The sequence below is a fragment of the Rosa chinensis genome, chromosome 5, assembly GCF_002994745.2.
Source record: "Rosa chinensis cultivar Old Blush chromosome 5, RchiOBHm-V2, whole genome shotgun sequence".
Lineage (NCBI taxonomy): Eukaryota > Viridiplantae > Streptophyta > Magnoliopsida > Rosales > Rosaceae > Rosa > Rosa chinensis.
In genome coordinates this window covers 84,312,411-84,384,499 of record NC_037092.1, presented here as the reverse complement: position 1 = coordinate 84,384,499, position 72,089 = coordinate 84,312,411, and the positions used below count along the sequence as shown (strand labels likewise).

General features: G+C 39.5%; 3 protein-coding genes, 3 long non-coding RNA genes and 1 pseudogene across 10 annotated transcripts; 5 read left to right on the top strand and 2 right to left on the bottom strand.

Annotated features, from left to right (window-relative positions):
- The first annotated feature begins 18,462 nt into the window (after positions 1-18,462).
- On the top strand, positions 18,463-19,593 carry LOC112164314 (annotated as a pseudogene).
- Positions 19,594-21,109: 1,516 nt separating this feature from the next.
- Positions 21,110-22,042, bottom strand: LOC112164313 (pentatricopeptide repeat-containing protein At3g22470, mitochondrial). The gene has a single exon (XM_024300529.1). The coding sequence runs from the start codon at positions 22,040-22,042 to the stop codon at positions 21,110-21,112; it is 933 nt and encodes a 310-aa protein (XP_024156297.1).
- Positions 22,043-39,799: 17,757 nt separating this feature from the next.
- LOC121053050 lies at positions 39,800-41,408 on the bottom strand. Of its 3 annotated transcripts, none has more exons than XR_005810585.1 (3): positions 41,037-41,408; positions 40,266-40,787; positions 39,800-40,087 (listed from the first exon to the last, which is right to left on the bottom strand). It is a non-coding gene; the product is annotated as an uncharacterized LOC121053050 (long non-coding RNA). The 3 variants fall into 3 exon arrangements; XR_005810583.1 differs by having other exon boundaries at positions 40,447-40,787; XR_005810584.1 differs by having other exon boundaries at positions 40,691-40,787.
- A 1,965-nt stretch (positions 41,409-43,373) lies between these two features.
- On the top strand, positions 43,374-43,829 carry LOC112164312. The gene has a single exon (XM_024300528.1). The coding sequence runs from the start codon at positions 43,374-43,376 to the stop codon at positions 43,827-43,829; it is 456 nt and encodes a 151-aa protein (XP_024156296.1).
- A 5,973-nt stretch (positions 43,830-49,802) lies between these two features.
- LOC112202673 lies at positions 49,803-50,383 on the top strand. The gene is made up of 3 exons (XR_002937515.2): positions 49,803-49,821; positions 49,940-50,032; positions 50,283-50,383. It is a non-coding gene; the product is annotated as an uncharacterized LOC112202673 (long non-coding RNA).
- A 5,873-nt stretch (positions 50,384-56,256) lies between these two features.
- On the top strand, positions 56,257-59,278 carry LOC121048979. 3 transcript variants are annotated; one of them, XR_005799071.1, is made up of 5 exons: positions 56,257-56,391; positions 57,275-57,409; positions 57,506-57,606; positions 58,366-58,459; positions 59,106-59,275. XR_005799071.1 is itself a non-coding variant. In XM_040505353.1 (5 exons), the coding sequence occupies exons 1-4, from the start codon at positions 56,599-56,601 to the stop codon at positions 58,393-58,395; spliced, it is 312 nt and encodes a 103-aa protein (XP_040361287.1). In that variant the 5' UTR covers positions 56,585-56,598; the 3' UTR covers positions 58,396-58,506; positions 59,106-59,278. The 3 variants fall into 3 exon arrangements, 2 of the variants coding, with proteins under 2 accessions (XP_040361287.1, XP_040361286.1); XM_040505353.1 differs by lacking the exon at positions 56,257-56,391 and adding an exon at positions 56,585-56,644 and having other exon boundaries at positions 58,366-58,506; positions 59,106-59,278; XM_040505352.1 differs by lacking the exon at positions 56,257-56,391 and adding an exon at positions 56,585-56,644 and having other exon boundaries at positions 59,106-59,276.
- Positions 59,279-71,345: 12,067 nt separating this feature from the next.
- Positions 71,346-71,830, top strand: LOC121049446. Its single transcript, XR_005800237.1, has 2 exons — positions 71,346-71,389; positions 71,617-71,830. It is a non-coding gene; the product is annotated as an uncharacterized LOC121049446 (long non-coding RNA).
- The last annotated feature ends 259 nt before the right edge of the window (positions 71,831-72,089 follow it).

Below are 72,089 nucleotides of genomic sequence, written 5' to 3'. Positions count from 1 at the left end.
ACATCTGTATCCCAAGTTGTAATTGCTCAACTATATTGGTGCAGCAAATGGAAGTGGCTTTTACTGTATGGCTGCTTCTGATGCTTATTTCCTCATTCTTTCTGGCCCCAATTTCTGTCTTTTCCCAGACTGATTATAAAGTAGCAGTGGGTGATTCTCTCTCTGCAAATGGAGGTCATAACTTCTCATGGCTTTCTCCTTCTGGTAATTTTGCCTTTGGATTTCGCCAACTTGAAAACAGTGAGTATTTCTTGCTTTCTATATGGTTTGCCAAGATACCAGACAGAACCATAGTTTGGTATGCAAATGGAGATAGGCCTGCACCTAAGGGATCAATTGTGAACTTGACTTCCAGCAGTGGATTAGTGCTTACAACTCCTCAGGGTGAACAGCTATGGAAATCTGATCTAACCATTGCTGGCTTTGTTGCTCATGGGGTTATGAATGATAAAGGTAACTTTGTTCTGGAAGATGAGAAGTCAGAAAAGTTATGGGAGACATTCAAGAATCCTACTGATACCATGTTGCCTGGGCAAATATTAGAAAGAGGAGGGAGACTTTCTTCTCGACAATCAGAGACTAACTATGCGAGATGACGCTTTCAGATAGATTTTCAAGAAGATGGGAATCTTGTGTTTAGTGCCAAAAAACCTTTTTATTCTACTGCAACTACCGCAGGGACTATTCCAGGTAGTGAAGGTAAACAACTGGTTTTCAATGAGTTCGGCAACTTCTATATTCTGCGAGTGAATGGTGGAAGATTCACTTTCACAGCAGAGGAACGCCCAGCAAGGGACTACTATCTCCGGTCAACTCTCAACTTTGATGGGGTTTGGGCTCAATATTTTCTCCCAAAGTCTTTTGTTGACACTGTAAGCTGGAAACCTCTTTGGTCAGAACCAGATAACATTTGCCAGAAAGTTGATTCAGGTGCGGGTGTATGTGGGTACAACAGTACCTGCACTCTGAAAACAGATCAAACGCCAACCTGTGAATGCCCAAGAGGATACTCTTTGCCTGATCCAAATGACCCGTACGGGAGCTGCAATCCAAATTTCAGACATGGCTGTGAAGATGAGCCTAGTTATTCAAAAGATCAATATGATATTCAGGTGCTACCAAGTACTGAATGGTGTAGTAGAGAATTGGAAAAATTTTATTGTATTGCATTCATCTCACCAAGAGGTTTATATAGGGTTACATCATGTATACAAAATGCAATACATAATAGCTATACTAATCAATCGCACATTACAAGTATGTCAATCGCATACATTACGAGTCTGTCTGTAACGCTCCGATTTGCACCTCACCAAATCGACCACGTTACAGTGCCGCGAATCTTAGAATCACATGCTAGGTGTGATCCTAGAGATACGCAAGGCAAAAAAACAGCTAAAATAAACAAGTAGTGTTGTAAAATGAAAGCACAAGTGTTTCAGAAAAAGAGAGAGTTTGGACGCATGGAGATAGATTGTGTGTCTATTCATCTCACCATGAGGGGGTTTATATAGGAGTACATGATGTATACAAATAGGCAACGTTTAATAGCAACGTCAATTACTCCTATTCACAATCCTATCAATCACTAATCTATAGTGAAAAACATACATGATTCTCCATCTATTTATATGATATTAGCCATAACTATTTACAACACTCCCCCTTTGATATTTCATGTCAATAGTGTTGCCTAGGCTGAGCGCTTCTAAGTTGCCTCGTCAAAAACCTTGCCAAGTAATAAAAACCCTGTGAGAGAAAAACAACCTTGGTCGAAGGAGAAAAAGAGCACAACGCGCGTGAATGTGGAGTAGTCGTATCACAATAGAGATAGGTGAAGTCTTCTTATCAGCATCATAAATAGATAGTATGTCTACAAGAGGTATGCATTAGAGTTGCTACACCAAAACCTGCCCGGTAAACCCAGTGGGAGAAACCCGTGGTCGAAGGGAAAAGATGAATAAATGCATATATGTCAAATCAAAGCATCTTCAGGATGCAGTAAGTGGGGTGACCATGCCAAAGATGTGCCTCGTCAAAACCTTTCCAGGTAACAAAACCCAGTGGGACAAAAATAACCCTAGACGAAGGACGAAAAGAGTACACGATGGCCAAGTGGGTATGCTTCAGGATACTCCCCCTAATTTCGACTCCCCCTGAAAATTACATGTTAGGTAATTCAGATAATTTACGTAGACCAATATCTTGAACATGCTTCTGGAATGTATACTTTGGTAGTGACTTGGTGAAGAGGTCTGCATGATTGTCTTCAGATCAAATCTGCTTAACTTCAATCTTCTGATGCTCCCGTTGTTGCTAATTGAAGGAGAACTTCGATGCAATATGTTTAGTGTTGTCTCCTTTGATGAAACTCGTCTTTATCTGCTCTATGTAAGCAGCATTATCCTCGTAGATAATGGTTGGTTCATCAGTGGTGGAATGCAGTCCACATGTGCTTCGAACATGGTTTGTAACAGCTCTTAGCCATGTACATTCACATACTGCTTCGTGAAGAGCTAGTATCTCATCATGATTCGAAGAGGTAGCAACAAGTGTCTATTTTGTAGACCTCTAAGAAATTGCAGTATTCCCAATGGTAAAGACATAACCAGTTTGGGAACGTGCCTTGTGCGGGTCTGATAGATAGTCTATATCAGCATATCCAACAAGGCAAGCATCATTCTGAGGATCAAGGGGTTTTGATCCATTCCTTGATGCATAGGGATAGAATAAGCCCATATCCGCCTTACCTCTAAGGTAGCGAAAAATGTCTTTTATGCCATTCCGGTGGCGGCGTGTTGGCGCAGAGCTATATCTAGCTAACAAGTTCACATCGAATGAGATGTCTTGTCTAGGGCATTGAGCTAAGTACAATAATGCACCTATTGCACTTAGATATGGGACTTCTGTCACCAATATCTCTTCGTTATCATTTGCAAAACGATACGGTTCTCTTTAGACTTCAGATGACCATGGATGTGCTTGCTTTTATCCTCATTAAAGCGTCTTAACATCTTCTAGATGTAATTTGGTTGATGGACCAAAATTTCATATGCACTTGTCCTCGGGCTTCAGGTCAAGACAATAATTTGTTTTCCCAAAGCCTTTCATCTCAAATTCCGACTTCAGGTGCTTTGCGGTTTCCTTGATTTCTTCAAGAATATCAATCAAATTCATGTCTTTGACATAGACCGCACAATTGCAAACCCGAAACTTGTTTCCTTAATAAACTCGCATGGGCATAGTTTATTATTCACATATCCCATCCCGATCAAATATTCACTTAGACGGTTATACCACCTCCATCTAGATTTTTTCAATCTATAAAGTGAACGCCTCAAAACTAATGGAGAGCGTGTTCAGTGGTCTAGAACTATTTGCATCGGGTATCATAAGTCCTTCAGGAACTTTCATTTATATCTCTGTATTATGATCCCCATAGAGATAAGTTGTGACCACATTCATAAGCTGCATATTCAGTTTTTTGGAAACTACCAAACTGAAAAGGTAGTGGAACATTATGACATCCATTACGGGAGAATACGTCTCCTCGTAATCAACCACAGGGCGTTGAGAAAATTCTTGCGCCACTAGACGAGCCTTGTGTATCACAATCTCTTTTTTCTCATTACGCTTCCTTACAAATACCCATTTAAATTCTACGAGTTTAACATGGGGAGGTGTAGGAACAACAGGTCCAAACACTTTTCTCTTTATCAAGGAATCTAATTCGACTTGGATTGCTTATTTCCTTTTTGGCCAATAGTCTCTTCGTTGAATTTGATCAACAAAGCAAGGTTCGAGGTCATTGCATATTATAGTTTCGGTGGCCACCACAAATACTAATATATCATCGATGATAATCTCAACCCGATTCCAAATCTCACTAAATTTACTGAGATTTCTCTATTCTCTGGAGTGGGTTCAAATGTTGGAGCGTCCCCCAACATCGTCTCTTCTAGGACAGACTCATAATCCCGATTTATCTCATGAGATGGATCGGTTTTAAGATTGCGATGTTAAGAGGATTCATTTGTGCCAAGTTTATCCTCTTCCTGGGATAAGAATCTTACGAACCTAATTGTCTACCTCGCTTCTGGGCAAGGACATATGACTGGTTAGCCGCCATGGTCGTACCTCGTCCATCTGGGACGACACATCCTATAGGGATGTCTATCCTATAGGGATGTCTATCCTTGCAGGCACATTTGCAGCAGGTATATATGATCTCGTCACTTTAGCTAGATCAGAGAAGGTGTCTGGCATATTGTATTCTATACTCTATAGATCTAGAATTGTCCGGCACTTCACTATTTTCATGCGGTTTGGGGATCAAGATGAGACATTGTGGGGACATTCCATGTTAATTCAAGCCGTTCATCAGGAATAGTCATGTTCTTCTCTCCCTCTAACGGCGGGAAGACTGTCTCATCAAAGTGACAATCCACAAATCTAGCGGTAAAGAGATCGCCTGTTAAGGGCTCTAAAGAGCACATAATGGATGAAACTCATAATCGACATATATGCCCATCCTTTGTTGAGGACCAAACTTTGTACGTTGTGACGACACAATTGGCACAAGGACTGCATACCCAAATGCGCGAAAGTGCGAAACATCAGGTTTGTACCTAGTCACCAGCTGTAACACGGAGTAAGGTTGGTAGCAGTGGGCCTCAACGGGACCAATATAGCTGTATGCAAGATTGCATAGTCCCACGCAAAAACTAGAAGCTTGGTGCACATTACCAAGATTCTATTTGCGAGACCATCTTGGGTGTGAACATAAGGAGCTATATGTTCAGCATCAATCCCAAGGGATATGCAATAATCATCGAAAGATTTCGATGTAAACTCTCCGGTATTATCAAGTCTTATAGACTTTATGGGATAATCTGAGTGGTGAACCCTCAATTTCATGATCTGGGTGAGAGTTTAGCAAAGGCAACGTTTTCTTGCAGACAATAGTGTAACATGTGATCACTTTGTCGATACATCAACCAAAACCATTAATATTTAACTGGTCTACATGGTGGTTGGATATGTCCCCAAATTTCCCTTGCATTCTGTGCAGAAAAATGGTGGTGTATATACTAGTCTTTGCATATGATGGTCTAGTATTAAATATTCTTAACGAGTATGTCATAGCATGTCATTATATACAAGACCCTTATTCAGAAGGGGATGCACCTGCGATGAATTGAGGATACGGGGCATCATACTTTGACCTGGGTGTCCCAAACGGTCATGTCATAGCAAGTAGTTGCTTGAATTAGTTAGTTTCTAGCTAATAGATTCCAATTTCTCCAATGTACGCTTCTAGCCACACACTTTGGAGATTATGCAAAGATATTACACTCATTTTTCTCAGTGGTTTCAGCGTGATAACCGTTGGTTCGAATATCCTTAATACTCAATAACGTTCTTCTGGAACGTGGAGATTATAAGGCCTCATTAATGGTAGGTTCAGTACCATTGGACAACATATAGTGGGCTTTGCCATAACCCTCTATCAGGTTGGATTGGCCTGATACGGTTGTCACAGAGGTATGAATAGACAATAAGTTTGAAAAATATCTCCGATCTGGGAGTATGGTGTGCGTAATAGCACTTTTAATCAGACAACAAACTTCCCCACAGAATATGCCTATTCATTTATTTAATTCAATGGATCACATGTATGAATAAGTTTATTGAATTAAATATATTAGAACATAACCACATTTCTATAATCCAAAATAATTGAAAACATAAATCACCAAAATCCGAAGATGTTTCATTCATTAAGATGAAATAGATATGGCACAAGGGGCCAATTATACCCATGTCTTCGAGTTCTAATCCTCGGTATGTTCAGTAATTGGCTGAAAATCCATGATCTCTAGTGTGGAATCGATAGAAAAATGACCCTTTAATAAAGTTGGTATTTCGAGTTCCGCGACCGGCGTAATACTCATCTACTGCTTAGGCTATCGCACAACAGGTGCGGGACCAGCAGTCAATTCCTCCACATCGATAATAAAGATCATGTTGATTCTGGTGGGAGCGGGCCGGCCCAGTGTTCCTTTCAACTCGGGCTTGCTGAGTTATGGCATCATGGTTCCTACCACGTGGGCCTTGGCCACGTGGAGCTTGATTACATGGCCTCTTGGGCTTTGGCCAAGTGGCAGATGGTCATATGGGCTAATTTCGTTCTGCCAATCATGTCTTGCTTCAAGCAAGAAAATGGTCATTTGATGGTCTTCTAGAGTGACCCAAAGAGTCTGTGTATCCTCTTCATCGGATACTCAACTTGGAGTGCTTTCTCCATATGTTTCTTTATGAAAATTATGGCACTCATATTAAAAGCCTCAATGATGACATTGTTAGCATTGATTGTTGGTCTCATCTTCTTTGCAGTAAAATGAATTTTCACATCTTGAGTTCACTTTAGATAGTTTCTTCTGGAGACCTCCAAAGCAACAAAGTCAAACATGTTGAGATTTGACATTTCTTACAGGAAAGGAACAAATAATATTAGTGCTTTGGGTAATATCATCCATAAGCAAGTAATGAGAACTTTAGGTTCTATAACATGGTATGAAAAATCGGATTAGAGATGTAAAATCTACTGGTTTTATCATGTGTGTTGAATTTATGAAAGGAAACTTCAAGTTTCTTAAACGGCATTATCGAAACTACAAATTAGATTTATATATGAACTACGGGTTCATTTAGAACTTCTAGTTCATTAGGTACCTGCATTTTCTACACATATATTCTAGTGCGAAAATTTAGACAAGTAACACAATAATATTGAAAAAAGTAAATTGTAATAATATCTCACAAATTGGATAAATGGAAATCATAAATCAATTGAGATATTAATTGCATGCTAGTAATATAACAGATTAATTATCACACAATTATGTAAATAAATGCTTCTGGCAATTAATTACACATATTAGATATGGTGAATCTATTTACAATATGAAATCATTTTTCCTTTTATTTTGATTCTGTTGGACCAAATAAGGAGTGGGCTTGATAGTGAAGCCTATCGGGCTTAGTCTACGGGCTCGTGACCTAGGCTTTCATGTGCTAGTCAAAGAGTATGTGAGGCCTGCTGGGCTGCTAGGTCCTGCAAAGGGAGAGTGGGCCTGCTGGGCTCAGGCTAGTCTGCCTAGGAATGAAAAGTTATTACTCAACCCTTTCGGTAACTCCAATTGAATACGACCAGGTAAGGAAAGATGAGGTTTAGATGGAGTGAGGCTCGCTTAAGTACACGACATCATCTGAACCTTTCCTAGACATCGCATCCAACTAGATGAGCCTAGTTTGAGAAGATTCATAACTTTTGTCATGGTAACATGTAGTGAGCTTCTATTCTGGCCTTGCAACTTGGGCCTGAGCTTCTGGCTCGAATTTGTTGTTATGACTTTGGGCTTGATTTGAGCTTCTGACTCAGCCTCTATTAATATTCACAATTATAACATAACCAAATTCAATATATGTTATTAAATCGTAACATAAATAAATTAATGCAGCGGTTATATACCTAAGGAAATGGGTTCAAATCCCATTAATGCTTCTGGCATTACGTACAGGTAATAAATTTGGCAAATGCTTCTGGCACAATGTTTATGTAATAATCGCGTAATAATTTAGCCCATAATGCTTCTAGCATAAAGAATTATAATGGCAGATTCAAATTTGTGTAACCAAAAATTAAGCCCATAATTCACGCAATACACAATATTCAGATGTAGTAATGAAAGATACATTGTGAAATTATTATGGCAATTGTTTTGGATAAATGTCAATCAAAACCAAAACATGAATTGAATCAATTGATCAATCACCAATTAAATGGAGTTGAATCTGCTTCTGGCAGTATTAATATTAAATGGTGGTGATAATTATCAATTGGCCATAATGGCATAGTGGACAACATGCTGGGCTGGTACACACTGTGGCTGGGTTCGAATCCCATAAATAGCAGATTTTATTTTTTTGCATGATTGATTGATGCTCCCTAGTTGTGAATTGGTGCTACTGGACCAAGTGCAGCCAAAGTATCCTAATTTTTTTTTGTTTTCCAATCAAACAATCCAAAACACATGAACAAATATATATAAATATGTATACCAAGTAAATAAATCATGTAGGATTTGCTAGGGTTCATGCATTATGGTGATTTTTCATATTCATTCAATAGGCTTCAATAAGCAAGAAGCATGAATATAAAATTAGATTTTGGAAAACATTACTTGATGAAGGATGGATGAATCTTTAGCTTATGTGTGCAGAACTGAGAAGGTTGTCTTCTCAGCCAATCCAAGAGTTATTCGCCTCTTCTGGACAACTCCCACTTCGAATGGTGTACAGGTCTCAAAACAACTCCAATAGGGCTAAAATTTGGAGGGCAGATAGAAGAGGCAAAGATGAACAACTTTGATGAAGGAAAGATTTTGATCTGAGGTCCCGATCAAGAGGTTTCGGAGCGTGAAATCTGGCTGATCTGCACAGGAACTAGCGTGCTGCAGGGGCAGCAGGTGTGCGACGATGCTGCAAGGAGGCTGCGGCAGGGGGGTTTTTTTTTTTTCTCTGGCTAGAGCTTGGGTTAGAGTATCGTGCTGATAACGTGTTGTAAAATGAAAGCAAAAGTGTTTCAGAAAAAAAGAGAGTTTGGACGCATGGAGATAGATTGTGTGTCTATTCATCTCACCATGAGGGGGTTTATATAGGAGTACATGATGTATACAAATAGGCAACGTTTAATAGCAACGTCAATTGCTCCTATTCACAATCCTATCAATCACTAATCTATAGTGAAAAACATACATGACTCTCCATCTATTTACATGATATTAGCCATAACTATTTACAACAAGTAGTACTTTTTCTAAAAAAATGACATTAGAGTTGAAATGGAAGCGTTAAATAAAATTTTTGAGGCGATTTTAAGTCGAAACACTTTTCAATGAAAACGAGTTGTAACAAAGACAAAGTACCAAACGTCCAAAGTAAAGTATGATTGAATTACATTTAAAAGTGTAAGAAAACAAAACGTAAAAAAATATTACAAATAAGTTATACATAAAATAACTTGTTTGGCCCACCTAACTCATTCCAATATTGTCCCGTTCATGTGCACAGTACCTGCATCCAAAACTGTTGTAGGGGTGAGTTTTCGTCCTCGCTACTCAATAGGTGATTCCCCCCGGCTAGGTTTAAAAACACGTAAAAAGATATATACATTTCTGGCCAGTATTTTCAAAACTACGTATATAGGTAAAAAGAAAGATTAAATCATAAACCATAGAGTTTGTTTCAAAGACATTTGCGGGCCCAGAAAACACAAACCTGATGACCGGTCACTATGCCAACTACACCCTTACCAAGATTACCAACATACACGGTAAGGAGTAGCGAGAGTGTCCATTTACGCCGTATCACCTATAAATGGTGTCACACCTCATAGGATGTAGGACACCATACTGTCCATATAGCCCTCTAGAGGTTTAGGGGATCGAAACCCAAGGTAGTCGCTATGCTCCGCTCACTCTTAGGTCATCACGCAATATAGAAAAGCATTGAAAACAAGCATGGCGATAAAATATCAAATGCTTTAAATTCATAGAGAAATAATCATAGCCATGTGATATTATTATTTAGAGTTAATTACTGATTGCTCCCTATACTTATAGGTTTCGTCGTTTCAGTCTCCGACCTTCGAATTTCACTTAAAAAGTCCTTGAACTCTCAATTTCCTCCCATTTCGTCCCTGTCGTCAAGCTCCGTCCAAATTGCCTGTTAAATTGCTGACGTGGCATTCCTCACGCGTTGAAATGTCTAATTTACGCTCACTTACTTTTTTTTAATTTTCTTCTCTCTCTCTCGTTTTTTTTTTTTAACCTCTTCTTCTTCCTCCTCTGTTTATCTCTGTCTTCTTCTTCCAAAAACAAACCCAGCTCTCTTCATCTTCACTTCCTGCTCCCTTAATCTCATCCACTTCTCTTCCTCCTTCGAACCCAGCTCCACAACATCATCAACATTCACTTTAACTTCCAGAGGCCATTCACATAGGCCAAAACAGATGCAAATATGCAATTCAATCAATCAATCTATTCAATTCTCATTCATAGAGGCCAAAACATATGCAATTCAATTATTAATTAATCAATTAATTCAATTCACATCCAAAATAGATACAGAGGCCAAATATTGATATTTCAAAACAGATACAGTAAGCAAAGTCATCCAAAACAGCTCGAACCCAGCAACTTAATCGAACCCAGAAACACCATAGCCCAAAATCAAAAACTTAAGAATGAGAAACTTAATCGAAATCCAGCAACTTAACAAGAGATTCAAGAAATTCAAACCTAGAAATCGAGCTTGAAGAATCACAGAGCTTGAACCCAAAAATCGAACCCAAAATTTCTCCAAGCTTGAGTCACCGAGCTTCACAGAATCACAGCTTGAGGAAGAGTCAAAGAGAGTGAACCAAGAGTGAAGAGTTCGAGCCTTCGACTCAAAAGTGTAAACCCAGAAATTGTGACATTCTGAGAATCATGATTCATGAGAGAGGCAGCAAATCAACTAAAAGTCTAAAACCCAGAAATTTGACTTACCAGCGAGGCAGCAAATCAACAATGTCACCGGTTGGGAGAGAGAGAGAGAGACGGCGTATCGTCGTTTTGATTTTGAACCCAAGAACCCTATCTTCGATTCTTTGTCGATTTGGTTTTTAAGTTTTAAGAGAGCACCTAGCCGCCTCCTCTTACCCTCTGCCGCCGAAGCCTCCCGATCTCAACCTCTTGATCGTCTCCGCCAAGCACCTAAAGAACGTCAACTGGAAGAACGGCGACCTCAAGCCCTACGCCGTCTTCTGGGTCGACCCTGACCTCCTCCTCGCCACCAAATCCGACTACTACAGCTCCACCCGATCCGTCTGGATTGAGCGCTTCACTTTCCCTCTCTCCTTCTCCCTCCACGACTCCTTCCTCACCCTCGAAATCTTCCACTCCAAACCCTCCGACACTCCCAACCCCTTAGTCGGCTCTCTCCGCCTCCCCCTCAAAGACCTACACGACCCAAATAAATAGAGGATGAAAGAGATGGAAGAAGAAGAGGTAAAAAGAAAAAAAGAAAAATAGAAGAGAGAGAGAGCGAGAAGAAAATAAATAAATTAAAAAAAAAAATTAAGTGAGGGTAAATTAGACATTTCAGCTCGTGAGGAATGCCACGTCAGCAATTTAACGGGCAACTTGGACGGAGCTTGATGGCAGGGACGAAATGGGAGGAAATTGAGAGTTCAGGGACTTTTTAGGTGAAATTCAAATGTCAAGGACTGAAACGACGAAACCCTATAACTATAGGGAGTAACCAGTAATTAACTCTATTATTTATATAGAAGAAAAATCCTAACCGAGAGAGTCCCGAGTCACCCTACTTGGAACATTGCAGCTTTGATTCCATCGATTCCTTAGGCCAATACCACCAAATTGCACGTTTCGGGTTAATTTATTTCAAAAAATGAATTCCTTTTCTTCTTGGGTGCAAACCCTTCTTATTACTCTGGGCACCCAGAACCACAATCTATTAATCGTTCTTCAATTTGAGTTACATTCCAGTAACCAAAACTTTAAATAGTTCATGCTTAACAAGAATGCATCCAAACTAATTTATGACCACTTGCTAAATTGCAACTACTCTTTGGTTGGTTTTTCAACCGTTCTTTGATTCAAGGTCAAGAGTAAACTCTGGCAGTATCTGTTTGAACCCAAAATTAACATTTTTTTCCGACAAGAGGGACTCGAAGAAAACCGGGTCAATGTCCGTGGCCCAAGCTATATATGTCCGACAAGTTCGGAAAATATTGTTTAGGGACTAAATAAAGCCTACTTGAAGGCCAAGTAACTTTGAAGCAAAACTGGATATTCATCGGTTTACTATTAATTATCATATATTTGGTAATTAATTGTGGTTTATTGGGTTGATTACTAAGATTGTGCAAAGAGAGAGCAATCACGTGGTCCATGCAAATATTCATATATTCCCATGCAATTAATGTGCAATGGCAAATATGGAGGCATGCAATTAATCATGGTTGATGGTGGTTGTCAAAGAAGGTATATATATATATATATATATATATATATATATATATATATATATAACTTTGCTCAGGTGCGGATATCCGCACTGAAGCAAAAAGGTACGGATTTGCCATTTTTTCCCACTTTCCGATCATATTTTCACATCTTAACCGTTTAATTTTTAGTTCCTAATGTATAGATCATCTCTACAAAATTTCAGCTAATTTGGTGATCGTTAAGGCATCCAAAACTGCAATTTACACAAACGGACCGAATTTGTCGAACCGGAACCGTTCGTATTTATACTGGTAAATTGCAGTTTTGGATGCCTTAACGATCACCAAATTGGCTGAAATTTTGCATATGTGATCTATACATTAGGACCTAAAAACTGAACGGCTAAAATGTGAAAATATGATCGGAAAGTGGGGAAAAACCGGAAATCCACACAGAAGCAAAAAGTGCGGACGTCCGCACCCAAGAAGGGCTGTATATATATATATATATATATATATATATATATGTATACATAGTTGCCCATGCATGTTAGGTCCAACGGTGGACCAAGTGAGGAAGAAGCCAAGATTCCCATGCAATTAAGGGGGACGTGCAAGCATGGACTCTTATTGATTAAGGAATGTATATATCATGTATGGTGAGACAATTAAGGAAGGAATAGTTTGGTGGGCCATCATCACTCTTGGCTGCCAATAAAATGGAAGGAACCATTAATTATACATGATTGCATGGCTGCATGGCTAAGGAGTTCCCGTGAAGAGTCCTCACGAAGATATATATGAACATATATACGTGCATATCCTACCGCATCCAAGAAGATTACTTCTAGGACCCCAAGAGGCAATTAATCGTTGCCTATATTCTAGCTACGACAGAGGCGGATAATTATTATAATATCAAAACTATTAAGAGTTTTGATTTGAATCAAGGCCAATAACTGTGGCCTAAAAATATAGTATTACATTCCTATTTGGAAAGTGGATCTGCAGCCTATATATAGAGGCTAAAGACGACACAACAAAGGACAACTCTTCAATCAATCAAACAGATTACCAAAGCCTCTCCGGAGCAAACCTACCTGCAACCTAGTTGCAAACCAGCGAAGTAAGGGTAACACCCTCGCAACCCAGCGAAGCTAAAGATACGCTTTAGCAAAACCCGTGCTCAACCAGAACTTCCCAATGATTGCTCTGCTCAATCTACAATACTGTGTCGAGCTAACAAGTTTACTGCGAATGAGATGTTCAGTCTTGTGCATTGAGCTAAGTACAATAATGCACCTATTGCACTTAGATAGGGCACTTTAGCCTCTAATAAGTCTTCGTCCTCATCCCTTGGACGAAACTGATCTTTTTCAGGCTTAAGACTACGAACGATCATGGGAGTACTCACAGGCTTTGCTTTATCTTCATTAAAGCGCCTTAGTAATTTTTGAGTATATGCTGACTGATGGATCATAATCCCATCGCTACGGTGCTTGAGTTCTAGTCCGAGACAAAACCGTGTTTTCCCAAGATCTTTCATCTCAAATTCGGATTTCAAGTACTTAGCAGTTTCCTTTAACTCATCTAGAGTTCCAATTAGGTTCATGTCATCGACATAAACTGCTACAATTGCAAATTCGGAACTTGTCCTTTTTATAAACACGCATGGGCATATTTCATTGTTCTCATATCTCTTCCCAATCAAGTAGTCACTTAGACGGTTATACCACATCCGTCCAAATTGTTTCAATCTATCTAGTGAGTGTCTCAATCTTATTGAAAACGCGCTCCGTGGTTGACTGCTATTATTAGTCAAGTCGTTCAAGTCTATGTAACAATTTGATGATTTTAAGAATCCAATTGTTTTCCTTCAAAAATAAAAAAAGTGGTTTTGTTTTTGTTTTTTGTTTTTGTTTTTGTTTTATTAAATGGAGGCCAAAGGCCAACAATCAGGACAATTATATTACAGAAACTTTCCCAAGTTAGGACTGTCACTCAAATCAGCTAACGTAGCTTGAGACCTTAGAGTAATATATGGAGGAGGCTGTTCCATGTATTGCACACCAAGATCACCATCAAGGTAGCATTTAAATAAGATATCAACGCATATTACACGTACTATATGAATGAGGCCTGCCGATGAAGTCGAGCTGATAAATCATCAACACCCTGCTGCATCAGATGAACAAGGACTTCAGAGTCACACTCGATAGCTAAGCGCTCAATTTTGAGCTTCATGGCCATTTTAAAACCAAGTAGGAGCCACAGGCTTTGGCATCAAGCTAGAGATATCCTAGCACTATCAAGATTAAGTTTGTACCAACTGGGACAAGGTTTTGACCATTTTACAGGGACATATGGACTCTACCTTCTCAATAGCATCATAGCCCCAAGTATCATGCCAATCAACAACATTTTCACTAGCAGGCTGCATGGGAAACTAATAAAAGTTCTCATTAAAAATGGTCCTATTTCTCCACTTCCACAAATACCAGCAAGTGAAGAAAAATATAGCGCACCGCAGTACACCCTCCCTGATAACTACCAATCTATCATTACAAAAGGCATCGGCACACAGCCATCCATTCCAATCCAACCAGAACAGACAACCCGCTTCCAAACCATAGTCGCATGAGAGCAATCTCTCAGCAGGTGAAGTAAAGATTGTGTTGTCCACATATAGGAAAAGTAGAGATTTTGGTACTCTAGTGTGTGTGTGTGTGTGTGTGTGTGTGTGTGTGTGTATTGAGAGAGAGAGAGAGAGAGATTCATTTTAGCGAGAGATAGAAAAGGCAATTTTGTGATTTCAAATTGGGAATAATGGGATAGGATTAAGGGAGGATTAAAGAAAATAGATGAATGGTTGAGAGTACTCTTGCAAATTTGAATTTAGAAATTCTCGAGTTAAAGGCTCCAGGTACTATTATGATATTTCTGAAACTTCAGATACAAAAATTTAGACTGGCCAAAAAGTAGGAATACTATTCGGACAATTTTCCAAAAAAAAAAAAGAACAAAAAAGGGTCTCTGTTTAAGTTTTGGCCATTTTAAAGTCCTTTTCTGATAAAAATGTAATAAATTGGAAAAAAGGGCTTTGATAGGAATTTCACTTGTTGGGGTTATTAAGCATAGGCTTCAAAGAGAGTTTGGCTTCTTGCCCATTCTTCGTTGCTGAGAAAACGACTCTTGTTTCCATCGCTCTCCGCCAGCATAGCAATCTACTCCGGTGGGCTATCAATTTTACTATTACTATTACTATTTTTAAATTAATTTTTACTGTTCTTTTGTTTTTACCTGTTCTTCATTCTTTTTTTTAAATTACTCTTACTGTTTTTGTTTTTACCTGTTCCTCATTCTCAACTTCATGTTCTTGAAAGACAACTACTTTTGAGCTTCTTGTTTATTGGGTGCTGATTTCTTTTGGTTAGGAACGGTTCTAGTTTTTGTATCACACTAAACTCTGCAGAAATTTAAATTAATTTAAATTTAAATTTTATGTATTAACAGAATACAAGTCTGAGTGATTTGCTTCTGAACCAAGATGAAATTTGTGGGTTTGATTTTGCCTTGGACTCTGTTTCAAATAGTGTACTTAAACAAAAGAAAGATAAGAACTTTAGAGCTTCTTTTTTTTTATTATTGGGAACTGAATTTTTCTTACTAGGAATGGTTTTTATGTTGATATTAACAGAATGTAGAAACTAAGTAATTTGCTTCTGAAATGAGAGGAACTGGTGGGTTTATTTGTGCCTTTTTTTTGTTTCTGGAGATGGGACCATAAGTCAGAAAAGTTATGGGAGACGTTCACGAATCCAACTGATACCATGTTGCCTGGGCAAATAATGGAAATAGGAGGGAAACTTTTTTCTCGACAATCCGAGACTAACTATGCGAGAGGACGCTTCCAGCTAACTTTGCAACAAGATGGGAATCTTGTGTTTAGCGCCAAAGAACCTTTTTATTCTACTGCAACTACCGCAGGGACTATTCCAGGTAGAGAAGGTAAACGATTGGTTGTTGAGAATATATACATCCCACATGGGAAAAATGGGACCTTGCCTATGAGTTTATAAGGATTTGGGCCACTCCATCCATTGCCAATTGGTTTTGGATGTGAACCCCAGATTACTTTATCATGGTATCAGAGCGGGTTACCCACGTGTGCATGCCAAACGGCCACACGGACTCCACGTCACCCAAAAAGTTGTCCACGTGAATGGCTTGAAAATTCGCCACACGTGCGGGGGCGTGTTGAGAATATATACATCCCACATGGGAAAAATGGGACCTTGCCTATGGGTTTATAAGGGTTTGGGCCACTCCATCCATTGCCAATTGGTTTTGGATGTGAACCCCAGATTACTTTATCAGTTTTCAATGACTGGCAACTTCTATATTTTGCGAGTGAATGGTGGAAAATTCAATTTCACAGAGGAGGAACGCCCAGCAAGGGACCAATGTTTTAAAACGCTGAGGCGTAGGCCGAGGCGTTTTTCTGTGAGCCTCAAGAAAGCGTTTGCCTTGAGGCGTAAGGCGTAAGCCTTACGTATAAAATACCTATATTCATGTAATTATTACTCTTATATATACCACACTAAGAGTAACAAAAAAAACATTATTAATTGTCATTCACTTATAATAAATAAAGTACTAGAGCCATATAATTCAACAAAATCATCAACACAAAATAAAATCAAAGATCTAAAGTTCGGGCAGCATATCAATTAACACTAAATTACTGTGGAATATGGTACTGGTATTATAAAAAAGAGAACAAAGGCAATTCTGATGCATTACCATACACATGGAGCTCCTAATGGAAATGCATCATCCGGTGAAAAACCCAATAAGAGTTGCTTCCTGATGCAAGAGAACAGATATAAAAACAGATCAAATACAAAATAGAAAAGCTAGGGTGTGAATATGCAATCGTGGATAAACATTATATGTAATATATCTTACAGATAGATATAAAAGTTTAAAACTCCTTTGCCAGAACTTCTACTTCAAAGCCATTAACAATTAAAAATCCAAGATATGATTATAAATATCTAGTCAAAGCCTGATATACCTTAGCCTTAACCAAATGGATCGAGTTTCTGTGTATAGTACTTTTGTTAATAAAAAGTCAAATAACTCCAAACGTCGTATGGAGGAAACCGCCCAGTTCCGCCATTTTTACAGATTGAATGGATTTCACAGCCATAAACTTTCTAACTATCTCAAAAATTCGAGTTTGGGCAACTGCACAAACTCGCCACCACCTGAATCCGCCACGGGAACAACTCAAACCCAGATACATATATTCTTGACATTACCAAACATTCAAATATATTCTTGAGTTCTTGACATAATGACATTACCCTGATCAATATAACCTGGTTCAAAGTTTCAAACACTATTTTCATGATTTATAATGGAATCAATTGGAATCATACCTTCAAATGGACTGCTGTGAATCGAACTCCAATTCCTTGAAATGGCCGGCTGCGAATCGAACTCCAAACTGCTGCGAATCAAAATCGTAATCCTAAATCGAACTCTGGGTTAGGGATCGAACTTACTGCCTCTTGTAAGAGAGGAGGCTGAAATAGGCTCTCCAATACTCACAGCAGAACAGTCGCGACCTAAAGGCTTTAAACACGATCTGTTTCAAAACGACGTCATTTTTCTTTTGTTGCTGGGCCTGCGCCTTTGACGCCTTGGGCGTCGCTTTTCACGCCTTGGTCGACGCCTCAACCGCCTCAGCCGCCTCGTCGCCTAACCTTCAAAACACACTCAATTTCAAGCATGATTTCCGCTTTTTGAGCCTCAGGCGCGCCTGAAGGCGCGCTTTTTAATTCATTGCAAGGGACTACTATCTCCGGTCAACTCTCAACTTTGATGGGGTTTTGGCTCAATATTTCCTCCCAAAGCCTTATGTTGGCAATGTAAGCTGGAAACCTCTTTGGTCAGAGCCGCCTAATATTTGCCAAAAAGTTCGTTCAGGACCTGGTGTCTGTGGGGACAACAGTATCTGCACTTTGAAAGCAGATAAGAGGCCAACCTGTGAATGCCCAAGAGGATACTCTTTACTTGATCCAAACGACCCGTACGGGACCTGCAATCCAGATTTCAGACAAGACTGTGACAATGAGCTTAGTTATTCAAAAGATCTGTTTGATGTTCAGGTGCTAACAAATACTGATTGGAATACCTCTGGTTATGAGCAGTTGAATGCTTCTACTGCTGACACATGCAGTCAATCTTGCTTCCAAGATTGTTTGTGTGATGTTGCTGTCCCTCATCACATATGGGAGAGAAGACAGTAGTCTTAATGCAAAGACCTTCATCAAATTCAGGAAGGATAATTCAACTCCACAAGTTCCTAAGAGGCTAAGATGCCAGGTTCAGATAATAAGAAGAAGATCCGGACCACTTCGGTGCCTGTGGAATCAATTCTTCTGTTTAAGACCATCTCTCTTAATTTTATGTTTGGTGCTGCAGTTTGTTTCAGATTTTTCTTCCGTTTCCGGAAGAAACCTGCAAAGTTTACACACAGTGATTTGGAAACAAATTTGCGTTCGTTTAGTCACAAAGAGCTTGAAGAAGCTACAAATGGATTCAATGAAGTATTAGGAGAGGGTTCTTTTGGAGTTGTTTACAAAGGGATAATACAAGTTGGATCAGGTGTCGAGGTGGCAGTCAAGAAGCTCAAACGTGTGATAGAAGATGGTGAGAAGGAATTCAAGACGGAACTTAACATAATTGGCAAGACACATCACAAGAATCTGGTTCACCTGGTTGGATATTGTGATGAGGGACAGCAGCGATTACTAGTGTATGAATTCTTGAGCAATGGCACGTTAGCAAGCTTCATTTTTGGTGATGAGAAACCCAGTTGGAGGCAACGAATGGAAATTGCCTATGGTGTTGCTAGAGGGCTTCTGTACTTGCATGAAGAGTGCACCACCCAAATCATCCATTGTGATATAAAGCCTCAGAACACACTTCTGGATGATCATTGCAATGCCCGGGTCTCTGATTTTGGCTTGGCAAAACTTATGATGACGAATCAGAGCAAGACGCACACTACCATTAAAGGGACAAAAGGGTAAAAGTGGTTTAGGAACATGGCAATCACTACCAAAGTTGATGTGTATAGCTTTGGCGTTGTACTGCTAGAGATCATTTGCTGCAGGAGAAGTGTTGATATGGAAAACAACTGTGAAGAGAAAGCAATTTTAACTGATTGGGTTTATGATTGCTACCAAGGAGGAGTATTAGAGTTGGTTCTAGATCACGAAGTCGATGCCTTGGATGGTAAAATAAAGCTGGAAGAGACTGTCAAGATTGCTCTTTGGTGTATTCAAGAAGATCCATCTCTTCGACCCACAATGGGGAAGGTTGTGCAGATGCTTGAAGGAGTAGTGGAAATACATGTTCCACCATGTCCATCCCCATATAACAGAGCAGCCTGAAACCTATTTGGTTTGCGTCGCTATCAAAATTTACAGCAAGTACGAGCTAGAGCTTATTGTGCTTATTTATCTTGTTTTTGATTATGTAAGTTGTATTTTTCTTTGTCCTTAATTGATGATAATCATGAGACATCAGTTGATTCATTAAGAATAATAAGGTGTGTTTAGAAAACAGAGAAATGGAAATAACAATGATGGTAATGCTTACCTAGGGGTCGTCAATGGGCAGGGCCGGCCCTGCCCAAAATTAATGGGCTCGGGTCGGGCCTAAACATATTTTTTTTATTTTTCGGGCCGGGCAGGGCCGGGCTTCTCTTAAAAATCAAAGCTCATGGCCTTACGGGCTTTTTTGGGTGGGCAGGGCCGAGCACATTATATTTATATGTCATATTATTTTGTTAAAAAAATACAAAAACCTATGAAAAAATAATGATATGTTAATTATTGAACAAAATAAAATACAAAATTTTAAAAACATATGGCCTAATGCAATAATTAGTTCAATATAACTACATAAAAATATATTAATACAAAAATTGAATGGGCTTTCGGGCGGGCTTATAAGGCCTGGCCGGGCGGGCTTTAATGGGCATATAACGGGCCGGGCCGCGGGTCGGGCCTGGGCTTTGAACCCTCTGCCCTAGCCCTGCCTCGTGCCCAATGGGCAGGGCCGAGATGGGCTTTTCTGCGGGCCCGGGCTTTTGCCCACTGGGCCGGGCGGGCGCCCATGGGCTTTTAGGCCCGCGGGCCAAATGATGACCCAAAAGCATTACCTATATAATCTGCTAGTTCTCTGTTTCAATTGTAATATTTTTGTTTGGTGCATAATATCTCGCTTCCAATGAAAGACTTAATATTATACCCGGAATTCGAACTACCATTGTTCTTTATGTTTTCTGCTTCTCCTTCTACAGCTGCCCTTTCCCACCATTGCTCAAATGAAGAATATATAACTGTCATATCCCAATGTCTTAGAAATATAGTCACTGGCACTACTCAACTCTTAGATGAAAAGATTCAGGTACATGAGAACATACAAACATGCCTAAATGAAATAAGAGTGAAAGGAATGGTTTCTACAGATACAAAAGCCTAAATTAAGAGATCAGCTTAATGACTGCATATAACTGTGCTCAGAAATCGCCACAACTTTATGCTCAAGTCGCTCCATATAGAAGAAGACATAGACCAGTTTTTGGTTTAGTGCCATGCTATGTAAATATGCAGTTGCCAAAACTCCTATGCATCTCAAAACCAAATAGAAGGTATGCAGAAAGAGACAGAAAATACCAAAATTACATTCTTTTGAACAAAAGAAAAACAAATGAAAATGAAAATACATCCTAATGTTCTAAATTTTTCCATGGCCACCCCCTGCACTGGTACCTCAGACACAAATATTCCGATTAACTTCATGATGAATCTTTTAACAACGGCAACAAACCCAGATCTACTATATCCTTGGACAATAAGCGAACTATCAGTTCCATAGTTAATGTATCTGCAGAGAAACCCGACTCCACCATTTCTTCAATAAATTTCATAGCCCATGATGTCTCATAGTTATTTAATAACCCTCGGATAATGATGTTATAGACTTATAGGTCCAACTATCTGGAGAACAGCCCTTCTCTCGCATCTCTCCCAGCAACTTTTCTGCTTCAATAAATAGGCCTCTGTTACAGAGTCCACATATCATTACATTAAATGTCCTCACATTTGGCTGAACTCCTTTTGATGATAAACCAGAGAAGACAGCTCTTACAGATTCAATGTTTCCAGCTTTACACAAACCAGCAATAACAACAGTATAAACTAGAACATCTAGTTCCAATTTGTTGGCTTCCATCTCATTAAGCAATTCTAATGCCGTAGAAACTTGTTGGTTACTGCATAGAGCATCAAGTAAAACAGCAAAAGTTTGAACATCTGGAAGTTGGCCACAACCTTGCATCTCAGAGAACAGCTCTTCTGCTTCTTGTATTCTCCCCGCTTTACAAAAACCGTCAATGAGAGTGTTAAAAGTAACGGTATTAGGAACAAGTTCCCGACAACGCATTTCCTTAAAAACTTTATTGGCCTCACCAATCTTTTTCTTCTTGCAATATCTGTTTATCAATATGTTACAACTATAAACATTAACCATAGAGCCCTTCCTAACCATTAGATCAAAAACGTGTCTCGCCTCGTCCATTTCTCCTCGCAAACAGTAACCGTCCATAAGCGAATTATATGTAATCGAATTAGGCTCAGCACCTCTTTGAATCATTAATATCTCAACCACACTTTCGGCTTCCACAACCATCCCTTGTTTACAAAGTGCATCAACCAAGACATTGAAGGTGGGTACATCGGGGAAGATACCTTTACTCAACATTTCGTTCAACAGCAATGTAGCTTCTTTCCACTGGCCTATATTGCAAAGTCCATGAACCAAAGAGTTGTAAGTAACAACGTCTGGAGTAAAACCTCTACTAATCATTTCTGAGAAGAGGTTCATTGCATCAACAAAAAAAGTGCATCCTTCAAAAGACTCTAAATGATGGTGGTGTAGGTCACTACGTCAGGCTCAGGCTCATATCCTCTTTCTTCCATCTTCCTAAGTAACTGCATAGCGGCACTGTTGTTTCCCATCATGCAAAAGCCCTTTATTACTGTGTTGAAAGTAAACACATCCGGCTTACAATAACCTCCCTCCACCATTTTGGTGAAAAGTGCAGTTGCCTTAGCCACTTGATTCTCGAGAATAAAGCCGTTGATTAGAGTGTTCAAAGTGAAGACGTCTGGTTGAAGACCCGATTTGAAGAATTGTGCCAAGACAGATAAGCTAAACCCCATTTGATTCAAATGGCAATAGCAATTGATGATAGTGTTTAGAGTATAGTCATTCGGAACAATTCCGATCAGACCCATCTGTCTATTCAAAGAGATGACTGCAGAATATTGTTTCAATTTGACAAGTTGACCCAATATCTGAGTGAAAAGAAAAACAGAAGGCAGAGGACGCGAGTGAAGCATTTCATGGAACGCCTTCAAGGCATCCTCAACATTCCTCACTTTGGGGTTTGAGCTGGTTTGGAGAAGAAGGGCGTTGATTACAGTGGCGAAGGTGGTGACGTCTGTTTGATGACCCAGTTTGAAGAACTATGCCAAGACAGATAAGCTAAACCCCATTTGATTCAAATGGCAATAGCAATTGATGATAGTGTTTAAAGTATAGTCATTCGGAACAATTCCGATCAGACCCATCTGTCTATTCAAAGAGATGACTGCAGAATATTGTTTCAATTTGACAAGTTGACCCAATATCTGAGTGAAAAGAAAAACAGAAGGCAGAGGACGCGAGTGAAGCATTTCATGGAACGCCTTCAAGGCATCCTCAACATTCCTCACTTTGGGGTTTGAGCTGGTTTGGAGAAGAAGGGCGTTGATTACAGTGGCGAAGGTGGTGACGTCTGTTTGATGACCCAGTTTGAAGAACTATGCCAAGACAGGTAAACTCAACCCGGATAGCAATATATGATAATACTGAAAGTACAAGCATCGTAAGCGATTCCGATGAGACCCATTTGCTTAAACAGAGGAATGACTACCCCATAGTGTTTCAGTTTGGTCATTCGAGTCAATATTTGATTGAAGTAGACAACAGAAGGCAGATGACGCATGTGAAGCATTTCAGGGAACACATTCAAGGTATGCTCGACATTACTCACAAGCCGGGTTTCAGTAGATTTGGTGGGGTTTGAGGGTTGAGAATGAAAAAAGCCCATGAAATTGTTGAGGGGAACAAGAAGAGAAGTAGACTGAAGAAAAGGCATACCTCTTGTGCTGCAATGAGAATAACGAGAAGAGAAAGCCCGAACTGATTTGCGCATCATCTTGAGCATTTCCTAGACTCAAACTGATGATTGTAGAGAATAAAACTGAGATGCTAGAGAAAGCCTTTGCCAACTTAACAAAAGTTGCTAGCTTTGAGCCAAAGCTGCTAGCTTTGAAGCCAAAAGTTGCAAGCTTTGAGCGTTCTTCAGTTCCATTTTTTAATAGATCTGTTTCCCAATAATTTCGTATCATTGAACTCTTTTTAAAAGTAAATTCACAATCGGAATTGGTCTACTCATTTCATTTCATAATCCCTTTATATAAGGAAAGAATTACAACGGAAATATCAATTACAATGATGACATTAACTACTGATTGGTCCTTGATCCATGTTGATTGATGGTGATTGCTAATTACTTGATTCCCTCTCCGTCAATCACTTTGACGAAGGCACATAATATGTTTTTCCTTTAACACTCCCCCTTGTGCCAAGTCAAAGATGAAATGGTGCATGAGTTGTTGCCTCACTAAAAACCTTGCCAAGTAACAATAAAAACCCTGTGAGACAAAAAATACACTTTGGTCGAAGGAAAAGAGCACAACGCACCTTTTGCATTTGAGGATGACACATGTGTGTTAGACTCCCCCTAACGTCTATACCTCCCCCTGATCCTTACATGTTTCTTGTGCCAAGTCAAAGATGAAATGGTGCATGAGTTGTTGCCTCACTAAAAACCTTGCCAAGTAACAATAAAAACCCTGTGGGACAAAAAATACACCTTGGTCGAAGGAAAAGAGCACAACGCACCTTTTACATTTGAGGATGATATGTGTGTGTTAGAGTCCCCCTAACGTCTACACCTCCCCCTGATCCTTACATTAATCAAGGAAGCTTGGAAAGTCTTCACATTCCTATGTTTTTCACATGTTTCTCAAATATGGCCTTGGGCAATTATTTGATGAACAAATCTGCCACATTCTCCTCAGACCTTACTTGATTCTCTTGAATCTTGAGGAGAGCCAGTTGTTGCTGATTGTAGAACAACTTTGGCAATATGTATTTTGTCTTATCACCCTTAATATAACCTAGCTTCATATGTTCGATGCAAGCTGCATTGTCTTCATAAATGCAAGTAGGCTCTTCAATGGTAGAACTCAAACCACTAGTCCCTCGAATATGTGTAATGATAGTTCTTAACCATACACACTCACGAACCGCCTCATGTAGAGCAATGATCTCTTAGTGGTTCGAGGAGGTAGCCACAAGGGTTTGCTTGGTTGATCTCCAAGATATCGCCGTGTTCCCATTGGTAAATACATAACCAGTTTGGGAACAATTTTTATATGGGTCAGAGAAGTATCTAGCATCAGCAAAACCGACCAAAACATCTTTTGGCGTTTTAGTGTAGTGAGTGGCGTTTTCGCCATCAACATTTCCTTTAGGGATTGCAGTTCCATCTGTGGTCCCTCTTGTCTCTCTGTAGGAAAAGAACAGTCCCAAGTCAATGGTTCCTTTTAGGTATCAGAAATTGTTCTTAATACCATTCTAGTGACACTGCGTTGGCGCTATGCTAAATCTAGCTAACAAGTTCACTGAGAATGTAATGTCTGGTCGAGTACATTGGGCTAAGTACTATAATGCGCCTATTGCACTTAGATAGGGAATTTCAGCTCCGAACACCTCTTCGTCATCTTCCTTTGGACGAAATGGATCTTTCCTTGCATCTAAACCTCGACCGATCATGGGAGTGCAAGCAGGATGCGCTTTGTCCATGTTAAATTGCCTGAGCATCTTTTGGACATACGCAGACTGGTGGATTAGTATTCCACAAACTCGGTGTTCTAGTTCAAGGCCTAGACAGAATCGAGTTTTCCCAAGATCCTTCATCTCAAATTCGGATTTCAAGTAACTCGCGGTTTCTCTTATTTCATCAAGAGTACCTATTATGTTCATATCATCGACATATACTGCTACAATTGCAAATCTGGAACTTGTTTTCTTTATGAATACGTAGGGGCATAATTCATCGTTCTTATATCCCTTCCTAATCAAGTAGTCACTTAGACGGGTATACCACATCCGCTTGGATTGTTTTAATCCGTAAAGTGAGCGTTTCAACTTAATTGTAAACACACTCCGTGGTTTAGAGTCACTTGACTTAGGTAATGTAAGGTCATCAGGCACTTTCATATATATCTCTGAATCTAGATCCCCATAGAGATATGCAGTAACCACATCCATGAGCTGCATTTCCAGTCATTCGGAAACTACTAAACTAACTAAGTAGCGGAATGTTATAACGTCCATTACGGGAGAGTATGTCTCCTCGCAGTCAATTTCAGGGCGTTGTGAGAAACCTTGCGCCACAAGGCGAGCCTTGTACCTCAGGACTTCATTCTTCTAATTACGCTTTTTGACAAAGACTCATTTATGTCCTACAGGCTTTACACTTTGTAGGGTTAGCACTACATGACCAAATACCTGTCTCTTTGTCAGAGAATCTAATTCTGCCTGGATTGCTTCTTTTCGTTTAGGCCGATCTGCTCTTTGTTGACATTCTGCAACAGAGCATGGTTCGATATCATCGTGCTCTATGATTTCTTGAGCAACAGTGTATGGAAATTCATCATCAATGTGTATGGAAGATCTTTCTATCAACTCATACGCAATCTCATAATCCATTGAGATTTCTTTATTCTCTGGAATCATTTCAAACATCGGAGCGTCCTCCAATATTGATTCATGAACATAACTATAATCAAAGACAATCTCATGAGAGGGATTCTATACATGGATGATTGATTTGTGCCTTACTCGCCCTCTTCTTCCTTGGGTGAGTGTCAATTGAACCAAGTGGCCTCCCCCTCTTCCTTTGGGGAGCCACGACCTCAACCACACCTCCACTAAGTGCAGTTGCATTGCCTCTATCTGCAGCACCGTGCCCCTTGTTGGGGACTTCTAACCTTGCAGGCACATTTGCAGCTGGTATATGTGATCTTGTCACTTTTGCAATATCAGTAAACGTATCAGACATCGAATCTGCTACGTTCTGAAGATCGATTATTCTTTTCACTTCACTTTCACATTGTGAAGTACGGGAATCAAAATGAGACAAAGTGGGGACAAACAACGACAATTCCTGTCGTTCCCTTAGAAAATCCTTTTTCCTATCTCCCCCTAACGACCGGAAGACTGTCTCATCAAAGTAACAATCCGCAAATGTAGCGGTAGAGAGATCGCCTGTCAAGGGTTCCAAATAGCGGATAATTGTTGGGGATTCGTATCCAACATAAATACTTAATCATCTCTGATGACCCATTTTGATGCGCTGTGGGGGCGCAATTGGCACATATACTGTGCAACCAAATATGCGTAAGTGTGAAATGTCAGACCATATCCAGTTACCAACTGGTACGCAAAAAATGGTTGGCTAGCAGTGGGTTTGAAACGAATAAGTAAAGCTGCGTGCAATATTGCATAACCCCATGCAGATATAGGCAGGTTGGTGCGCATAACCAATGCCCTAGCCACCATTTGTAGCCTTTTAATGGTGGCTTCTGCGAGACCATTTTGTGTATGCAGATGGGGTATAGGATGCTCTACATTGATCCCGATACACATGCAATAATCATCAAATGCTTTTGATGTAAACTCTAGTGTTATCAAGCCTTATAGACTTGATAAGGTGATCAGGGTGGTGAGCCCTTAAAAGTATAATTTGTACTAGGAGTTTTGCAAATGCAGCATTTCTTGTGGACAATAAAACGACATGTGACCAGCTTGTCGAAGTATCCACCAGAACCATAGAGTACTTGAATGGTCCTCATTCTGGATGGATAGGTCCACAGATATCTCCTTGTATCCTTTGTAAGAATGGAATGTTTCGTTTTATATCTTTAGCATGGGAATGTCTCGATACTGTTTTTGCTAAAGAGCAGGCTTTATAAAATGAGTGATTTGCCTTTGAAATAGTCAATGAGGGATAATGGGAGGGAGGTAGTGCTTCTGGTAATTCAGAAGGCAATGACTGCATTTGAGCAGTACTAGGACCGACACCTTGCAGTGTGACGGATTTTTATCCCATTTTATTTTTCACTCGAAAGAAGGGATGTCTATGTGAGTTCTTTAAAATACGGATAATCATGTCACGACCGGGGTGCCCTAGGTGGTCGTGCCAAAGCCTGTATGAGTCAGTGTCCCACATTTCATTATTGGTGACAGTATAGGATTCAATGATCCGAATCATAGTGAGGTACAGTCCACTAAATTGACTCATAAGTTTCTCTAAAATGTGTTTCCTTCCACATTCATTAGAGTTAATATCAAGGTATTCAGTTCCATTCTCACAGTGTGTTTCTACTGGATAACCGTTGGCACAAATAGCTTTGAAACTTAACAAGGTTCGATTAGCTCTTGGTGCATATAGAGCCTCTGTGACTTGAAATGTTGTGCCATTAGGCAGCAAATATTTGGCAGTTCCTCGCCCTTTTATTACTTGTGATGATCCAATCATCGTAGTCACAGAGGAATTATAGGCTATTAATTCAATGAATAATTGCCTATTTCTTAATATTGTGTGGGTAGTCCCACTATCAACTAAGCACTCAAGTTCTCCTCCATTCATTCCTACAAATAAATGGGAGTTATTTAGAAAATATAACTCATATTCTTTAGAGTATTTCTATTTGTGTAGAATGGTATTCTTTTCATTCTAATAATTTTTCCTTCTTCTAGACGTATTGCATTACATCTTTATAGTGCTATTTCGAACCATGTAAATATGTGTATAGTAAATAAATTTGAATAAATTCAGTGCTTTAGAATAAAATTTGAAATTTATTAATAAGCCAACGATAATCAAATCAAGGTCTTGTTCAAAAATCTTATTCATCAATCCATGATTGAAAATAAACTTTAAGACCAAGCAATAGTCTAATTAAAAATGAGGCATTATGCCTTCACAACTGTCTTTGGAAAATAAATAGAGAAAGCAGATCGGTCAAAATCTAGTCCATCCATTGACTGAGCAAGTTCCTTGTTGCCATTGAAGTCTGCAATTGTGAAGTTGACATCTGGGTCATGGCCTCCTTTTTCCATATAGTGAGCCTCTTGTTCTTTAGGCTCCTTATACCTCTTGTAAGTGGCTGTAACTATGTGGCTTGCTTGGCAGTTCTTGTACCAATGTCCAATGACTCCACACCTATAGCATGGTTCATTGCCAACTTTTTCCTGTTTGACTGAAGGGTTCTTAGGTGCCTTGTGGACCTTGTTTCCATGACTACTAGGGCTAGTACCACCATCTCTGCACCATACATTGGGAGGGCCTCCACGGCCCATACCACGACCCCTATGTCCCTTGCCACATGTTGCCACGTGGGTAGGGATCAGCATGTCTAACCCCCTTTGCATTGGGGTTCTTTCCACCTTTCACTTTGCCATAATTAGTCTCGGGAATTTTCTTTGTCCCAATGGGCCTGGCATTATTGCTCAAAAGAACCTCATCATGCCTCTCGGCCACTTGCAGTAGGTTGATCAGCTTATTGTAGGTTGTGATTCTTTTGTTGTCATACTCCAACTTATACTGGTTCGCTAGTATAATTGCTGAAGTAGCTAGGAAAAATGGAAAGAGTCATCTGGATCATATCATTTTCTGTGAGTTTCCTTCCACAGAAATTGAGACATGCCTTGAGGCTCAACATGTCTTTGTTAAAGCCATTAACCCTTTTTGCAGTCAAGTAAGCGGATTTCATTCCACTGAACGGTCAGTTCTGGGAGTAAAGTTTCATAAATATTCCCAAAACGTCCCCTAAGGGCATTCCACAGTTCTTTGGGTGTCTTCAGTTGTAGGTATTCCCAGCGTAGGCTAATATCAATATGCCGCCTCAGAAATATTAAGGTATTTGCTTTCACCTTATTAGATAGTTCATCATCTTTGGGGTCGGTAATAGTGGCAGTGTAGTCTTTTGCCACAAAGGCAGTTTCTACATCAGAAACCAACTTCTGAGTCTAAGATGTCAAATTCAGGTTGAGTTGGATCAGCCATCTACATAAATAAGAGGGAAGATATAAATTACGCAGTCATAAAGACATCCACGTGAATTATTTTCCAAACATATGAATTAGATTTCAAGACCAAGATTCGTAATGGTCACATTTTTTTTTTTTCTGATGCTATGTGAAAATACTTTATCACAGTAAGTATGTGTGTGTGTGTGTGTGTGTGTGTGTGTGTGTAATGCGCATGAATTTTCATTATCATGGCAAAGCGGATTGTATATGTTGCATTCTAAAAATAACCATAGCACATTTAAACATAGCATATATAAAAATAAACTACATGGCATGCTCAAATTTCACAAATATACAACAAATTATATAATGCACATAATAATTAGCAATAATATATCATGAGTAAAATGAAATATAAACAATAGCATAATACAAAACATGCGTAGACATAATTTATATAAGCGTAAATAATAAAAAAAATATGCTTAAAATTTCATAATAAAGCATAAATAAAATATATAATCATGCTTAAAAATAATCAAATAAAACATAAATAACAAGGCATGCTTGAAATGATCAAAATTATCTAACTAAACATGCTCAATAATATAATAAAAGCATAAACAAGAAAGTATAAAGCATGCTTAAAAATAGAAAATATAAATAAAATTCACCTGCTTGGTTAAAATCATAAAATAAAATAAAGAAAACATACTTGATTTCAAAAAAATAAAACGATCCTATCGCACGCTCGTGTTGATGCAGGCGTGCGTAGTAATGTTTTTTTTTTTCAGTCTGGGCCGGGTCTGTTCTTTGGGCCGAGTTTCTTTTTCTTTCTGTTTTTGTTTTTTTCCTCTGGGCCTTTTGTTTTGTTTTTTTTTTGTTGGACCGGGTCCCTACTCTTTTTTTTTTTTTGGGCCGCAGGGCCTGCTCTCTTTTCTTTCTTCTTCTCCTTCACGTCTTTTCCTTCTTTCTTTTCTCTGTTTCTTCCTTCTGGTTCTTTGACAAAAGTGGGCGGAGGCTGGGCTGCGGTGTTGCTGTGCGTGTGGGCTGGCAGCAGAAGGGACAGAAACGCTAGGGAGCGTGCAGAGGGATGAGGCGCTGAGCTGCAGATCCTATTGCTGCCGGTGATGTGGGGGCGCTGGGCAGCTTGTTGCAGGTGGCTTGCAGGTCGTGCGCAGTGGAGGAGGCCGTTGGATTGGGCTGCTACGTCGTCAGCGATCTGGGTGCTGCGACGGTGGGGAACTGACACAATGATGTGGGTCTGCTATGATCAGTGATGCAGGCTGCTGCAGGGATTGCGATGGACTGATGAGGCCAGTTGTGGGGGCTTTGTGGTCGGATTTTTTTTTTTTTTAAGGATTGGAGGCAGAAAAAAAAAATCTCTAGGGTTTTGGAGTTTTTTTTTTTTTCTCGAAAATGACTTTTTTTCCTCTTGGCTATTTGCTCTAAGCGTGCTGATAACGTGTAAAAGTAAATTGACAATTGGAATTGGTCTACTCATTTCATTTCATATCCCCTTTATATAGGGAGAGAATTACAACGGAAATATCAATTACAATGATGACATTAACTACTGATTGATCCTTGATCCATGCTGATTGATGGTGATTGCTAATTACTTGATTCCCTCTCCGTCAATCACTTTGACGAAGGCACATAATGTGTTTTTCCTTTAACACTCTTCTTTTTCTTTATTTTTTTTAACCCATTCTTTTTAATTTTTGGTAAATTACACCAGACAAACTTCATGTATGAGTTGAATTTTAAAAAATTTAATTAAATGATAAAGGTGAAGATGTTCAGAAAATTTTTAGGAGATAATTATGATAAGCAGTACAATATCCGAAGAAGTTATAGAGCAATTGTTCTTTATTTGAAGTTATAAAGAATTCGTGCTGATAATAATTTATAGATTATCTGAAAGGTGAAATATAAATACAAACAGTTTTAGTTGTGAATTTTTTTTTTTTTTTTTTTTTTTATAAATGAGGTTTAAAGGATCTAAAAAAAGACAAAATTGTTGTAGGGAATCAGAAATTGAGAGGAATTTGCTGTGTATTCTCATTGATAATAGGGGCCTCTTTATATAGAGGATTACAATGCATAGAATCTCAATCATACAAGGAAAGTAATTCTGCATTGATTAGGATTCTAGATCCTTCTAATTAAATCATATTACCACTAGGTCAAGTAACCTAGAGTTTGGGCTAAACACAAATTAGGTTTTCCTTGAACACTCCCCCTTGTGTTGCCCAAACGCGATGCTTCTCTCATTGCCTCATTAAAAACCTTGTCGAGTAACAAAAACCCAGTGGGACAAAAATAACCTCGGTCGAAGGGGAAAAAGAGCACAACACACCCTTCACTATTCGAGACGAACATGTAGACATCTCCCCCTGATGTCTGCACCTCCCCCTGATGACTACGATCATGGGAGTTCAGATAATTTCCGCAAGCCAATTCTTGCCGCATGTTTCTCGAACGTGGATTTGGGCAATGACATAGTAAACAAGTCTGCCTCACTATCCTCAGATTGAACCTAGTTCACTTTGATCTCGAGGAGTGTCTGTTGTTGCTGATTATGCTTGGTTTTGTCGCTTTTGATGTAGCCTTGCCTCATTTATTCAAAACAAGCAGCATTATCCTAAATGCTCGTAGGCTCATCTGTGGTAGACTTCAAACCACAATTGTTCGAACATGCGTAGCAATGATTTCTGCATTGTTCAAAGATATAGCGACTAGGGTCTATTCTGTAGACCTCCAAGATGTCACGGTCTTTTCCCATGGTGAACACTTAACCGGATTGGGAATGACCTTTGTGTGGGTCAGAGAGATACCCAACATCAGCAAAACCTTCCAAAACACATGTCGTTTTGGGATGGGGATAATTGACGCAGGCCAGTGTTGGCGGCGTTCCTGGTGTGTGATGGGTCCGAATCCATCATCTCTTTGTAGGGATAAAACAAGCCCATATCACTCATACATCTCAAGTATCGAAAGATATCTTTTACACCAATCCAATGGCGTTGCGTTGGCGCAGAGCTATATCTAGCTAACAAGTTCACAACATATGAGATGTCCGGTCTTATGCATTGGGATAAGTACAATAATGCGCCTATTGTACTAAGTAAGGCACTTCTGCCTCTAGCACATCTTCGTCATCATCCTTTCGACGAAGAGGATCTTTTTCAGGATCAAGACTACGAACGATCATGGGGGTGCTTGAAGGCTTGACCTTGTCAAAATGCCTAAGCATCTATCGACACGATGCTCAAGTTCTAAACGGAGACATAATCGTGTTCTCGCAAAATCCTTCATCTCAAAACTCGGATTTCAAGTGTTCAGCGGTTTCCCTTAACTCTTTAGGGGCTTCTAATGAAGATCATGTCCAACATGAACCGCGATAGAGTCCGAAACTTGTTATAGAAACGCGTGGGCATATCCCTTCCCAATCAAGTAGTCACTTTAGTGAGCGTTTCAACCTCTTTGTAAACGCACTCCATGGTTTAGAACCACTTGACTTGGGTAAATGAAGTTCACCATGAACCTTCATGTATATTCCGTATCTAGATCCCTATAGAGATACGTAGTGACCACATTTGTAAGCTGCATGTTCAGTTATCTGGAAACTACCAAACTGACAGGGTAGTGGAGTGCAATGACATCCATTACGGGAAAATATGTCTCATCGTAGTCAATTCCAGGGCGTTTTGTGAGAAGCCTTACGCCATAAGGCGAGATTACCATCTCTTTTTCTCACTACGCTTTCTAACAAAGACCCATTAGTCAACAGGTTTTATGTTAGGAGGTGTTGGCATCTCTAGCTCGAAAACCTTCCTCTTCATTAGAGAATCCATCTTAACCTGGATCGCATCTTTCCATTTAGGCCAAAACTCTCTACGTTGGCATTCATTCATCAACGGAGCATGGTTCGATATCATTTGACTCAACAAACTCATGCGCAACGAAATACGCAACTACTTCATCAATTATGATGGAGTTTCTATCCCACGTCTCATGTACACTAGTGTAAGTTTCATAGAGCTCTATATTCTCAGGAATAGGTTTTGACGGTGAGGCGTCCCCCAACGATAACCATAACCTGGAAGATTCTCATGAGGCGGATTTTGAGTGTCGATGATAAAAGGATTGGAGTGTGCCAAAGTATCCTTCGAACCCACGGGCCTCTCCACGCATCCTAGCTGGGGCCATGGCCTGTAACGCCAGAGTGCCACTCTCTTTGGCATTAGCGCCATGCCTACCTCCGTGTAGGGTGGCGCTACGTCCTCTCGTAGGAACGTCCTTCCTTGCAGGCATGTTTGCAGCATATTTGTGTGATCTCGTCACTTTAATAGGGATCGAGATGAGACATAGTGGGGACAGACCACGACAATTCATGTCGTTCCTGTTGAACATCTGTGTTCTTATCTCCCCCGAACGACGGGAAGACTGTCTCATCAAAGTGACAACCCACAAATCTACCGGTAAAGAGATCGCCTTGCAAGGGCATTAAGTGGCGGACGATTGTTGGAGTTTCAAATCCAACGTAGTTGCCTATTCGTCTATAAGGACCCATCATAGAGCGCTGTTGCGGCGCGATTGGCACATAAATGGCTCACTCAAATGTGCGTAAGTACAAAAGACGTGTACCCAGTCACTAGCTGTAACGCAGAGGTACATTGAGTGGCGGTAGGTCATAGACGAATTAGCATAGCTGCATGCGATATTGCATCACCCCAAGTGGATGTAAGAAGATTGGTGCGCATTACCAATGTTCGGACTACCATCGTAGTCGTTTCCGCGAGACCAATTGGGTGTGTACATGGGAATGTGATGTCCAACATCAAGCCCATTGCAATATCCATCGAAAGTCTTTCGATGTAAACTCTCTAGCATAGTCAAATCCAATTGACCAAATAGGATGATTCGGGGAGTGAGCCCGTTGTCATATGATATGTGCAAGGAGTGTAGCGTAAGCAACATTTATAGGTGGACAATGGCACAACACGTGACTAGCGTGTTTGCGTGTCAACCAACATCATGAAATATGTAAGCGTCCGCAAGTTGGTTGAATCAATCCATAAAATCCCTACGGATTCTTTGTAAGAACAGAATGAGTATTGTTATATCCTTTGTATAGGACGGTCTCAGTCCTAGTTTCCCTAAGGAACGGGCTTTGTAAAACGAGCGAGAGGCCTTAGAAGCAACCATTGAGTATTTTGGTTAGACCTGAGAGTCTAAAACGCTATTTGAAGCAAGTTGGTGATTGCAGCATCACCTAGGGCGCCATCACCATGATGTGACGCCATCCATGGCGTCATGGATAGGGACTGCGCCAGCCCTAGGCTGGTGGTGGACGGAGGCGGTGCCCTAGGCAGCTGCATCGGTCACAATTAGTCCGGAAATCAACTTTTGATTCATGCTTCGTTTCGCTCGAGAGAAATGATGTCCATGTGAAGTCTTTTGTAGACGGATCATCATATCATGACTAGGATGATCTATCCTGTCGTGACAAAGCCAATATGTGTCTAAATCCAAGAGATCTTCTCTCATAACTTTATTGGATTAATAGCTCAAATAGTGACATAGAATCCACTAGAGAGACACATAAACTTCTCTAAGATGCGCCTTTATTCGCAATCATTAGAGGCAATGCAAAGGAACTCATTTCCATTCTCTACATGCATTGTCGCATGGAATTCGTTGGCTATTCATAGGGTACGATTTGCCCTAAGAGCGTAGAGAGTTTATGTGACAGCTGTAATCAAGGTGCCATTTGGCAAGTGGAACTTGGGCTATTCCATGTCCTTGAATTAATATTGATGGCCTAGCCATCGTAGTCACAAAGTCATAAGTTCATAATCGAAATTGAGTCATAATGAAAAGAACTCGAAATTTTATTCATAAGCCAACGAAGTACATCATTGTTTCTATGATCAAAGAAAATCTAATCCAATAAAAAGTAATATGGCAATCGCCTACATCTCTTGGAAAATAAAAAGACTTAATCAAAATCACCAATTTCTTGGTCTTGATCCTTTTAGTCTTCCACCCTTAGATCTAGATCGCCATCTTGATCTTCTTGTGCCATGTAATTTGCTTCCCTTGCTTCACGATACGTCTTGTATGCGTTTGCAACATTCTGGGGTGCGGTACATGTTTTGGCCCAATGTTCAGTTGATCCACATCGAAAACAAACATCATTATGGTCAGGTTCCCTTGATCGAGGCGCCATTGGGGCGCGATTTGGACGACCTATGCTTTTGGTGGCGTTACCACCATGGTCGGAGGCTCCGCCTCTTTCTCTCTTCACACGTTGACCTCCACGGTTCCGTGCACGCCTTTCTCGGCGATTTCCTTCCTCTTTAGGGCGAACATATGGACCAGAATGTCCAGAATTGTCCCTACTCTTAGGGTTTCGCTCCTTGCGTCCTCCATTGGAGGCGCGACTATGGTTAGACTCCGGAATAGACTTAGTTCCCACGGGTCTAGCATTATAGTTCTTCACAAGAATATTGTCGTGCTTTTCAGCTACGTTCATGGCGCCAATGAGCTCATGAAACCTTGTGATACCTCCTGCATTTACATCAATCCGATAATTCTTAGAAATCATCAGTGCAGAGACGGGGAAGGTAGAGAGAGTCTTCTCTATCAACATCGTATCAGTTATGGCTTGGCCACAAAACTCCATCAGAGACTTGATACGAAGAGCTTCCGAGTTATAATCAAGCACAGACTTGAAATCACAAAAGCGGAGGCTATGCCATCGCACTTCTAAATCAGGAAGCAGGGAGTCACGAACGTTGCCAAATCGCTGCTCAAGTTCTACCCATAGCTTTCTTGGGTCTTCCTCATTGAGGTATTCATTTTGGAGCGCGTCATTCATGTGCCTTGTCATGAGAATTATGGCTTTAGCTTGTTTTGCTTCAAAAGCAGTAGCTTGCTCAATGGAGAGCATGTTCTGACTAGGCTCTTGGATGGCTTCCAGAAGTCCATCAGCCTTAAGATGTTGCCGCACATCTCGGACCCACCTATGGTATCCCGCGCCAGTTGTCTCTAGTGGAACAAAGTTCAACTTGTTCAGGTAACTCATCCTGAAAAACAACATAAGATTAGGGTTAGTTTCGGAGCGAAAAAGGCTACCACGAAAAGCTATTAAATTTCTGAGCGTAGTCGCTTCCAAGAAATTAGGGATTTTTCTGAGCATAGTCGCTTCCAAGAAAATCCGGTTATAAGAGGGGTTTTGGATTAGATTGAAACGACAATGTATGTGGTCGATCGTTTTCTTCTCAACAAACTCTAAGTTTGGAGGACTCTACAAGCTCCAAACTTGGAGTGAGCACGAACCCCCACAGTTCGGCTATTGGTCTCCCCTATGAAGAAGAAATGGGGGTAGAAGAAGGGATGTTGGAAGTCCCCGAGAAAAGAAGAAGAAATTGAAAAAAAAACTTCAAAAACGGGAACTTTTAGAAAATTTACCTTAAAAGATGGTCGGAAAAGTCGTCGCGGAAAGTACTGTAGTTGCCGGAGTTACTGTAGCTGACCGGAAAAGTGGCCGAAAAGTCGCCGGAAGTTGGCCGGAAAAGTTGCCGGCGGTGGTTGACCGGTGGGTTGACCGGCGTTGACCAGATTGCTGACGTGGCTCGCTGACTGGAGGCTGACGTGGCTGCTGACTGACGCTGACGTGGATGCTGGCGTGGCAGATGACGCAAGGATGACGTCAAATGGGTCCGGCTGCTGGGCTTTAGCCTGCTGGGCCTCAGGCTGCGGCTTGGGCTCGGCTTCTGCTTCCTCCTCCTTTTTTTTTTTTTTTCTTTTCTTTCTGCCGGTTCGGTTTTAGCCTTTTCTGGTGGCCGGTTCGGATGGTTCTAGGCCGGTTCCGATGGAGAAATTTCCGGTTCCGGGTTTCTGGGGTGGAGATGCTGCAGGGGGTCGAGTATGGCTGCAGGAGGTGGTGAGGAAGGCTTTGAACCGGGCAGGAGAACTTTTGCTACTTCTGGTGGCCGGTTCGGTGGTTTGCCGGCCGGTTCTGGGGGTGGGGCCGCTGGTTCTGGACTGCTGGAGTTGAGATCTTCAAGGTGGGCGGCGGTGGTTTCTGGGATTTGAAGGCTACGAATTTAGGGCTTCAGGGTTAGGGCTTCGTGCTGATAACGTGTTGTAGGGAATCAGAAATTGAGAGGAATTTGCTGTGTATTCTCATTGATAATAGGGGCCTCTTTATATAGAGGATTACAATGCATAGAATCTCAATCATACAAGGAAAGTAATTCTACATTGATTAGGATTCTAGATCCTTCTAATTAAATCCTATTACTACTAGGTCAAGTAACCTAGAGTTTGGGCTAAACACAAATTAGGTTTTCCTTGAACAAAAATAACATAAACTCAGCCCACGGCTGTTACAACTTTTCTATGTTACAAATTTTCTATATCTAAGAACTTCACACAAATCATCTAACAAAAAAACTAGTAATCTGTGAAGGAGAGACTGCTCAAAGTACATAACATCAATCTCAGCAGATATTTCATCTTGGTAATGCGTCAACAACCATCATATTATTTTGGATTAAATACTTGTTACTCCTCAAACTTTTCCCTGAAAAATAGTTTATTCCCTCGCCTTTCAAATTAAACTGGATAGTCCTTATTCTTTCTAATTCTCACACAACAGGTCCAAAACACGTCTAAAATGACTATTCTACCCCCAATATCCTTTTTCTTTATTTTTTCTCTCACTTTTTCTAATTTCTCTCTCTCTCTCTCTCTCTCTCTCTCTCTCTCTCTCTCTCTCTCTCTCTATCTCCAAGCTCGTATCCGACCTCAAGTTTATCCACTCGATCCACCGCACTCACTACCACTCTGCAGCGCTTGGTGGGCCCCCTCCACCCCTCATGGAAGCTCCGCCGCCACAATTCCATCTCCACCTCCGTCATCGTCCCCACTAAGCTTAGCCACCTCTCCTCCTCCTCATCCTCCACCACTCCCACCAATAAGCCCCACTAGAATTGCAGCTTCCCAACCTAAACCAGCTCCGTGACGCCACGCCATCAACCGCCGGAGCTCGACCTGGAGCTTCTGTCCCTCAAAAGATCGAGTCCTACACCTCCCTCAAGGACCTCCTCTTTCGTCACCGTCCAGTCCCCAATGCCCAACTTAACCACCAACTTCGGCTACGAGATCTCCAGCCCGTGTCCTCTACTTGCAGCCCACACTTGCTCCGCTGCCTCTAGCTCAAGTGCACCCCTGCCTCTCCATCATCACCCACTGCCTCCTCCTCTTTCTCTCCCATTTAATTCCCGGTCCCAGATTTAATGGCCTCCGACTGCGCCCCCGACGACTCCTACTGTCCTTCCCCGGCCCAAAACCCGACTCTGACTCCGACTCTTCCCCCGGCCCAGCTCCTCAACCTCTCCTTCAACCAAGACCATAGCTACTTCGCCGCCGGCATCGACCTCGGCTTCCACATCAACAACTGCGACCCCTTCCACGAGATCTTCCGCATCGACTTCGGCCCACACGGCGTCATCGGATTGGTCCAGATGCTCTTTCGCTGTAACATCCTCACCATCGTCGGCGACGGCCCCGACCTCCTCTACTCCCCAACAAGGTCATGATCTGGGACGACCACCAGTCCCGCTGCATCGGCAAGCTCTCCTTCCGCTCTGAGGTCAAAGCCGTCAAGCTCTGCCGCGCACACTACGTCAATAATGGCATCAGACGACAGTTTTGGACTGTCGTCTAATGAGGTTGGGTGCTGTTGTTAAAGCATGTGCCGTCTGATGGGGGTGGTCAGACAACAGCACAGAACTGTCGTCTGAAGAAAGATAGTACAAGAGCAGATGTCTAAATAACTGTTGTCTGAACACCATAAAAGACAATAGTAGAAAACCATTGCTGTTGTGCAAAGCAAATTAAGTCAACAGAAGATGAAGACTGGAGACTTGTGAGAACAAGTCAGAGGACATTTCTTTTAGAAAAAGTGTTATCTCTATGAATCTTCAACATCAAGAAATAGTTGTTAACTGTTGAGTCTATTTACACAAGACAATAGAAAATGAAGAAAGCATTGTCAGTTTATATTTAATACTACAGGTTTCTCTAAATAACTTATGTTTTTAATTATGGTGGAACAATGGTTCTCTTGTTGTGTTTTCTCTAGTTAGGCAATTGAAATCATTTGAAAAATATTGTACTTAGATTGTTCATACAACAGTTTTTGAATTCTATTTTATGATATTCCATTGTTAGACAGTTGTTAGACAACAGTTTGTATTTGGAATGAAATGGTACAGACCATTTGGATGTTTGTTTGTTAGACTGTTTTAACTGTTTTAACTATTTTGAAGAAAGTCACAATACATGCATTCTGCATATGGCATCTAACCAAAACCAATAGATCAACACAGCCAAAAACACATCCATTAATTAAACATCCAAAACCAATTCATTCTATAGATCATCATCCCAAGTTCCCAACATCAACATACAAACCCTGCCTAAACATAAAGGCCAAGAACATCAAGGCCAAAAACATAGTGTACTTGTCCACTTCCTTCTCTTGATAAACATCCTCTTCCTTCTTAGCAACAAGATATGTAAGAGTCGAACCCAACACCAAACTGACCATCAAGCTAACATCAACTCCGGCAGCCAAGGCTTTCATGAAGTCCTTGATGCCAGACCTTGCAATGGTACCAAGGTTGTTGACCAAATCTGAAAACAGTTAAAACACAAATAGAGCAAACTCATTATGTACCTCATCAAAAATATATCTAGTATCTTTGTTTCACCTTGTTATTTGGCACTATATAACTCAAATGTGATAGAACACTAGTCTGTTTTGCCAGTTAAGTTTAAAACAAAAAGGAGGGTGTAGAAAGGAAAGAAGAACCTTAATAAGCAGCTTCAATTAGTTCAGATTGCTTCTTCTAATATACACAGCTTGCTGGTCGCTATATTTTTTGGGCCTCATACTTATGAAATGAAATCATGGGATGAATACATAATGCAACTAAATGGGGCAGAAGAATGAATGAGATTACTTTGAATGAAAAGTAAGGCAACAAACAAACCTTTTAACACTTAAAGCTGCTCCACCTCTAGAATCTCCATCCAGATTTGTAAAAATAGCTATAGTAATCCCAATCTCTATATTAAATATATAGTATATACAATGTATACTTCTAAGAATATATACGATTGTAGCATATATGGTATAATCCGAAACATAATTGGAATTAGTTTTGTCTTTGAAACATAATTAGTTGGGTTATATGACACAGTAAACTAAATAAGAATCAGCTCTCTAATTTTTACCTCAATTATGGCAACAAAAGCAGCAGCCATAATTGCAAAAGTATCTCTAGCATTAAAATATGGCCGCCCTCATTGGAATGGATATGGAACCCTTACCCTGCATGTGGTGGAACAAAAATAAAATTAATGAATTAGAGTGTGGAGGGAATGTTTATAGAGTCTACAATACTCAAGCTAATTCCAGCTAATAACACTAGTTTTGATAAAGCAGAAACTCTCTCAGGCATTAAATCAAACAGGTTGCGGGCAAAAATGCAGAAGAACCCAACGACATAAAAAAAAAACCCCAAACAACAACAAAGATACCAAAATCAAAGCTATTTCCGTGGAAGAAATAGAGGATTACCTTGATTTCCAACAAAAACATCTTGTGAGGATTAGGGAAGCTGATGTTGTCCATGATTTGCTTGTTGAAGACTTGCGGAAGAAGAACCCTTCGGCTTTTCTATATTCTCGACTGCGAAGCGCTCGGAGTCCTGGAGCTAAATCGAGAGGTACCTTCAGCCAAACCTCTCTGCCTCATCGACTTTGGCGTCAGTTGATTGCTCTGCTTCAAATTCCACGACTTCTGAACCTCAGCTTCCTCAGCAGCAGTGGCGGACTTACCGTCGTCGTCGCTCCCCTCACTCTCTTTCTTGTAATTCTGCAGTGGCGGCCTAAATCCTTTAGGCATGCCTGTTCATCCCAGATCTGAAAGAAACCAGAGAGAGAGAGGCGACTAAGCCGTTAAGGAGGGAGAGAGAAAGAGATAAATAGAGATTAAAATTAAACCAATTGGTGGGAAATTTAAATGTTGGGCAAAATTTTGAGCGGGCTGAGTGAGAGTGCTGAGAGAGTGAGTGACTGAGTCATGTTGGTCAATGAATGAAGGTAGTTTGAAAAATTGAGTTTTCACCAAGTGTGGGAAGTACAACCTGCAGGGGAACATGCAGATACATTTTAATTCATAAAACTTAGACAACATAAAATTATAGGTAATAGTTTGAAACAAAGTCATACAACAGACACAGAACAACAGTTGTCTAAGCTATGTTAAATGGATAAACTTAATAATGGAATGCATTTCTTCTGTTACTTTTTCCATTCTTATTAATGGCAAGCAAGAAGGTCATTTTGCTCCTTCTAGGGGTGTTCGTCAGGGAGATCCTCTCTCTCCCTATATTTTTATTCTCTGCATAGAACCTCTTATTAGACATTTAAATCATGCTGCTTCTAACTCTAAGAACCATGTTGGCATTCTCTCCTTCCCTGCAATCTTATGTTTGCTGATGATTGTTTAATTTTTGCCAGAGCGTCCAACAAGGCAGCTCATAACATCTCCAGAATTCTCCTCCATTTCGCCCAAGCATCAGGGCAGAAGATCAACTTAGATAAGTCTTCTATTTTCTTTTCCTCTAAGATCTCTAATAGTACTAAATCTGATATTACAAGTATTTTGGGAATTCAACACAAGGTCACAATTGGTAAATATCTAGGGATCCATAATATTGTTTTCTGGAAAGACCCCTTGAATGCTAAAGAATTACTTTTGAAGATCTCAAATAAGCTCAGTGGTTGGAAAAAGGCCACCCTTTCTAGAGCGGGCAAGCTTACTTTATAAAATCTAATATTGCTGGAATGCCAAACCATGTTATGTCTTGCTTCAATTGCCCTCCAAAAGTTACTAAAGCCATTGATAAAGAAACTAGATCTTTCTTCTGGGGTAGGGATTGTCATTCCCCCCCAATTGCTTGGAAACAAATTTGTCTACCTAAATCCTTAGGTGGTCTTGGAATACGGCCAGCAGCTTCCTTCAATAAGGCTGCTTTGGCAAAATTAGGCTGGAAAGTGATCTCTGATCATGATAACTGGTGGGTGAATATTGTTCGTAGGAAATACTTGAGAAAACATGTTTTTTTTTCATGCAAAATAAGCAGGCTAACCATTCTATGGCCTGGAAAATATTCTTGATAATAGAGATCTTTTAATTCAAGGTATGCGCTGGATTGTTGGTAATGGTACTGACATCAAATTCTGGACTTTCAACTGGGCCTTTTCTTTTCCTTTGATCAATCTTATTTCGACTACTCATAGAATATCTATTGATATTGATGAGAATGTTAGTGATTATATTGTTAATGGTTGTTGGAATGTTAATAAACTTTCTGTTTTCCTTGATCATGATACAATTAACTCTGTTTTAAGTATTCCTCTTCCTGCTTTGGACTCTAGGGATGAATTTGTTTGGGGGCCGACCTCCAGCGGTATTTTTTCTGTTAAATCAGGCACTTGGCTTCAATGTGATTCGGTTGTTCCCCATTCGAGGGTTAAAATTTTGAATGAAATCTGGAGACTTAACATTCCTCCTAAGGTCAAGATTTTCTCTTGGCTCTTAGCTAGGGGAAGATTGAAAACCAGGGCAAGACTTGCTCGTTATTCCACTAATTATGATTCCTTGTGTGCCCTTTGCAGCTCAGGGGATGAGGACTTAAACCACCTTTTCTTCTCCTGCCCCTTTGCTGCAAATGTTTGGCGCTCTGCTGGCATTACCAATATAGAATTCCAAAACTTTGAAGAATGGTTTCTTTCCTGGTTCAGGAAGGATTACCAAAAGTCTACTACTAAAAATCTTCTCCTTCTTTGCTGGAAAATTTGGGAGGCGAGGAATAACCTCATCTTCAGACATTCTCCCTCTCTTCCTAACATGGTGGTTCATGTTGCGGCATCCATTGGTGAGAATTACAGAAGGAATAACCCTTGCCGTTTCAAGGGTCATGCCCCTACCTCTCAAGTTATTCGCTGGCTTCCTCCTCCTGCTGGCTTCGCCAAGCTCAATTTCGATGGTTCTGTTGTCAACAATAAGAAAGCAGCTGCTGATTTTGTTATCAGAGATCATGATGGTTCCCCCCTTTTTGCTAGTGCGAGAGCTATTGGTCATGCTTCTGTCCCCATTGCTGAAGGAAGTGCTGTTCATGATGGTCTTTATCATGCCCTCCTCCTTAATTGTCGAAAGCTTTATGTTGAAGGTGACTCCAAGTTAATTATAGACTCTATCAACAAAAATTGTGCTCCTCCTTGGCGTCTTCGTACTCTTGTGAAAGACATCCTGAGTCTAGCTAGCAATTTCGAAGCTATATCCTTCTCTTATGTTCCCAGGTAAGCCAACTTCGTTGCTGATGTTGTTACAAATATGGGTCATAGATCTTCTACTCCTATCACTTGGTCAAAAAAGTTGTCGTTCTCTGCCTTGTCTGCTTTTAATTTTGATCAGTTCAGTTCTGGTTGTAGTAGGGGCTTTCAGTTGTAATTTTCTTTCCCTTCTCAAAAAAAAAAAAATCAGACAACATAAAATTAAAGGTAAATGTATGAAACAAAATCATACAACAGACACGCAACAACAGTTGTTTGAACTAAAATTAATCAAACAACATCAATCCTCATCCATTATCCGAACTAAAGTGGCATAACATCAGAGTAATAACTGTTGTCTGAAACTAGTTAGTTGGACAACAGCAATGTGTAATTCTGTCGTGCCTTTACGAAATTGGGACAATAGCACTTACCCTACAAGAAGTATTGTCTAATTCTATCATACATAATAGAACTACTCTTGCTGTCGTCTCAAAGAATCATAAGACAGTTAAAAATTTCACAGTTGTCTAAAGCATGTTGTCTGATGCCATTATTGGTGTAGTGGCATCGTCGTCGTTCTGGTCCAGAAGATCTTCGTCTACAATTTCGCCAATTTGAAGCTTCTCCAAGCCCAGCGCTGCCATCATTTTGGGAATTTATGGCGAAGAGAAGAAGCCAGAAAGAGATGGGAAATTATAGAGAATAGTGAGGAGGATGGACAAGATCGATCTGCGGAGAGGGGGAGAGAGAAAAGCAGAAAAAAAAAAAAAAAAAAAAAGAGAGAAAAATTAGAAAAAGAGAGAGAAAAAAATTAAAAAAAGGATCTTGGGGGTAGAATAGTCATTTTAGACCTGTTTTGGACATGTTGTGTGAGAATTAGAAAGAATAAGGACTATCCAGTTTGCTTTGAAAGATGAGGGACTAAACTGTTTTTCAGGAAAAAGTTTGAGGAGTAACAAGTATTTAATCCTATTATTTTTTACCAAAATATCTGGGTGATAATATAGTCAGAAAAACCAGCCTGAAGGTGACAACAATAATCAATCACAGTCTTCAAGTTAACTAATACCTCAAAGTCACATTCCACAACCACTTTATCCATGCCAATATCAGCCGCCAGTTTTAATCCAAGAATCATACCCCATGCATGCCTCAAAAATTTTGTCACTCCCTTACAAGGTCTCCACCAAATTCGAATGATATTATTGGCTCGAACCACCACATGACAATACTACGTGATAGTCTGGAACCATAAAATAATTACTCCCACCGGTCTATATGCCAATTTCAATTTCATACTCAATATCAAATTTTTACGTTCCCATACCTCAAGTTCTATGTTGTTAACAATTCATACCTTCTCTTTAAATAACTCTGTTATCCATTTAATTTGGAGTGCAAATGAACGAAAGGGAATAAAATATACTTGGTCAAATTTGGAAATTTGACAAATGACTAAACATGTAGTAATATTTAATATAATAAGCGGAACAAATTAGTGCACCAGATAACTGTTATTTTGGCGGATACGAATTTGGATTTCAATGATATACTGGATTATCGGATTAGGTCAAGTTGAACTTTATTTTTTACTAAACATCTTTGGCTTTAATAGGTCTATGTGCTTTAAATGCTCACCTCCCTTGGCGAAGGGATTGATTCATCGGACATGGAGTCTCGCAGCATACCTAGGATTGGATTGTCCCATCGGTGGTCTAGATCTTTTGGAGGGGAAGACATTGCTGTTTTTTGTTCGGCGATGATGGTTATCGATTATCCCGTGGCAGCTGCTTGGGACAAGGATGCAGAATTAGGTAACACCCTGTTGGTTAGTTTTAGGTTTCTCTTTATCTTGGTAGTTTTTTGGTTAGGTTCAATAAGTCCCTACTCCTTCGAGTTAAGGTTTGGCAGTTGTGTTCTGGTTGGTGTGCCATTATTGTGGCGTTACTTCTGGGAATTATATGTTTTAATTTCGGTGCTTTCTGGTTGTCAACATGAGGGTGGATTGCCTTTGCACGTGGTCTGGCGGTACTTGGACAACGTGTTAAAGAGGGTAAATTGGCTCGTTTTAATGTTAGTGGCGAGGTTGTATTGTTACTCTCGGGATTGGGTATCTTTCATTGTAGCTCGTGTTTTCGGGTGTAAAATTTGGTTAGGGGTTGGGCTCTTTTGGCTCACGGATGTTGCTATTAGCGACGGATCCATAACTACGGATCTTTGCAGGAATGTGTGTCGTGGTGTAGGACCACAACCGGTCATTCCAATGGGTTATAATCTTTTCAGTTATTAATGGATTTTATTTCTTCTCAAAAAAAAAAAATGCTCACCTCCCTCATGTGAAATTCAACCATTAATTTATTATATTTTTTCAACTGTTTGAATCCAACGATTGGCATTTAAAAGAGCATCAATTCTATGCTATTACAAAATTTGCCCAAGATTACAACCTTACCTTAATGAGGACATTAAATATACAAAAAAATCGAGAGAGGAAAAATTCAGTAGTGTCACAAAAGAGTTTTTCTATTAAAACTTCCAAATTTACTCACTTGACCTTATATGTTTTTTACACCTCCTATTAAATTTTCGAATACTGTTTACTCATTAAACTTCACTAAACTTCCTCAAATAACCTCACTCATCAAGATTGAGAACCAACCCTCTGATTAATTTTGGTGGAGAAGAGACCTAATCATAAGAGAGCAATATCATGTGATTTTGATTCATTTTTCTTCTCATGGTTGAAGATACAAATAAAAAGTAGAGTAACAGATTGTCATATCTCATGTTTAAGGATGTTTTGGTACAAATAAGGAGGTTTACTTAACTCTTTAAGTATTCTAAAAAATAAATTATAGATATACTAAGTATGAGAGGTTCAAATAATAAATTTGGAGGTCTGAGTAGAACTCAAACATAAGGTATTGAGTTTTAAAAATTAATAACAAGAAAATAACATGAACTATATATTATGCGGTTTTTATTATTATTTTACTTTTTTCTCTTTTAGCTGTGCAAAAAAAATGAAGATTAATCATTTTTTATTAATGTTAATTTCTGTTCTCTATTTTCTGTACCTCATGATTAATTATTAAAATTTTTTTTTAATTGCTAGTTTTTTTTTTTTTTGCAAATATAATGGATACGCTTAGATTTAGGTCATAATACAATTTATTTTGTTCTCCGTGACCAATAAGCATTCAACATGTATATCATACATTTTTATGTCACATGATCTTAATCATAGTTTTAATTCTTATTAATATATGAATGCTTTAATGAGTATGTAGTGAAATTGAAAAATGAAAATAGATAAGGAAAATAATAAAAAATGCAATCTAATATTATTGAATTGGAAAGTCTAACGAAAATAAATATAACATTTTTTTTGTATAATTATTGTCCTTAATAGTTATTTTATAGTAGGTTATATATATATATATATATATATATAAGTCATATAATAATTCATAATAGAGTGAGGTCAAGAGAGTAGATTTGGAGATTCTAATAGAAACACTCGTCACCAAGCCGAGAAGACTACTCAATAGAAGAAAATGACTCTTGTTTCCATTCACCATAGTAATCCACTCCGGTCCGATATCAACTTTACTATAATTATTTTTCATTGTTCTTGTTTTTACCTGTTCTTTTTCACTCTCAAGTCTCAACTTCTGTTTCTTGCTTTTGATTCCTTTAAGGGAGGTTCTATTCATACCTCCAAAATTAGTATTTAGACCTCCCCACTTAATAGACCTCCAACTTACTTTTACAAATAATCAATATACTATCTACACCTCCCTAATTTTTTCATAATACCCATCATCCAATAATATCAATAAAAACTTTTTTTTTCGAGTGTTCTATTCATATACCTCCAAAATCGGTCGTTAGACCTCCATCAATTTTTGAATATTTCACAATATTATTTTACTCTTGATATAACTAAACTGAAAAAAAAAAAATCAATTGATAGCTCTCTCCCTCTCCCTCCTCCCTTGCTTATTGTTGTATTTTGTAGGCATATGCATCTTTAGAGACCAAGAGCAGTTCATTTCTTTAACTTCTTAAGATTCCCTCGCTTCATATATTTTTTTTGAACAATACGCTCCAATGGATGAGTATGATATCACTACTACAAAAAGTTAATCACACAACGGAACACAAATCATCTGTTGTGTGTTGAAGTCATTTTTATCATACAACGGTGCTGATTATATTCTGTTGTGTGAATGCCAACAAAGTGATAACTTTTTTATCGGAACTACATTGCACAACGGAATTAAGCATGGTCCGTCGTCTGAGCCTTAAAAATTGAGCGGCAGATTTCCCTCCACTCTCGAGTCTTGGTTGCCTCTTGAAATCTGAAATTTCAGCTACTTGATACAACGGTGCTTAAGGTTTCCGTTGTGTGATTGAAAACTGGATGCCAAATTTTGAGGAAGCTTGCTTGAATGTCTTCCGCAAGGTAAACCTAGTGCAAGTTGTAGAAATTAGACAAAAGAAGTTATACTTTTCTGTTGTGTGAAGTTGGAATATAGGCGGCAACATTTTAAGCCAAAATGCTATGGGCGCGGTATATTTCCCTCCATGTGTTTGGCATTTTGATTTTTGTAGTGCACTCTTACAACAGTTTGTTAGGTTTGTGTTGTGTGAGTCACTTTAGAATTTATTTGAAGTTTAATTAAACCTCCCACACTCTTGAAACTCTCTCGACAAAACGAACTGAAACTCCCCTCTCAGACACACTCACACACCCTAAATCTCAGTCCGCTCTCAATCCTCTCTCACAAACCCTAAGTCTATTTGGATCTCTCTCACCATCCTCTCTCCCTATCTTTGTGCGAAACCCCTATCTCTCGTGAAAGCTCTCTCAATCTCGATCTGCAAGTCTGCAACCATGGCCGAAGCTCAAGAATCCGATCAAAAGAGTGAAGAAGAAGAAGAAGAAGAAGAGGAACACTATGGAAGCCGAAGCTCAAGAATCGAGCCCCCAAAACGACGCCATCATCACCTCCTTCTGCGAGATCACCTCCGCCTCCAAACAAGAAGCCCTCTTCTTCCTCGAATTCCACAATTACGACCTCGAAGCCCTCTTGTAGTCTTGGACAACGAAAAAGCCGCCGCCGTCACCGTCACCAACCCGGTCCAGCCCTCCCACTCGCTCTCGCCGTCTCCGTCACACTCGCCCGAGTACTCGCCCTCCCAATCGCCCACGCGCTCTCGCAGACGAAGCTAAACTCAACCACGACGACATCGCCAATGCTATTAAGAGTCTCACCGGTCACAGATACGTTGACTCTCAGGTACTTCAACTTCCCTAACCTCCTAATCTCATGCTTCAACACGAATAGTTTGATTTTCTTCAACAGAGATTTCAACTTGTTTATGTTCAATTTCTGGTGTGGCTTTAACTTCGCTACTGGATTCACACACTTGTTAGAATTAGGCACATAGACAATGCGGGAAGAAATTTGGCTATAGATTAATCCAATTTCCTATTCCTGGATTGTGTAATGGTGTGTTGATTACTTCTTGCTACTTGTTGATTTTGCAGGAGACGGGGGAATGGAATGAGATTGACAGCCAACTTTTTCAACACTGAGCTTCCTGGATTGTGTATTCGATCAAATTCCTCACTGAACTTTCTCTCTCTCTTTTTGTGGTCTTCTTGTTTGGATTGGTGTGCTTAGGGTTTGGTTGTTTGTATTGTAGGGTTTCAGGTGTGCCATTCGCTTGGTGGAGGAACCGGATCTGGTATGGGGACTCTGTTGATTTCGAAAATCAGGGAGGAATACCCTGACAGCTTGGGGTAATGAGAAGGAATTTGTTGAGGATGCTGCAAAGGAGTATGATGAGAGTACTATTAATTGTGCTTCAGAACTCGGGCTGCTGGTGAGTGTTAGTTTAGTAATAAAAAAATTATAAGAATCCTTTGTTTCTTAAACAATGTTGAGCAATTATTCGAATGGTAAAGGTGATGCACTGTATGATGCACTGTATTGATTGGATGGAGAAAGGTATGAATAGCCTGAGTACATTGATTTGGATGAGCTTGCCTGTTTTGATTTTCTTTCATTATATGAGATTTTAGTTTTTTTTGGCTATCAATCTGTTAATCTTTTAATGTATTCGTAGGTGTATATGACGCCTTGCAGAAGAAGTACCTGAAAACGCTTTTGTTCTGTGTGTGTGAAGAGGTTGAAGGGCCGATGATAGAGGAATACACATGTAAGGCTTACAGCAAACTACTTAATTCCATCTTTAAGATTCGATCAATTCTACAAGAGAAGAGGCAATTTGTTGTTAATACTACTTACTGTTCTCACTAACCGCTATAATTTAAATAAGTACTATTCCATTGACTCTGAGGAACCAGATTCCATGCTGGTTGAATTTAGTGTGTGAATAAAAATTTCTCTAATAACTGTTTTATGCTTGTTTAGAGATTTAATCTATTCATATTACTCTTGACCTGCAGTTTCATTCAGTTACTCAAATTCCGAGAGCCAGGAGGTTTCAATGAATATCAGTCGCTCTGGAAACAAGAAGCATGGTGGAACATTCAAGTGTGACTCCACAACAGAAATTACCCCCAACCAGATGAGGTGACTGGGGATGCACTGTATGATGTAAGTCATACAGCCACACTGACTTTCCTTAAACTAAAATGAAAGCACAACATTTGCATAGATTGGACACCTAAAGTTCGGTTTTTCAAGTTTAAAAATCATGGTTTCATATATGTGCAGGTTTCACCCGATTGTGTAAAGGCATATATGTTCATAGAGTCGCAAACACTGTGCTACTGTGCTGAGTGAGATGTAAAGAGTCATAACCTGTAGTGTAGATTAAGACTTAGTAGGTAATATCTGATCTAATATGCTCTTTACCCAACTGTTCTGGGAACATAGAAAGCTATTACCGGTCTTCGAGGATGACAACTATTTGGAATATGTTTGTGTTGGTATAAACTGTGATATCCTTTGATTAACGAATTGAAATTCTGATATATGTTTCTGCGAACTAGTTGTGTAATTTTGCAAGTAATCTCATCAGAACCATGAGCCTCTGATTATGGGGAAGTTGGTAAGCTTCCTTTATTTTTATTTTTATTTTTTTCCTATAGTTCTCTTCCTACTAATGTGAGAATTCTGAGTCACTTATATTGTCAGTATGGCTTCTCATAACCGCATATACTTCTAGGCATACGTTCCTAATAGCTCATTTTTCAGCTCTCACTTAGATAATCTTGTGGCCGGGGTATGAAATGAAATAGAAATACACTTTTACATTAAATGACTAGTTGGTGGTATTTTCTCCTGGTGGCTACTTTCATCAGATGATCCTTCAACCTTCAGCATACTACTTACAAATTCAGTTAATGAATGGTAAACACAAACTGTTCTTGAAGTCCTGCATATCCATATGTCCAGCATTGTATAATAGTCTCAACTCTCAACTGTTCTAATAAACATGTGTTTCCTGGCCACTTGAAGTTAAATTTATTTTTTATTTTTACATCATTATGTCTGCTTGTATCAAACGAGTAACCTGAGCAATCTGTATCAGGTTTGGAATGAACAATGGTGAGCTTAAGAAGACACAAACGCTCAAGCCTATCCCCTGGTAATGTTAATTGAATGTGCATACACCTTTCTGTCCAAAAAAATGTGCATATCCCTTTATTGTTGTGCCTTTTCGGCGGTTACCATGTCATGCTACTTGATAATGGATTCTAATTTCCTTTGTCTATTCTTTCTAGGTTTCTCAAGCCTCTAAACTTGGTGGGCTTTAGTTTCTCTGCATGATTGGACATTTACCATCCTTGAAGAAGTTATCTTTTGAACATATTTTTGTTTTATATGAGTTAAAAGAGTTGCGCTTATAAAATTGCAGGTCAAGAAGCTGCAAAGGGCTTGTCTAAGGAACCCTGTGAAGGTATGATGAGAGCCTGCAACATGTTCATTCTCCACAAATTTCTCTCAAATTGAAACCTAATTTCTCGAGTTATCTCAGATTGAAGTAGCATCTAAATATTCTACCGTTGATACACTAAAGCAGCAGTATCATTTTCTAAGGTGAGGCTTTCTATTTGCTAATGTAGTGTAGGGCCGGTTGTTTGTCATTTGTGTCAGGGTCTTAATATGTATGTTTGCTACTTAGTTGAGGAGTTGATGCTGTTTAAAACAACTATACCGTGTACTTTGAAGCTGCATTTTGTAACTCAATGGGAAGATCTGGATCCCCTAATTATACCAGTCTAAAGTTATCCTAGTTTCTGTAGTTGTGGTATTACTGAGAGCACTTTCTGTTGCACTCAAATACAATTATGAAACTTATCACCAGCATGTGACAGTAGGTAGTAATGTCTTTGATACAGCCTTATTGTCCTTCTTTCCCCAACGTATCAACATCATCTTAATTCGGCTTGTCTTTGATACCGCTTTGGCTATCTTCTTGCATCACATAAAGTTTCCTTTTCTTAAATACTGAACCTCTTTCATTCATGCCATGTTTTAGGAAAAGCATTTCCAGGTGATGCGGTCCTAGACACGAAAGAATCCCCCCTTGTGGTTTGTTTCGGGGAGATGCTAATTGATTTCGTCCCAACCACCAATGGACTTTCATTGGCCGAAGCACCTGCATTTAATTGATTTCGTCCCAACCACCAATGGACTATCATGCTCTTCTGTTGCAATATGTGCTAACTCGTGAAGCTTCACAATAAGCTTGGAGGTGATGCAAATGAGAGTATATATAGTGCACAGGATGCTTGATAAAATGGCACAAGAAGGTTTTGTTGAAGTGAAAAGATATTATATCAGCTTTTGATTCATGTGTAGCTAGCTAGGAATGTTTTCTTGTTTGGTACATTACCTAGTCACTTGAATGTATGGATGTTTGAAAAATGGTAATGGAATGATATGGATTTGAGTACTTTTTATGTGGTAATTACTGTCCAATATTTAGTCTTACAACACAATGCAAATCAATGTAGTTGTGTGAACTAACAACCAACAACAAAATAAACAAAGTTCTGTTGTGTGAGATTCATAACACACAACAGAAACCAAATAGAGTAGTTGTGTGAACTAACAACCAACAACAAAAGAAAACAAAGTTCTGTTGTGTGAGATTCATAACACACAACAGAAATGAAATCATCTCCGTTGTCTGAGTAATCAACAGACAAGGGATATAATTTCACTTCAGTTATGTGTTATTAATATCAGACAACAAAGAATGAGTAATATCTGTTGTGTGTTACATATCTCAGACAACAAATAATGAGTAATATCTGTTGTGTGTTATGAATCTCAGACAACAAAGAATGAGTTATATCTGTTGTGTGTTATGAATCTCACACAACAGTGAATTCTTTCTTCTGTTGTCTGAATGTACCGACACATCCTCGCGCATGCCATGCCAGGCACATGCTTGCGCATAATTCACACAACGGAAACAGATATTCTGTTGAGCAAAGCATTGTCACACAACGGTGAAATCACCGTTGTCTGATTTTTCAATCACACAACACTCGTTTAGACCACGGTTAGTTTGGTCATCACACAACAGAAAATCACCGTCGTCTGATGACCTTTTTGTAGTAGTGGATTTTAAGAGAAAGTGGTCTGTTGGTGTTTTGGTTAGAGAATATTGCGTATTTGAAATTGACTTGAGGAACTGCAAAGTAAGGAACTGGTTTGTTGATTTCTCCGCTACTTGGTAAGGATGAAGACCATAACAAAAACAAAAGGAAAAAAATGGCATGAGGATGACCATTTGTTGATTTCATACCTCTAAAAGGGAAAAAAAACTTTTTTTAATTATTTTTTACTTTCTCTTTGGTTTCTTTTTTTCTTTCTCTTTTGTGTCTTTATTAGTAATTTGATATGAGTTGACAAAGTCAACTATCACTTGAAAAAAGAAAGAGGTCCAAATGCCAATTTTGGAGGTATGAATAGAAGCTCCCTTCCTTTAATTAGGAATAAATAACTTGAGGAAACAACATATGATGTGACTGCTTTGGCTTGGCTTAATTACTGCTCTACAAGGTTAGATGCTACTCATTTCTCACTCTTAATTTTCATGTTATGGAGTGTGTGCAATGGCGGATCCAGGATTGAAATCTTGGGCCGGCTTGGATTTCTTAAACAATATATATATATATATATATATATATATATATATATATACACGGAGCCAGAATTTTAAACTTATTGGGGCACAAAAAATTTAACATACTATAATATATAACCGAACATATTCATCTTCTCCAACACCCACCATGCATTCAAATATGAATTTAAAGCTAATCTATAGAATTATTTAGCGTCTCCCACAAGAAAGATATTAACTTTTCCCTTGATCTCTATCCAACTACAGCCCGGATTCTTTTTCAAGCCTCGCCGATCAATCCTCTCCCTCAACTTCTTCACCTCTTCCCACTTTTCTGCCTCTGCATAATATTTGCTAGAAGTATAGAATACCCAATGTTTTCTGGCTCTAGCTCAAAGACATGCTCTGCAACTTTCTCTGCTAGTTTCACATCATGGTGAATCCTACAACCACAGAGCAAGGAACCCTAGACTCTGGCATCTAGATCAATTGGCATCATGTTAATAAATTTATATTGCCTTCGTTAGATTCCCAGTACGAGTAAGAAGATCTATCATGCAAGCATAATGCTCCAACACACTAGGCCAATAACCTCAATATACAACACTTTTTGCACAACGAAAAAAAAAAAGATGTTGTGTGATGATGGAAAGTCAATCATACAACACGATTAAGAACCCTACGTTGTATAAAGCCATAAAAATTTTGACGTTTTTATGTAGAAGGTGATTGCACAACACTGATAAAAAAAAATTTGTTGTGTGAATGATAAAAAAAAAGAGCGGCATATTTCCCTCCTAGTTTGACACAAATTTGGGTTCAAATATGTATTACATAGTACAACGGAATAGTTATATCTGTTGTATGAGTATAGCTTGCAAAATGTTATACAACAGTTTTTTTACTTTGTGTTGTATGATCGAGGAAGATACATTGAGAATGTTTGGATGTGCCTCCCAATGCCACTCATTCCCCCCAAATCTGCAAATTTTTATTGACATATATGTGATGTTGCAAGCTCCTACAACATAAATGGCTTATTCATGTTGTCTGAAGAGAAATGCCTATCTCTAGCGCCAAAGCTAATACTTTGATTGCATATAGCGGGAACTTTCCCTCTTTAAAATCTCAGCTCAAATTTAATGTCTACATAATTAGACAACATAATTTGATCCGTGCGTTGTCTGATTTCATAAAATGCCTCTTTGACATCTTAATTAAGGCTATTGACTTTGTCTCCAGCCACTTAGACAAAATAGCTATTTCCTCTAAACCATCGTCTCCTCTCGCTTTCTCTCTCTCTCTCTCTTCCCATATCGCTCTTCTCTCCTATCGTCTCCACAATCCCTTCCTCCATCTACATGTACATCACCGCCGAGATTAGGGTTCTATTATCTTGACTCTGCCGTCACTAAGTTCCATTTGTGAAGAAGATAAGGATTCTGTGTACTGGGAAGAGGGAGGAGGTTCTTCGAGATCTGCTGAAGATTAGGGTTCTTCGATCTCTGGGTCTATAATGTCGATTTGGGGATTTGTAGTCTACTCGATTTGGGGGTTTCACGACAATTTGATTTGTGGGGATTTGTGGGCTACTGGATTTGGGGATTTGTGGGTACTCGATTTCCTCATATCCACTTCCTTTCTCCTTCATCTCTCCCTCATGGTGGCTGCACATGGCGAGTGAGCAAGCGCTGATCCTCATCCACAAGTGCAAGCTTTAGAGTGTCCTATAACATGTCGCAACCATCACTAAGGACATCAAGGACTCTGAATTCTTCAGCTTCATCACTAGTGAGTAATTTCACCATCTCTTCTTTTTGGTATTTGTTCTTATGTTCAATCACTTTTGGTTCAATTTGAGATTAATTGTTTTAGTGTTTAGGGCCAGCGATAAGTGTTAGAAGGAGAAGAGGAAGACAATTAATGGTGATGATTTGCTGTGAGTGATGGTTTCCCTTCTCTCACTTTCTCACAATTTCTTCTCCAAAGGTGATCAATTCTCTCAATTTCGTATTTATCTTTGTTCGTCTTGAAATTTGATTTTGGAGAAAGTTTCAATTGGAAAATGTTCAACAAAGTTCGAAACTTTTTCATATATTGGGTCTTCAAGATATAGAAAGACCCACCTGCACTAGCCCTTCAAGTGTAATTAAGCACATATGGATGAAGGGTTTTGTTGTTTTTGGTCTAAAGTTTTGTTTTGTTTTGTTTTGTTTTGTTTTTTGACTGATCTCTCAGCAACCAGTCTAAGAAGTTGTTAATTCAAATTGGAATTTGATATATGAGTTTTTCTATTTGCAGGGTATTTGTCTGTGAGCCCAAGTTAGAGGTCAGTTTGTCGCTCTGTGGTTTGTGAGGCTGCTCCAACCAAGAGGCTTGATTATGTTGAAAAGCGAGCTCGCCAGGTTGAGAAAAGGCGCATTTACAACAAGTCCAAAAAGTCTGAGATCAAAACTAGGTTGAAGAAGGTATTTTCTTATCATATTTACATTCTCTGTGAAGTAAATTTATTCAGATTATTTTTTTTATGAAGATGTTATAACTTCTGGGTTTCAAGAATTCCTTTAATTGGCTATTTTCTTTTAATGTCTGTAACATTGGTGTACTTGTGTGTGAAAGATGGCATATTGAGTCTATTGACCTTTAGATGTTCAGAGGATGATTTGTAAAGTCACATGGAATTTACTTGCAACTACAATGTGACGCATACTTTATATTTAGGTAACTTCTATTTATTTATTTATTTTTTTTTAAGCTTAAATTTTGGGCATTAGTATCAAGTTCTATGAGCTATTGGTATCTAAACCTTAGATTAAATTACTTGGGAATAAATGATTATCAGTATCTTACTTTTTATTGTGATTTTCACTCATAATCTGTTTTATCTTCTCTTACAGCTATTTTGTCTGCTAAGATTGAAGTGAAATTGTTGACTGGGGTTATCTAGTATAGTTGTTTATCCAAACTCGTTATCATTGATTTTAAAACAAACTTCTGATCAAACTACCGCAAATTTTTTTATTATTGTATTCTTTTCATATGATTTGTGCTCATGGGTGAATGCTGGATTGCATGCTTTGGGTCATTTTGGTGATGATTTTTATACATATAACTTCAAACTTGAATACCCAAGTACCTAAAATGCTGTCTATAACTAGAAAACAAGTGTACTCTATTGTTCAAATCCAAGGCTTTCAATGCTGTCTATAACTAGAAAACAAGTGTACTCTCTTGCCCCCAATCGATGCCTCTAGAGAGAACCCCCTCACGGCTCATCGATTACTCAGTACGTCTCTCTTTCTCGTAATGGATTAATTTGATTGATTAATTTGGTTGTTTTTTTTTTTACAGTGGATGATACGAATAAGGAGATAGAGGAGGTTCAGAGGCAGAGGAAGTCCCCGATCTGGTGTGTCAGACTGTCAGCTCGACAACTTCCAGCGCATGGTCGATACCTTCACCACCTTTCGATGGAAGCGCCATCAGGTTGATATTTGTCCAATCTTTCGCAAATTATGAGCTCTAAAACCCTAATTTGTCCTTGGGTTTGATTGAATTGTATTTGTTTTGTGTTGAAATTAGGTCGATTATACGCAATGGAGCGAGGGCTGAAGATTCCTCAGAACAAGTGCACCAAGACCACCAATTCCCTCCTGATTTCACTCATGAAGCTGCTTGAAAAGGTCTTTTCTTCTCTCTTAACCACTTCTCTATACCATTTTTGAGTTTACTGTCAACTGGGTTGGTCTGTTTGCTTTGTTTTTATCAAGGAAAATAACAATGGAACTTTAGCTTTGCTGCCATTACTTGATTTTTGGTTCAAAATCGAATGCTGAGGCTCCCTGTAACAGTCAGTAGATTAGTGAAGCTGTGATATGTTTCTGCTGCTTGTAATTTCAAGAAAACAAGAGTACTTATATATTTCGGCAATGTCAGGGGGTTCTTGTAATTATACTATTTGATTCTAAATAAGCTATACCATTTAATTGGAAGTTCATTAGTGGAGGGGTTTAGGAGAACTCTTTAGGGAGAACATGTGGTTAGTTTAAATTTGTTGAACGCAAATGAGATTGCTGTTTGTTTTTGGTTTGTACAGGCCCTGTAAGTTCCCCATGATCGGGATAGGATTGTGACCAGTCCTTTATGACCTCGAGGACTTGGTTTTCCCTGTGTTTTTTTTTTAGAAATGATATAATGACAAAATTCATAGATTTGAATGCCATCTTTGTTGGTGTCTATTGACACTTCTACGCTGCAAGCATTTTCTTTGAATTAACCAGTTTGGTGTGCTTCAACTTGATGTGAGTTTTACGTTTTGCTATGCCACTTGAAACTTTATATATTCTTTTTGGTTAAAGTTGAGGATACAAATGTGTTATTACTGATTTGAAGGTTATATATAGTTGGATTTGAGTAGTTCACCTTTTTATATCTTTTTGTAGCTTGAGCAGAAGCAGAAGTATGCGGCTTGAAAAGCAGCAGATATAAAGAAAGTTGTGAAAGAAGGAAGGAAACCTCAGGCTGGCCCCTCTGCAGGTGATGATGATCTTTCAGTTCCCTTGAGTACAACTAGTGGTTCATATGTATGGTTCTAAACTTCACACTAGTTTTCTTTGAGCCTTTTGGACGATTTGGGCTTCTCCTTCTCCTTCTAGTTTTTTTCCCGACTTATTTGGTTTGAAGTGATAATCAACTTTTCATTATCAAGAGAACAAAGTGATGAAGTTTCACCGTTTATCTTCAGTGCATAACTCTTGTTTAATTAAGTCATAATTGTTTATCATAATTATACTAAATGTCCATTGTTGTTCTAGTTTTGTTTTCATCTGAAGGTATCCCCTGTTTTATTAGAAAAGTGTCTTCTTATTGTTCTGTTAGTCATGTAATTACAGGGTAAAAATTGGCCATGGGATGTTGAAGGTGATTCCATATAACTGATTATATAGGAGGGGTACCCCATGTCCCCCAATATAAGTTTGTCTTTGTTATAGCTCTGCTTCTCTTTTTGGGTATTGCTGCTATAGGCTTGATCATTCAATTCAGTGTTAGAACATGTGCTTTCAGATTTTGTAATATTAGATGAAGACGTGTGCTTTCTGATTCAGTAATATTAGATGAAGCTCAAGTGCTAGTGCATGTTTGAGTTAGCTTACTAAAAGTACTCTTCTTACATGTTTTGCAGATAGCATTGGAGGGCAGTTACAAGGAAGAATTTGTTCAAGGAATTTGACAACCATCAATGAAGACTTCATAAGAGACATGTTTTGGAACAACATGTGTATCAGCTTGGCTCCTATGAATCGGCAAAGTATGTCGTGAAGGCGTATGTGTAGGATAAAGAAAAGCATAAGAGGAAGTAGGTTGTTGCTGAAGGAAAGCATCATTTATGTGCTTCTCTGCTGGTACAATATTCATGCACTGTGTGGCATGTTTTGTAACAAATAGTTTGTATTTGTATCAGCTTTTGATGTCCCAAGTAGATGGGCATGCATTTGAATGCTTTTCTTCTTTCAATGTTGGCTTGGATGATTGGAAAATCCTCCCTTTTAAAGTTTGAATGCTTTTCTTCAAATAGTATGAGTTGTATTACTCATTTCATAGATTCTAGTGTCTTTTCTTTACAATTAGTCACTGTTCATTAGGTAAAATGGAGCATTATTATCAATGCACAAAATCCAGAAAAGACGAGTATCACACAATAGAATTTCTAATGTTAATAATGTTGTCTTAAGTAACAATTTGGATGTTCACACAATGAATCCTTATATAACATGCAACGGTTCTAACAAACATACGTTGTCTTATTTACAATCACACAACTGTAATAACTAGAATACGTTATCTAAAACTAACACACAACAATAAAATTTCCAAAAGTGAAGTGTGAGGATAACTCATACAACAGAGAAAATAAAATGATGTTGTCTGATTCACCTTTCATACAACGGCTCGGAAACAACTTTCGTTGTGTGAATGATGCCAATAACATGTACAGCATGACTGCGCGGCAACTATGGCTGCCATCTGCCAAGAGAAGGCACAACAGTTTTAACCAAATAAGTGTTGACTGTTTGTGATTCACACAACGGGTTTCCACCGTTGTGCCATTTTTCATCACACAACGGAGATCATCCAAATCACACAACGAATTTGGTCCGTTGTCTGTTAGCTTTTTTGGCCTAGTGACATGGCCGGCTCGATTAATTTGTAATCATTTCCATTAATATCAAAGAATCTCCATCCTTACTGAAATAATCTAGAATGCTTGCAAGCATAACGTATAGAGATGAAGTATGGTGGGTGTTGAAGAAGTCTAAAACTAATCTGAAGCAGTAAATATATATATATATATATATATGTGTGTGTGTGTGTGATATAAACAAATATTTTTTGTCCGTTTAGTTAACTGGGGCACAAGACCCAGTTGGTCCCTTGGCGGCTCCGCGCCTGTATATATATATTATGGAGAATCTCGACGGTGTGAGAGAATTTTATTAATTTTAAAAAAATGTACACCTAGTCGGGGGGGGGGGGGTGGACGTAGCGAGCCCGCTGGCCTCAATTCCTCATTAATTTACCCTTGGAGAGATTGATTAATATGATGTTAGCTATCTATGAATCTCCACCAAAACTTAAACCTCCAAAAATACACATAACAAAGAGACAGAGATAAAAACAGGTTTGTACTGCAGAAAGATTATCCCACAGGCAAGCATGTTAGGTGCCAAGATGCTAGTACCATCCATGAAAACAAACACTAAAGACTGGGTTCTGTACTAATATCTCTTCAGTTACACTAGCAGCTTGATTTCCTTAAAAGATTATTGCAATTTGGTTCAATTTGAACCACTGGAAACTGGAATTTATGCCAATTTGATTTAAGGAGAAGAACAAGGCTTTAGTTTATCCGAGAGGCACACGCTGCAAGGATTCGTTTATAGTCTAAAGCTCAACAGAAGCCCCAAAAAAAAAAAGGAGTGAATCAAATTGCAATTTCTGGTGCATCTATGAAATGGGCGCACATCAATTAAACCCACTTACCCACATCAATTAAACATTTAAACCCACATCAGTGCATCACATTTAACCAACATCAATTAAACAATAAATTGCAAATTTGCAGAACAAGGAGACCGAGAGAATGCTGCATACTAGATTTCCAGAGTAAGAGAATTTGAGATTTGACTGCAACCTTCATTCTTTAATCCACGAAATCTTCAATCCAATACAACCTACGAAATTGAATTTCACATCAATCCTTAACCCTATAAATTGCCCCAAATTGGATTGAACAAAATTGAACTTACATTGAATTCATTGCCCCAAATTGAAGAGGGAGAGTAAGAGAAGTAGATACGACTTGATCTCTGAGAGAAGTGGAGAAGGGAGAGCCGCAGGCAGCGAGAGGAGGAGCTATGAGAGACCGTAGGCCGTAGTTGATGACTTGATGATTGGAGTCGGGAGTGGCCAAGTGGGGAGTTACTTCAGAAGGGCTACTGGGCTTCTGGAGTCTGGACCCTAGACAATACCCAATTTAAAAAAAAAAAAAAAGGTATACATCTAATTTTTTTTTAAGCCCATAAATCTCGGACGGGCTTGAGCCCGCCCTAGTCTGTACATAGATCCGCCCCTGAGTGTGTGGAAGGAGAGAAATTGTAGAGTTTGGGATGGAAAGACTAAGAATGCTTGTGATGTGGTGTTAATGGCCATTCCAGACTAAAGGATTACACTTTTCATAACCAAAAGAGGATGGAAGGTGCAAGGCAGAGTGAGAGGGTGACAAGATGAAGGTGCATGCCCTCCGAGTGGTTGTGTAAAAATAAATGTGGATGGAGCATTCAACTCGTAGACCAAAACAGGGGGCACCGGGTTGGTACTCAGGGATGTTTCTGGAAATTTGTTAACTGGAATTGGTAGACCACTTGTTGGTTTGTTGTCAGCAGAGCACGCTGAGCTACTTGCTTGTAAATGTGCAGTGGAGTTTATTATAGAGCAAGTTGTTCAACCTGTGATTTTGGAAACGGATTCATTGGTTGTGCAACAACAATTGACCACTGCAGGGGACTCCAATTCTTCTTTGTTGGGACGTGTTTATGAGGATTTAATGGTGCAATTGGCTGACTTGCCTGCTGTACGCATTACTCATGTCAATAGAAAAGGCAACATGGCAGCACACTTGGTGGCTGCTCAAGCTAGTACTTTAGGAGAATCTTTGGTTTTCAATTCTGTTCCTTCTTTACTTACTGCTGAAATAACAGCTGAACTTTGTACTTCTTGATTTTGCATTACTCCAATAAAATGTTGACCTCATTCACCTTAATTTTTTTTTTAATAATTAAAATAATGGATGAGGCAATATTAGCTCCTCGGAAGTAGACGATTTAGGGAGCAAGTCCCACCATCAAACCCGAAGGTGAAGGGTCTACCACACTCTGGGAGCCCACCGCCCGTCCCCTTATTTTTTATATATAAATAATAAAGAAAAATACAAACAAGAGAAGGTAGGACAAAAGCCAAACCCCAAAAGTACAGACCAGAGAAAAAAATAAAAGATGGAAAAGAAATAAATTTTCCATCTTGGAACAGAGAAAAAGAAAGAGATAACTCCAAGAAGCCCAAATCAACATCAAGAAGAAACACGAGAATAAGGGAACCCCTGGTCATCCATTCTCAAGTATGGACAAGGTTCTAAAAAACGGCCTAGGCGGCCGCTAGGCTTCAAAGAGCCGTTCGGATTTTGGTAAAGGCGTTTGCCTTAGGCGCTGGCCTGCTAGACGTCCACCAAGGCGCTCTAGGTGGGCTACGCGGAGTCGCCTGGAGCTGGGCGCTGAAATAATTTTTGTGTTTTTTTATCGTCGAAAATCAAAACGGTGAAGAAAGACAGAACGAGATCCCATTCTCTAAACTGAAACACTGAAAATCTGGGTCTGAACTGAATGTTCTCTCAGTCCCCTTGATTCAAAGAACACATGACAACGCGACCTCTCTCCTAGTGTCCTCGACAGTCGACGGCGGTTCCGATTGCGCCAGCGTCCTCTCCGATTGAATTCATGTTCTTATGAAGAAATCGAAATCAATGAGGATTCCGAGTTTGAATGCGAATCGGAGTTGCTGGTTTCTGATGAGTTAGGGGTTTTCACTGCAAATGAAATGATGACTAGAGTGGAGAGATTTCCAGAAACACCCAAATGGCAAAATCAAAACTTGGTGAATTGGGTAACACAGTAATGAAGAAATACGAATTGGATTTTGATTGAGATTTCTGGGTGTTTGAAATTTCAAACAAAGCACTGCAAAGATTGAAGCTTTATGATGAGGGAAAGAGAATAAGGATTGGGTTTTGGTTTATTTGTGATAAGGGGTTTTGGTTAAGCTACGAGGATGGCCTTGGGGATTGAAAATTGAAAGAGGGCATTGCAGAAGTTTGTCAGAGAACAGATGGTTAGGTAGTTGAGACTTAAAAGAGAGGTGGCCTGTTGGTTTTTGCTTTTTCGACTCAATGGGGTTTAAGGGGAGGGGAGATAGGAGATTCTGATTAGCAGGGGGCTAATTGGGAAATAAGGCCTAATTATAGATGAGATGTCCAGGTTATGTTTTCTCTACTTTGATAATTATTTACGATGAATTGTTTGACTTTAAATATTTTTATTTATATAATTATATGTCATAAAATGATAAATATAATTAAAAAAATTAAAATATTAAAAACCGCCTAGTCCCCGCCTAGGCCCCTAGGCGCTACGCCCCAAGTCACCGCCCGACTAGCGCCTAGCGTTTTTTAGAACCTTGAGTATGGAGAGATCTCGAGTGGAGGTGAGGCTTGCCAAATCAGAGATGAAGAAGCCAAACCCAAATTTGTTAACCTATCTGCCACAGAATTGCCTTTGCGAAGAACATGAGAGCAGTGAAATGTCATTGACCAAATGCAAGATAAACAATTCAACCAAGCAATGCGCAGTGGCCAAGGAGGTGCAAATGAGGTAGAGGAAATACATGCTAAAACACTCGTCGAATCACTCTCCAACCAATTACAATGCCAACCCATTCAAAAAGCAATCTCAATACCAATTATAACTCCCATTAACTCTGCAAAGAAAGTTGAGTGTTGACCTAAATCTTGACAATAACCTCCAAAATATTGACCATTCGCAACCCAAAAAACACCACCACAAGCTGCAAGGCTAGGATTACCTTTAGCTAACCCATCAGTGTTAAGCTTAATCCATGGGAAAATAGGGGGATGCTAGAGAACCAACCGAGGAGCAACTGATTTGCGAGCAACTGGTTGGATTCCCAAGCTCACTAGCAACTGAGAATCCAACACAGCACGGGAATAACCAGGCAAATGAGGAGCAGCAAACCGTAACCAAGATTTAATAGAGCAAAAAACATTCTTATTATTAAAACAAAGCTTATTATGTGTTTTCCAAATAGCCATGAAAGCAAACAGACAGCCAGCAAGCCATAAATTTTTTAGTTGAGGAGAAAATGGTTTACCAACAATTGTACTCCATAAATCACCATTTAAGCCATGAGTTGGTAATGAAGTACCAAAACAGCATGACAACCATTGCCAAACATGCTGAGCGAAGGAACAAGAAACAAATAAATGAGTTGAGTCCTCTATAGTGCAAAAAGAGCAAAGTTGACATACTGAAACCAATGGGATGCCTCGTCGTTGAAGTTGGTCATCTGTGGGTAATTTGTTATGGAGGAGGCGCCAAAGAAGTATAGAGAACCGTGGTGGAATAAAATGCCTCCAAACTTGAGCTTGTGGACCATTAGAAGCAAAGTGTGGATGTAGAAGATTATATCCCTCAAAAAAGGAGAAAAACCCATTTCCCGAATCCTCCCAAATCAAAAGATCATCTTCAGGGACAATAGGGAGGGGCAAACTATGAATCTCATCTACCAGAGTTGGAAATAAAGTAGAGAAACGGTGTGGCAAACTCCATTGCTGACCAGAAATAAAAGAAGCTACAGTAGTTGTTGAAGGCTTAGGGAAACGATTGACCTGGAGCTTATTAAGAAGAGAAGTATCAAGCCACCGATCAGACCAAAAAAGAACAGACTTACCATTTCCTATGAGCCATCTTGAGTGTTGGAAAATTATTGGAAGAGTAGCTTTCAACCCCTACCATAATGACGAACCAAAATAGCGATAATTCATATGACAGGAGATCGAGAACCTCGTACATGCAAAAGAACTCCATAGCGATTTCAAAGTGAGAGTACTCCATCCCATGGTCAAGAGAGCAGCCCTATTAAGAGTCCTAAGATCTCGCAAACCAAGCCTAGACTCAGCTTTAGGAGCGCAAACTTGGCGCCAAGAGACGGTAACCATTTTCCTAACGACAATATTACCAGACCAAATAAAATTACGTGCACAAGCCGATAAATGTTTCAACAAAGATGGTGGCCACAAGTACACTGAAAAGCTATGAAGAAATAAACTTTGAAAAATATCATGAACCAATTGAACTCGGCCTGCCATAGATAATAATTTTCCATACCACCCAGCAAGACGCGCTTTTGCTTTGTCAGCAATAGACTGAAGATGAACACATCGTGGCTTACCCTTGAAGATAGGAACACCTAAATAAGTGAAAGGAGCAATCCCTGACTTGAACCCCAAAATTCTTTGAACATGCTTACGCCGATGAGAATAAGAATCCCCCATATAGAAGGTACTTTTATTTTTGTTAACCAATTGTCCAGAAGCAGCACCATAAGAGTCCAAAAATAACTGCAACCGATTAAGGGATGAAACATCACCTCTGCAGAAAATGAGCAAATCATCAGCATAGAGCACATGAGTAAGCTTGCAGCCTCTTGGCAAATATATAGACTTTACTCTTCCAGAAGAAAAAAGAGAAGAAAGTCCCCTACTAAGAGCTTCCTCAGCAAGACAAAATAGAAGCGGGGAAAGAGGATCACCCTGTCTAACCCCGCGAGCACAAGAGAAGAAACCATGGGAAGACCAGTTTACTAAAATTGATAATCTTGCTGATTGGAGAATTGTATGAACCATATCCCCGAACCTTGAAGAGAAACCAAACTGCTCCTGAACTTGGAGAAGGAATTGCCAATTCAAAGTGTCAGAAGCCTTAGCAATATCAACCTTGATGCCCACATTAATTACCACCATAATTTTTGCGATCTAATAAATTAAAACCCTTTGACACCAACCCAATGCAATCTGCAATTCCACGACCGTTCAGAAAAGCTGTCTGTTCTGGAGATATAATCTGTGAAGCAATAGGACTCAATCTATCAACCATGATCTTCGGAATGATCTTGAAAAGAAAATTAGCTAGAGCAATAGGACTAAAGTCAGATATCACAGAGGCCCCCTCTACTTTCGGAATAAGCACAATAAAATTAGAATTCACATTAGGGTAGAGCCAATTTTGTTGGAAAAAAAATTGCACAAAATCAATGACATCATCACCCACAATATCCCAACAATTCTGATAGAATGACCCAGGAAAGCCGTCAGGGCCTGGAGAGCTAGTCGGATCCATAGAAAAAACCACATGACGTATCTCATCTGAAGTAGGCACCGAAACAATACTAGTGTTCTCATCGCGAGAGACTAAACTTGGAATTACCTGGTAGCAGTCAACCACACCAATTGGAGCAGAGCCTGGACCATACAAAGTCCTATAGAAATCAACAAATGATCGGCAATATCATGCTGGTAAGTAAGTTAGCCCCATCTTGCAGACAATGAATATGGGCACGTGATGATTTAGAATGGGCATAAGCATGGAAAAAAGAAGAACACTTGTCACTCTCTTTAAGCCACTTAACCCGGGCCCGGTCATGCCAAAAAGCCTTTTGTCGACGAGTTGCCTCAAGCACCTCAGCTTTGGCAGTAACTTCAGCTTCCAAGATGATATCAGAAGGCCCAGTTGTAGCAATGTCAAGCTGAATAGTTTGTAATTTAGTGCGTGCCAACTCCAGGTTTCTATGCACATTCCCAAAAATAGTGTTATTCCAATTTTTCAAGCAAGCTTTCAAGGCTTTCAATTTTTGTAAGATAACATACATGGGGCAGCCAACAATCGTATTTGTTGACCAACAATTTGCCACCAACTCATGAAAAGATGGGTGAAGAAGCCACATGGATTGGAAGCGAAATGGCTTTGGACCAGTCAACAGGAAACAACAAATACTTAACTTGGAACAAAAGTAAGATAACAACTTGTTGTGCTTCTAGTATATTGGGTGCTGAATTTTCTTGCTAGGAATGGTTATACTGAAATCTGTGCAACTTTAGGCTCTTCAGGGATCGCTGACCTACCTAAATTGTTATACCTTTTGTATTAATAGAATGTTTGAGTTAAGTGATTCGCTTCTGAAATGAGAGTAAATTTTTAGGGTTTAATTGTGTCTTGGACACTTTCAAATAGTTTGCTTAAACAAAAGAAAGATTAGAACTTTAGAGCTTCTTGTTCATTGGGTACTGAGTTTTCTATCTATGAATGGTTATTGTGTTGGAATTAACCGATATGTACAAGTTCAGTAATCTGCTTCTAAAATGAGAGGTGTTGAGCTGTTGATGCATTTATTTGTGCCTTCAGACTTGGTTTATGGAGTTGGGACTTGGGACCAGCCTCTTCAGTTGGTCTCGTCTGTGAAAATGTGACGGAGAAATGCTAGTCGATCATTACCATTCACTTTTGTGAAACTTCCCACCTACACTTACCAGTTACTACTCGGCAACTTTGCAATCCACATAGCTATGTCGCTTGTGGACTCAAGTCATTGAACCAGCCAACCAGTTATTGGGGTTTATAGTCTTATGCCATCTTGACCTAAACACATGAACCAAGTGAAGAAGACTATGGATTAGGGACCTCCACTCCCCAATTGTGCTCTTAAGATTATGTTCCCTCCCTATTCAGATTCATAGCATTTGACATTGCATGTGTTCTGTTTTTCTAAATTGACTTTAAATTTCCACTCAGTTTGTCTGTAAAAGTAGACATGCATTTGTGCTCAGTTAGTTGAAAAGTATAGTGCATGCATGCATATTCTTACCTATTGCTGTTATCAGTTTTACTGGCATGTAACTAAAAATGCTCAATATGTAATCATCTCCTAGTAGCATTTCCCTTTTTCAAGTTCTTTAGGGATTGGTGTTGGGTAAACTATAATTTTGTGTTAAAAATCTCTACAGATTGAGTTTGGCCTACAACAGTCGTATATTCCTAGCTCTTGATGTCGAACATATAGTCCACAAATATTCATATATCATGTGAAAGACTCTCCTAATATCTCAAGGAGAGTGTTTCATTGTTTTTCGAATATGGAGACAGAAAAAAGGTCCAAATTGCTAAATTCTCTTATTGATCTAATTCTATTCAAGTTATCTAAGTTTCCCAAATATTCATGGTGTTGTTGAAGGAGGTCGACATAATGTATGCCTCTACAAACTAGGGTTTAGAGTTGTAATAGGAAAGTGTTATAGGTATTCAATTGTATTCGGATTCTATTACCTTTTGGGTACCTTATAACTCCCTATTTAAAGGGCTCATATTATCAATGAGAATACACAATTACAATTCTTCTACAACATGTTATTAGCACAAGTTCTAACCCTAGCCCAAAAGAAAAAAGAAACCCTAAAAACTCTCTCTCACACAAAAATCTGCCGTAACCCTTCTTGCCCACAAAAACCCTAGCTCGACCTCCTCCCTGTAGCAAGTCTGCCTCCCACTGCAGCCTGCAGCCCTCCTACCTGCGCCTCCTGCAGCCCGCTTTGCACACCAGCCCGCACACCTGCGCACCACAGCCTGCAACCTGCACCAGTCCGTTGCAGCCTGCAGACCACCGTGCAACTTGTCACACTGCTGCTGCTCCCTGCCGCGCCACTGCACCAGCGTCCCTGCCTTGCAGTTTCTGCCCCGCGCACCTGCAGACCGAATCTGCTACTGCCTGACCGAATCTGCTACCTGCTGCCTGCCGCACTACTGCCTGCTGCAAGCCCACTACCCACCGAAGCTGCTGCAAGCCTGCTGCCTGCCGAAAATGCTGCCAAGTCTGCTGTTTGCCGCTGCTGTGAACCCCGATAATTTTGTTCAATTACTTTAGATTTTCATACGGTTGATTTCGAGTTTTATTTCTGATATTTAGAAGTTGAGTTAGTCCCGAAATACTTGGGCTAGGAACTAGTAGTAAGGCTGGATTTGGTTCGATTAAATTGGGCCTGTAGGAGACTTGGGTCAGCCCACATTATTGACAGGGCCGGTCCTAAGATTCTAACGGCCTGAGGCGAAGAGTAAAAATGTGGCCATATATATATATATGTATATATATATATATATATATATATTCGCTCCAAATAACAGTACAAAATCATGTATTTTGAATAAAAGTAAAAGTAAAGATGAAGTTAATAACAAAACAAAAGTATATCAATATTTATTCCCTACAAAAGTTTAATTTGGGTTAGTTTTCCATACGGAGAAGAAAAGGGAATAGTTCTTCATATGGAAAAAGGAAAAGAAAAGTTTATATGGAATAGGAAAAGGGAAAAAAAAAAAAGTAAGCTGGGCCACAGGGTCCAAGAAAAATAAGTAATTAAAAAAAAAAACTGAAAGAATGAAGCTGTTGGATTTGGGCCCTCCTCAAATCACTTAGCTGATTGAAAAAACCAAAAAAAGAAGGAACTGGAACACAATTCGAACCTTGGTGGGGAAGGATGTGAACTCTCTTCATTTCCGCTAGAGCAACACTGCGTTTCTTGATTAGTGAAGCAAATAGTATTTATATATACTATCTATATTATATTTTCAGAAACTCCGGAGGCCCCCGGGAGCCGGTGGCCTGAGGCGGCTGCCTCAGTTAGCAGCCCTCAGGGTCGGCTCTGATTATTGAACATATTGAGGAAGTTTAATTAGAGCATCAGCTACCTGAGTGCATGTTGTAGATGAAGTGTATAGCTGGGAAGGAGACACGCGTCTAGGCTTCTGAACACCTACCGACCCACCGACTCACTCTCACCTATTTCACCTTCCTCTCTTCTAGTCTGTCCCAAAAACCATGCAGTGAAAGAAAAATCCAAACCCAGAGTTTCCTTCACCGAATCAATTACCCTCTCCTTTGTTTCATTAAAACCTTTACCAGTCTCACCCTTCTTCTTGTGTGATCCTTACCACCCACTATAGATACCAGCCATGATGGTTGTTACCTGAAGGGAAATATGGGTGTCTAACCCATCATTTGAGATTGGCCATCTTAGGCTTGGAGTTTAGATCGATTAAGGTAAGCTCTTGAGCCCAGATATGTTCTTGGTGAATTAGAAATCAGGTTGTACAATTTTGATAATTTTGGTCTTGTTGGTAATTGAGATTGGACGGAGGAAGAGAGAATTGGAGAAGTGGGTTCTGGCGTTCATTGCTGCCATTGAGAGTTAGAGGCGTTGGGTGTGGGGCATCAACGAACCTATTCACTAAATTGGTCGAGGAGCTGTTAAGATGTAATCATATTCATGGTTTTTGGTTCATGCATGTTGAGGTGGTGACGTCCTTGTGAGAATCATGGAACAAGTTTAGTTGGTTTAATTGCTTGCTGTTAATTAAAGAATCATGAGTGGGTTTGCTTGTTGATAGCTTTATCGTTTGGTGATTTTGGATAATTGTGTTGTTGTAAGAGCTAGAGTGATGGACGTGATTGTTGGGTATAATTACGGTACTTGACCAAAACTAGATCAAAGTTGAAAATTTGGTATGGTTTTGAGATTCAATTATGAGCTGCATGTTGGTGTTACGATATAGAAGGTACAATTGAGGTTTTGGTCAGAAGGTTGTTGGCATGTTATGATGCTTAATTATAAATCAAAGGGAGGCCATGATTATAAAGTTTGGTATATGCTATGTTTGACGGTGAGCTTGTCTCCTTGGTGAAAGTTATGTACTCTATATAGAATTATTTGATTGTAATTCATAATTGGTCGAAATTGGTATATAGGTGAAGGATAACCGTTTGTCTCTAGAGAGTTACTAACCAAAGATTTGTCGGGTTTAGGATTTCCAGTTACCCAAGGCTTGAGCAACAAAGGTGGAAACCCGGAGATTTCTTGAGTATGGATTCCAGATAGGGGGGACTCACCTACGCCTCGCTAGAGTTTTCTGTACATATTCGTTTTAAGTGTTGCATGACTTATGCACGGTTTCGGTATGTTTTATTTATATTTATATTTCTACTTTATTCTATTTTATTTTATCGACACGGAAATAATTATTAACGTGTCGGGACCGTGCTATACGGTCAAGTAAGTTAGATGACTTGAGAGCGAAGGGTGGCTCTGACTTCCTTGGGTTCGATCCCCTTGACCTCCGGAGGGTTAGTTATGCCGGTCGTCCGGGTATTTCCGATCGTAATGCCGGGCCCGGTACTTGTGTGTAGGTAGGTAGTGGACGCTCTCACTACGCGTACCTGGTAAACATTCTATTTGAGGTAAGGCCGTGTAGTTGGTCTATGGGACCGGTCATCTGGTTTGTGAGCTATTGGGATCCCGTCTACGAGTCGTGTACTTAATGATTTTCTTTACGTTATTTTTATGTTTTACGCATTTCTAAGTTCGTGATAATCCTTTACTGCATGCTATTTATAAAACCTAGTGGGGTTGAGCTCCTCTACTGGGCGATGAACGTATGTGATGCTCACCCCTACTTTCCCTCCAGGAACTGAGCAGGAGCTAGATGAGGACCAGACTTAGACACTTGGGTGTTGGCATCGTCAAGTTGTGAATAGCTTCTTTTGGACTTGACTGTTGGTTTGGCAGGTGTTGATCAGTCTCCCTCCTTTTGAAATTGTGAATGTGACTTTGTCTTTTTGTGGGAACCTTTGTAAATTTGTTATTATCCGCCTGCCTATCTTTTGGTGTGTGTTACTTAGCGTGAATCTGAAACCCGAACCTTGGACTCATGACTTTTGTGGAATGTAAATAAAGTACTCTTTTGTTGTAAAATCTTTACGCTTCCGAATCGTACTCTCAACCTCAATCGTAAACATTTTTCTCACCACAATTCTAAAAGGCCTTGCAAGCTTTTGTGGCACAAGCTGCAGACTCATGTTCAGAGGCTTGCGGCGCTGTAACGTAATCCTTCCGGGGCTTTACAGCTGCTGCCTCCACTGCTGTCGCTGCTATTCACTG

What these genes read in the sequence shown, in the direction of transcription:
- LOC112164313 (XM_024300529.1), bottom strand. Translation starts at nt 22,042, where the DNA reads ATGAACCTCTTCTCAGAAATGATTAGTAGAGGTTTTACTCCAGACGTT.
- LOC121048979 (XM_040505353.1), top strand. Translation starts at nt 56,599, where the DNA reads ATGGAATTTACTTGCAACTACAATGTGACGCATACTTTATATTTAG. An exon ending in GACGCATACTTTATATTTAG is followed by an intron (nt 56,645 to 57,274) that starts GTAACTTCTATT and finishes TTTTTTTTACAG; the next exon opens with TGGATGATACGAATAAGGAG. An exon ending in TCATGAAGCTGCTTGAAAAG is followed by an intron (nt 57,607 to 58,365) that starts GTCTTTTCTTCT and finishes ATCTTTTTGTAG; the next exon opens with CTTGAGCAGAAGCAGAAGTA.
- LOC112164312 (XM_024300528.1), top strand. Translation starts at nt 43,374, where the DNA reads ATGGTGGTTCATGTTGCGGCATCCATTGGTGAGAATTACAGAAGGAAT.